The sequence below is a fragment of the Ptychodera flava genome, chromosome 2 (genome assembly GCF_041260155.1).
Source record: "Ptychodera flava strain L36383 chromosome 2, AS_Pfla_20210202, whole genome shotgun sequence".
NCBI lineage: Eukaryota > Metazoa > Hemichordata > Enteropneusta > Ptychoderidae > Ptychodera > Ptychodera flava.
This window is the reverse complement of record NC_091929.1, coordinates 22920886-22992974: the sequence shown is the minus strand read 5'-3', so window position 1 is coordinate 22992974 and position 72089 is coordinate 22920886. Positions and strand designations below refer to the sequence as shown.

The 72089-nt window shown below is 38.8% G+C and overlaps 2 protein-coding genes across 2 annotated transcripts in view; both read right to left on the bottom strand.

Moving 5' to 3' along the window:
- The window catches only part of LOC139117232 (carnitine O-palmitoyltransferase 1, liver isoform-like), a 58698-nt gene extending 16791 nt beyond the window's left edge, over nt 1-41907 (bottom strand). Inside the window, exons 1-14 of the mRNA XM_070680180.1 lie at nt 41779-41907; nt 23277-23523; nt 22252-22388; nt 20959-21130; nt 19447-19548; nt 18767-18982; nt 18191-18298; nt 16670-16875; nt 15909-15989; nt 13372-13495; nt 11601-11734; nt 10725-10875; nt 9342-9506; nt 7770-7904 (exon numbers count right to left, since the gene is read on the bottom strand). Of these exons, the coding sequence (XP_070536281.1) occupies nt 7770-7904; nt 9342-9506; nt 10725-10875; nt 11601-11734; nt 13372-13495; nt 15909-15989; nt 16670-16875; nt 18191-18298; nt 18767-18982; nt 19447-19548; nt 20959-21130; nt 22252-22388; nt 23277-23417 (1872 nt within the window). The 5' untranslated portion in view covers nt 23418-23523; nt 41779-41907. The remainder of the gene's footprint in view (nt 1-7769; nt 7905-9341; nt 9507-10724; nt 10876-11600; nt 11735-13371; nt 13496-15908; nt 15990-16669; nt 16876-18190; nt 18299-18766; nt 18983-19446; nt 19549-20958; nt 21131-22251; nt 22389-23276; nt 23524-41778) is intronic.
- Nucleotides 41908-43753: 1846 nt separating this feature from the next.
- LOC139117223 (complement factor B-like) lies at nt 43754-70657 on the bottom strand. Its single transcript, XM_070680168.1, has 16 exons — nt 70485-70657; nt 67371-67479; nt 63680-63871; nt 63286-63465; nt 62496-62723; nt 61610-61795; nt 61105-61284; nt 59662-59835; nt 59181-59410; nt 57907-58054; nt 57199-57327; nt 48848-49063; nt 48227-48390; nt 47413-47551; nt 46835-47038; nt 43754-45239 (listed from the first exon to the last, which is right to left on the bottom strand). Exons 2-16 carry the CDS (start codon nt 67444-67446, stop codon nt 44767-44769), a joined length of 2919 nt encoding a protein of 972 aa, XP_070536269.1. The 5' UTR covers nt 67447-67479; nt 70485-70657; the 3' UTR covers nt 43754-44766.
- Between the last annotated feature and the right edge of the window lie 1432 nt (nt 70658-72089).

The window sequence follows — 72089 nt, the reverse complement described above, 5'->3', positions numbered from 1 at the left end:
TGTACAGAAACTCCACGCGACGAAGTGACACCGAATCGATCAACACCAATGCCCATTGCAGCTACTAATAATACTATGATGGCCTATCAACACTATCCACAATGGATGTACCCGCTGCCATATTATTACTATGATACAACATCACTTTCCTCGACTCCAATACAACAGTTCTACTATCCCCACGTACCGGCAGCAACAGAGCAGCCACAGGCAAGCTCAGTGTTCACTCCAGATTGTCACCGTATGGATGCAAGTTTACCAGAAACCAACACGTTTGTTCCTTCTCTACCACCTGAGCGACAAGCATCACAGCAACCACCGCTGCCACCGTAACAAGCTCAAACAAGTATTTTCGTAAAGGCACTTCTCCAAGGAAATAAAACGTGCAGCCAACGGGGAGTGCATTACAAGTGTACATTTGCTTCATCGCATCACTGTCTATGGAACTATGCATCTCTGTGAACTCGCTTGTCATTCAAGTTGTTTTGAAAAAATATCTAATGTTCGTATTTGTTCAACATTTGAGCACGTCAGTTTGGTGTTTCTTGTTTCTGAATCTTTTTTCCCGTAAATGAGTTTATGCGAAAACGTGTTTGGAGCATATTTGATCATGAACGAACTCTTAGTTTTTTTCTCTAGCCCGATTTACGCGAACTTATGTGGTTGGAACTTGAACTCCCTGGGTGGATTTCACTTTTTTATGGATTTATCGTTCCATGCATTAAATGTTATAAAATTTATGAGATGCCTGTAGTAATTTATTTCCAAAGGTGTATGTTCAGATATGTGTTCGTCTTTCTGCTTGCGTGTCTCTGTGTAGTCTAGAGGGATCTGCAGAGACTTGGAACACTGTATGACAACAAAAAATCAATGGAGAGACCAGTGGATACGTAGGTTTTCATAAAACTGTCTTCATTATATTTAATCGCAGCAAATTTCTAAAATCATTGAAATGTATCTTTAGAATACTTGAAAACAATCCAGAAAAGTATGAGACCCCAATTGTCAGTACAATTATTACAAAATAACCCGAATATACGGAAGTTCTGTTTATATTACGCATTGTCCTCGACACAGTGATTCATCCGTTGCTAGTCACATTGATTAATTCGAGAAAATAAACACGCCTCTAGAGTGAAGTTCACTTGTTACTTCAATGGTGATTTTCGCCTAAAAATTTCGGATGTATCCGGTTGCTTGGAAATAGCCAGCTGTATCTGCTGGTGTGATATCGTGGATCGCGTCGTGTATGGCGAATGCCATGTTTTCATAGACAAGTGTTCTACGATCTGGCGCGAGCAGAGATTGTTTTATATTGCTGAAGCAAAATTCAGCCGGGTTAAATTCTGGTGAGTACTTTGGGGTAAAAATATACTCTATTCCTTGTATGTTCAACCATTCAGCAAGTGTCATCGCCATATCACTATGATGAAACGGGGCATTGTCAATTACTAGGTAATCGCCAACTTGTAACGCCGGGTAACCATCTTGAGAAACTGTGTTAACACATTGCTCTATGAAGTTTGTGAACGTGGCTGAATCCGAGGCACCATCAATTACCTGGCTGTGCACGACGCCGTTCAAACCTACCAGCAAATTGAGTGTCGAATTGGGTCTTTGATGGTAGCGAATAACTTCCACACAGCGATCTCCTCGAGGGCTAGTACCGTACTTAGGATTACCAACGTTTGGAGTCTTGAATCCAGATTCATCCATAAACTTTAATCGATGTGGTTCGACTTCATGCAGCAAATCCATAAATGCCTGAGTGTACATTAAATTATCTTCGGTTAGTCGTTCTGTGGCAACTCTAGTGATCTTTTTACGTGTCCACTCTCCGCCAGAGAATGTTTCGTACGCTAATTACTTATTGTCCGTACAGTTACTTGAGTTGGAGAAACTAAACTGAGCTCATCACGCATTTCACCGTAGGTTGCTGATGGCCTTTGACGTTTCATAACTTCGAGGAAAGCTATGTCTTGATGCAATAGTGCCCTTTGATTCACGCGTCGCTGTTTGGCAGTGTAATCACCTGTTGTGCAGTACCTCCACCATATCTTTCGTACACCGGAGTCAGACAGTCGGTATTTCTCTCCTATTTGCTTCAGTGAACCCCTCGGTACAACACCGTTGGCTGAATTTGCACAAGCCGTTGCAAATCGTCCACGATGACTTTGCAAATGTCCTCACTCAAAGCTTTACCGTTTTTGTACCTTCTTTGGCGAGCGTTTGTTTGCATGCTTGTTTATGAAGAGAGACGTTATTAACACGTTTCCGTTACGATTTTAAAAGTTGTGTATGATTCTACGCAAGTGGGTTTTTATTGGGTAAAATGTATAAAAGCGTAGAATACTATGAAGTATCAAGGAAGGGGCTGTCAGTCGCCATGGAGGCTCGTAAATTTTAGATGAAGTTTACTGATGACTTTGCACACTTAGCATAAAATTAGTATTTTACTGACTGACATACAGTATTAAAATGTATTCATTTCTGAAAAGCTGTTCATCTCAACAAAGAGGACCTTTAAAAGTTAAGTGACTCGACCACCCCTGATTAAAAATAGCGTCAATGACACTGTAGCTCCCATCCTGGACTATTTAGTGTTGTTCTCTGGTCAGATATTTGAACATGTGTGAAAGGGATAAAGTGCATGAAGTGAAAATACTTAAATGAAATGTACTGGAGACAGTGAAATATGTTTAATGTAATTATTCAGAATATAAATGGAAAAAATACAGAATTAGATATATCGAATACTGTGATACAACCATTAACTCAACAAGTCATTTACAATGACATAGTCCCCACTTGTAATAGGAGTATTAGTCTTGATGGGGCAGGAAAATGTGGTCATTAAGAAGTATCACTGGGTGTATATGTTGAGATCTATGGGCACATAGGTCTATGTTGTTGTTCCCAATTTGAAACACATGAGGCATGTCTAAGTTATGGTTCTAAATCGGGAAAAAAGATCATACCTCTAGCAGTATTGGCCAGCCAAGAAATACATATCGCATTATAAATGAGGTACAAGATGTGACATCTTAAGGTCTAATATCCTATCAAAATTGGAGGGTATAGAACTTGTGGTTACTGAAATATGCATATATATGTATAATCAAAGTCAAAGGTCATGAGGTCACATGACATTTTGAAAAAAAAAATTATATTGCTAATTAATCCCTATATGCCAAAAATCAGATCTCTAGCTCTATTCGCTTGCCCAGAATTAGATGTGTACATAATTAATGAGGTAAAGCGTGTGTTTGTCATAAGGTCTCCCATCCTACTAAATACAAAGGACATAGCACTTGTGGTTACTTATTTATTGACATAAACATATATTTTAGGGAAAAGGTCATCGAGGTCACATGACATTTGGTCAAAAAATTTCTCTCCTATAGTTATCCCTATATACCAAAAATCAGACATCCAGCTCTATTGGCTCGCTCAGAATGAGATATGCGCATAATTATTGAGTACAGTATGTGGCGTCATAAGGTGTCCAATCATACCATACATGAAGGGTGTAGCACTTGTGGTTACTGAGTTATGGAAAAATATGTATATTTGAGGTCAAAGGTCACCGAGGTCACGTGACATTTTGTCAAAAAATTGTTTTGCTAAGTTATCCCTATATACCAAAATCAGACCTCTAGCTCTATTGGCTCGCTCAAAATTAGATATGTGCATAAGTAATGAGGTACAATATGTGGCGTCATAAGGCAGTGTTCTCCCTGGGATCAAGGGCAAGCATGTCGGAAATTTGCATAAAATTTACATAATTAATTTGCATACATTAACATATATTTAAATACATACACACACATAAAACAGTCACTGCAAATTGTAGTCATTTAACATGCGTTTTATTTACTTACACACACTGCTGCTGAACATACATATCAGGGGAATAAACAATTAAGTTTACAGGTAGCACCATGAACTGCAATAAATTCATACATGAAAACTGAACGGTCACATCTTGGTTTCTTCAGCAATCCAACTTCAGTTGTAAAAATTCAACTCATGGTCATACGCTCATTGCATGGAGAAACGTTTGCGATGAAACATTGCGTCACTTGTTTACGAAATTATACAGAGCAACAAAGCCACACAATCAGGGCTGTGTACCTCAGCGAGTTTTTGAGCACATGATTACGGTCACGGTCCCAATGAATAGAGGGACTGTTACGGTTTACCATAACAGAAAATTCAGACGTATTTACACGAATGATAGTCACCAAAATTTATGAAACCCTGTCGTTTTAGTAACTTGCCTCCTTAGCGAACCTGAAACGAGACCTGCACTTGAAAACAGCGCGAAACGCTCAAAGCCCACACATCGACCGCCATCTTGGAAATCGCCTGACCTGTTTACGTCACATGGCACTGTAGACATCATTTCGCGACCAAAATGTTAATCCAAACTCATATTTTTAAAAACTTTGCGCGAAATAAAAAAAAGATTACAAGAATGCAAAAGACGATTGTACGTTAGCCAAAAAACTTGTAAAATTACAGTGACCCCAACATCGAGAAACTAGGTCAAGTCAGCGTAGCGTAATATGACGCACACGTAACGTGTGCAGCCCACGGACTCTACCGTTCTCCTGCTCTGATACTTTCACCGTTTGTCTCAACAACAAGAACAGAAAAATAATTAAAATACAAATGCACATTCGTAATACTGCCATGGAGATTTCATGTAGACTAACCGTCATCAGGTATAGACGCCTTATAAACCTTTCTTGAGGGTCGCAATTTTGACCGATAGCTTTGACCACCAGCATTTTCACGGCGTCGACGTCACTGTTATCCCCCCACGTAACTTGATAAACGGCCATTGACACGACGCTCGATCAACATGATCAAAGTCGCGGCCACACCGATGTGCCGCTCGGCCGGTGTTTTTCAACACCTTTGTACGTGTCAATTGATTAATGTAAACTCGTCAATCAACACGAAAAAGTCTATTCAGGACTAAAAACGATGTTGATAAGGCTAGTTTTGGCAGATGTCCCATGCCAATACACTGAGCCGTCAACTGCAAGTGGGGCTGTCAATCAAGGGTGTCGGAAAAAATCTGAAGCGTCACGGCATTGTAGCAAGCGTCACGGCGATCAAGGCAAGCGTCACGGAGACGTGATGCTTGAAGGGCCTAGGGAGAACACTGTAAGGTGTCCCATCATACCATACATGAAGGCTGTAGCACTTGTGGTTACTGAGTTATGGACAAATATGTATATTTGAGGTCAAAGGTCACCGAGGTCACGTGACATTTTGTCAAAAAAATTGTATTGCTAAGTTATCCCTATATACCAAAAATCAGACCTCTAGCTCTATTGGATCGCTCAAAATTAGATATGTGCATAATTAATGAGGTACAATATGTGGCGTCATAAGGTGTCCCCATCATACCATACATGAAGGCTGTAGCACTTGTGGTTACTGAGTTATGGACAAATATGTATATTTGAGGTCAAAGGTCACCAAGGTCACGTGACATTTTGTCAAAAAAATTGTTTTGCTAAGTTATCCCTATATACCAAAAATCAGACCTCTAGCTCTATTGGCTCGCTCAAAATTAGATATGCACATAATTAATGAGGTACAATATGTGGCGTCATAAGGTGTCCCATCATACCATACATGAAGGCTGTAGCACTTGTGGTTACTGATTTATGGACAAATATGTATATTTGAGGTCAAAGGTCACCAAGGTCACGTGACATTTTGTCAAAAAAATTGTTTTACTAAGTTATCCCTATATACAGACCTCTAGCTCTATTGGCTCGCTCAAAATTAGATATGTGCATAATTAATGAGGTACAATATGTGGCGTCACAAGCTGTCCCATCATACCATATATGAAGGGTGGTAGCACTTGTGGTTACTGAGTTATGGACAAATATGTATATTTGAGATCAAAGGTCATCAAGGTCACATGACATTTTGTCAAAATATCCAAGATATCTGCGTGAACGGATGGACTCACGGATGGACGAACAGACGGACATGACCCAATCTATAAGCTCACTGGACTTCATCCGTGGGGACTAAAAATTGTGTCACTGCATCCTTTTTGCAATATGAATACGATGAGAAACTAAATTTTTATTTTTCGTGGCCTTATACATGGGAGTCTATGGAGATCTGCCTTATACATGGGAGTCTATGGACGTGTAAACTAAAAATATGCAAATTTCACCACGATTTGCCCAAATTTGGGAAAGGTCACTCCTATGCACTTCCATACCAAGTTTCAAATCAATCGGACTTGTGGTTTCAGAGCAGGAGATTTTTTGACCAAAAATGGGAGAAAATTACAAAAAAATTCATGAAAAATAGCAAGTCCAAGATACTGACCCAAGATGTGCACAATCATTTCATGTCAGCCCAAAGTACTTACATGCTAATTTTTCATGTAATCTGCTCAGTGGTTATTGAGTTTTTTCAATTTTGACTGTTTTTACATTTTTTCACTTAATTTGCATATTTTTGGCAATGACAACTTCATTTGAACAAAATCTCATCTACAGCCCATCATCCATGTACACACCAAATATCAAGATGAAATGTACAGCGGTTTTGGAGTTTTTGATGTTGACGGACAGACATACAGACATACAGACATACAGACATACAGACACACAGACATACAGACATACAGACATACAGACATACATACATACAGACATTTCCCTAGCCTATAAGAATAGCTTCCATTGCCATATATACATATGGCTATGGGAGCTAAAAATCGCCCTGACACTTTCACGTGTAATTACTCAGTCACTGCAAAAAACTGTGAAATCATGCGGCGCCTTTCATGTTGATTTGTTTACTGGATCGTCCACTAGTAGACATAATAACTTGCAACAATTTCAGGCATCACGACTGGGCATTCTGCACGGCTGGCTTTCTTTCGCTGTAGTACAACACTGGCTACAGTGTGGCTTTTATCCTGAAAAAGCACTGGTTTTTGCAATATTGTTGTATAAGATGCAATTGGCTGAGGTTGGTGAGAGTTCAATACAGATGGTAGGATTGAAATGTTTTTGTACTAATGCCATGCCTTAAAATTGTGATAGCAACTAAAAATGTGGCAGAGTGATGCTACAATATGTTTTTATTGTGCATTTTTTGCATCATATATGAATCAATTTATGAATTATGTTCAAACCACCACCACATTCACTTTAACACATGAATGACAACCAAAGAAACATCATATAGTCTTCTCTGGAGTCTGAGCACTGAATAAATACATGGACTACAAAGAAAAGAAACAAATAAGCTAATAAATTTGAAAAATATTGAACATGAATGCTGAAGTAAAAGAAAACTATGGTCTGTATTTAATTTTTCTACAAGTTAAACTAAAATGATACTCTAAAATTTTAACATAACACTAGTTTGGACAGAAAGCCATAACTGTTTTGCTGTTTCACAGATTTTGTTAATTAAGAACCTAAAGAACACGAGGGATCAAATGCACTGCTACAGCTAGAGCTGCTTTCAGGAGTTTAGTCTTACTAAACTCTTTGAGCGCCAAGCCAATTTTTGTCACCTTTGTAAAATATACCCCAGTCAAATTCTTTCAGATTTTTGCCAAAATTTTGATAAAAAACTGTAACTAATGAAATGTGATGACCATTCGGTACAAAATTATCAAAAAAGTACAGAGAGTTCATAAAAATTTGTAAAATGTTGCACTAAAATTTCGGCGGGAAAAATAGCAGCACTCTAAGGGTTAATGCCCTTACCGTTTTCTCAGGGTCGTCCATAGCGTGGACAAACTCACAGGACTCCACTGTACACGGCCTGACAGTCTCAGTACGCCCTTCACGATACACACGGGTCATTGAAGCCTCATAGGTAAGATTGAACTTGCCTGCATCCTGGAAGAAAATGTGTACAACCACATACTGTCACCCATGACATTATCAACACAGTATAATTGTCACGCACCTTTGTTCTCACACAATTGTGTAATTAAATCTGTAATTAATTTTTTTTGTATGCCTCATGCCAGCCCACGTTGAAACCTGTCAAGCATTGCATACACTTTTTTTTTCTTTTTAAGGTTTTCTTGGTGACACATTTATGAAGGTTACAGAGCTTGTCATAAATGTCTTAGCTAACATTTAACACTTTCACCACCATGGTTTTTCCCAAATCCATTGTTTTCTATGGTAAAGTTGGACCTGTATACAGGGAACTGGGGGTGAAAGGGTAAGAAAGGTGTCAGCTTGCATTTCAGTTCTCACAGTTCGTAATTATCACTTCATGTTGGCAGTATTTAAAGCCATTTACAGCACACTGTTTCCCTTGTGTATCGCTCTTCACAGCAATTTTGCATTCTAGGTAGAAATTGACTTTATTATGGCAGATTTTTCCTTGAAGGGATATTTTAGTCAGGCAATCAATACAGGAGATAGGAAGAATTCACAGAAGATCTCGTTTAAATCCATCTACGCACACCAAAGTTTACTGTTGTTGTACCATCGGAAATCATACAGAGCAGCAGCTCCTACAAATTGAACTCATTTAGCTATGCAAGGTGTTTGTATTCATTTTTTTGAAATACAGAGCAATTATATTGAGATGGACACGTTCATAAAATGTACTGAATTGCAGTCCCTATGTTCTGGTAGGTAAGTTGTCCTGATTATGGTACAACCCTGTGATTTTCTATGGCAAAGTTTGCCGCAGTTCCGTAGCCTACAACGTTGCTTGCAATTTCAGGTGGTGGAAAAAGGTGGGGCTATAGTACGGCTGTCAATATCTGGCTGTGGAAAGGAGGAGAAACTTCGTCAAAACGCCTTGATAGCATTGAAAACTAAGGGAACAGATATATTCATAGGTTAGCTCACTCTAAAGATTGAATATTTTTCTTAAAGGTTGTATGTGCCTCTGGGACAGATATTTCAACAATTTGTTTCTTGTACATCAATTGTGTGGGCTCATATCGAAGTTAGTTAAGTAATGATGTTTTCACTATCCTATTTTGTGAAAATCTAAAATTTAATTTTGCCCTATGTAATCTTGATTTTTTTTATTTTGCTGATTTTGATACACAATGGTTTAAGTTTTTTTTGAGGAAGAGTTTAAAGGTCTATGTCAGGCATTGGATTGTCTTTCCAGGAAATTTACTTACTAGATTACAATTTCAATGGAAAACAAAAGGCTATGGTATCTCCATAATTCTCTTACAAACTAGAACAAACTTGGATCCAGGGGAACGAGTTCCCTGCCTTTAAGTCTTTTAGTTTCCAAGTGTATACTACCATAAAGCACTGTTCCTGGTCTGTAAGAATGTATTGCCTTTCACTTACTCTGAAGTACGCCAGTTGCATTCCCATTTGGATGTATGCATCAGGACTGACTTTACACTGCTTCATGAGTCCTTTGCCAAATGCATTATGAACAACAAGGTGAAGGTCAACATTGTCAGCAAGTTTCTTTGCTGTTGCCAGGCTCGACTCAATCACTTTCTGGCACTGTGGGCAAATGAAGAGGTCACTTTAATTAAAAACACGGGTATATATTCAAGTATAGCAATCTTGTAAACTGAAAAATATAGGAAAGGACTTGAAGGCAGTGAAAAAGACTTTGCAAGACTTACAATTTAAAAAGAAAGGAAAAATTGCATGACCACTTGAGGGCAGTATTGCTATTGGCTGCCTGAGCTCAGCCTAGAAACATCATTCTCATGTCCCTATTGTAATTGTGGAAATGACAGGCACAGTTTTGAGGCAGTGTTTGCCTTGAATATAACAGAAAAGACTTTTAAATTAATGCTTGAAAACTTTGCAAGTAAATATTCATTAAAGGGCAATGTAGACACTTCCATTCAAAATTCCATGTACCAAATTGTAAGGGGTTTGTCCTGTGTAAAGTTCTGTACAAGACAATCAAATTAATATGACAACAATATTGCATTTACAGATAGTCAATTGCTCAGAGCTTATTACGCCATTGCAACTGTCTTATTTTCTTTTAACATATGAAAGCAACCACCTTATTTTAGAAATGATTCAACGCATCAAGGAAGCAAAATGTTGAGACAAAGTTAATTAATTTTTGGAAATCTGTTTTCCAAGTAGATTTTAACACTTCATCATAAGAATTTAGCGAACGTTACATTTTCAGTGATACTGTTGAACCCCCTATACAGTAAAACTGCATTAACAGGCTAATGATAGTGAAAAATTCCAAAAAAAGTATGATGCTTGTTTAACCCTTGAACGCCGAAGTCGTTTTTTGTTGCTTTTATAAAATACACCACAGTAATATTTTGCCAAATTTTGCCAAAAATTTGATAAAAAATACAAGTCAATGAAATGTGATGTGTCCAAAATTATCTAAAAAATTGCAGAAAAATTCACAAAAATTGGTAGAATGTTGAACCAAAATTTTGATGGGAAAAAACTGACAGCACTCGAAGGGTTAATCACAGGTTAGAGTACACATTGATCCTGTATCTACCAAAGTTTCATTTTGTGGGACATCTCACCTGTACTCAAGACACCTCCAAAAATGTAAGACAGTAAACTTTTGGCATTAAGTGGGTGACAGATGAAACCAAAATGGAATGTTCAATCAGCCAGTTCATCTATGCCTCCTTGCGACTGAATGCAGTACAGACATTATAGACTGTAACACACAAGGCAAGAAAGGATGGAAATCGAATCATTAGTAATACTGCTAGACCTCACCTCTTCTTCAATTTCCCATTTGAGTCTCTGTGGAGTGACAAGCTTCTTCTCGCTCTCTCCCTTACAGTGGCCATTGTCTCTGTAACCTAAATTCAGCAAATCTTCTGCCATGCAGTACTCCCACATGTGAGCTGATATTGGAGCATCAGCCCTACAAAATATCAAACAAGAGGGGTGCAAAATTTAGCAAACCGTAGTTGTTAGCATTGTCACAGCACAACATGGTCACATTCAACCCTCTCACCACAATGGTTTGGTCCAAATCCATTGTTGAAAGCCAGGAATGTTGGACTGAATACATTGGAATAGGGGATGATAAGGCTCAGAGATATGCACGCTTATCATCAGCTTTGTATCTTTGCTATTCATTTTGCAAAACATATTCTTTCGAATTGCAAGATACATGTATGTACGTAGCACATGAAGACTACAAGAGGAAGTAGCTCAATTTACAGGTACCAATCTTCATCCGGTACACAATTGACTTTTCTTAGGGGGCCTCCCACAACTTTTTCAAGCAACTAAATGCAAGACAGGAGTTGGCAAAATTTAGCAAACCGTACTTGTTAGCATAATCCTCAGGACCCCTTAGGATTATGTTACTTAGTCAAAAATTGTGAAGTATGGGTCTGGTCTTCTCAAGTGCTGCTAAGTTTCAATAGCAATGACTCTCTTCCAGTGCAAATGCCAAAGATGGGAGGAGTTGCGGAAAATTGTTGAACACCAGTGAGGGCGCTTTCTTTACAGTATTATGCTGAAGTTAAGCATTGGAATGCTGTAATTTACAACACAGGCCAACATAAGCACTTTCCATGCAAAATGCGATTATGCTTCTCTTTTGATGTTTTCTTGTCAAAGGTTATTTTGCTGACGTACCATGAGTGCTCAGCATTGAAACCCATCTTGCCGTTCTTGAAGATGACAAGTGTGATTGACTTGTCAAACCAACGGTTGTGGCCATTACCAGCCAACAGTGATGTAGCAAACTGATCAAGTTTACTGCAGTCTTCCTGCAAAGGTAAAGAGAGGAAATAAGATGGAAAATATTGGCACAACAGACAGACAAACAGAACATACATACATACATATATTTATACACACACACACACACAAACATATATGTTATGAGGTTATTACAAAAATACCACAAAGGATGCACAAGGACATTGGCGCAGCGTATCGCCCTACACGAAGTGGAGGGCAATGCGCAACGCCAATGCCCGACTGTATCCTTTGCGGTATTTTCGTAATAACCTTATCATTGCAAATCTTACATTCCTAACTGGGACATCAAATTGTCAGAGTAGTGACCGTTTTCATGCAATGTCAACGACTTTTCTTCCGATTTATAGCGCAAGTGTGCAACGCTATCTCGGACAAGCTTCTGCAACTTCCGGATAGTGTGTACATTATACATGTACGTAGAGAGCACGTTCTGAGCACATACAAGACATGTTCTGGCACTCGTCCAATGAGTCCCTTTAAATCGTTCAACAGTGAACGTGCAGATACAGCCGCAGGGGACGGGGCGTTTGGAAACCGTACGTGTTACGGAATGGGTGTTCCGTACGGCTTTTTTAGTGCATGCAAAATTCCATTGTTCTCGATGGTAGATGTAAAATAAATATGTTTATATATATTTATATATATTTATTTATATATATATATACATATATATACATATATATATATATATATATATATATATATATATATATATATATATATATGTGTGTGTTATTCATAAAATCATAAAATGCATCTAGCAATCTTCAGAAAACTTAAATAACACTTAAAAACTATCTACTGTTGATTGACCAATCAGAGTGCTCAATTCAGGGTGTTTTATCTGCTCGTAAAGCCTTGGTCACCAAATTCCAGAAACGAATGACAGCGCCATAGTAAAGTACTGTCCAATCAAAAGTGAACATGTCATATTCTGTAGACATCTGGTACGTTTAATATTCAAATTTGGTAACACAGCGGAAACCAGCTGCAACACAAAATCTGCTGTGCCCTAGGGCATTTATATAATGTGCCCTAGGGTATTTATAGGATGTTCCATTACATTGGAAGGCTATTTCACAAGTGAAAGTTTTAATTCATATCCTAAACATGTTACATTGACAAAGGGGACGGTTGACGTAAACACATTGAAAACGAAAATATATCAGTTAGGGGCGATAGTTTTTAAGTCGGATAAAACCCTCGTACTCGGGCTCTTCTGGTATATAAAGTCCAACCCTACGATAAAATGTCTCGGCCTGCGGCCTCGACATTTTATCGTTGGGTTGGACTTTATATACCAGAAGAGCCCTCGTACTCGGGCTTTATCCTATACATATAATTTACTTTGTACTTGAAGTAATCTGTGTTTATAACACTTTGCTTTTAGCATTGAGCACTGTAATTTCACACAAGGATATCTGTATACTTTGACATTTGCATATATATATGTATATGTGTGTGTATGTGTGTGTGTGTGTGTGTACACATGAGTGTATGTATGTGTGCATGCTCAAAACATGTTTACCTGTATGTTTACATGTATGCACATTTTATGTATGTGTAAATACATTGATATCGATTAACTTAAAACTGGTGGACCTTCAGATTTATTAGAATACTATGTTGTACAAATACTTACAGGGTCGTAACATGGTTCATCGTCGTCCAATGTCAGGAAAAGAGCTGCCTTCTCTACTGCATCAAGTGAGATCTTGTTGACACCATTTCTGAAGAACCTCTCCCTGGTCTGTGCCCAGGGAATTCTGTAACGATTTGGGAAAACCAGTTAGACATAACATGAAAGTGTACATCTGTCTCTTCTGGGAAAGAGATCACAATACAGCCATTGCCATGTCATACATAACAAGTCACTGACAATGACATAGTCCCCGCTTGTAAGTGGGAATTTGTCAGTGGAAGTAACTACCGTAAAATTCCTAATTGAAGCCGCGGCTTGTATTAGAAACATTTTTGAGGGACCCCTGGATCGCGCACTGAAGTCCCGGTGCGGCTTCAATTACATACATTTCCTGTGTTTGGATATTTTTCTCAATGCTCACCAAGCAGTGCAGGGGCAATCGCGATTGTTATGCAAATTAGTGCGTGTAATAATTACCCGCATAAAAAGCCCCTACCCTAGTGTAACTCCAATATAGAAACATTAGGAGAGTGTATTTGGTCGTTTAACTTGGTAAAATTCCTTTTAGATAATAAGGAAACTATTAAAAGATGTTTAAAACAATGGGAAACTGGAGTTCCCTTGACAGCATCGTAAGGAAAATGACACGTACTGACCCTGCTGACCCCCGTCCCCTAAATAGAATAGTCTCACTAAGGTCGGCCATGTTGACATGCATGGCATGCATGCATGATGTCTTTGTTTCAAGTTTAGGGGTTTTTGGACGCTGAAATTTCACAAAAATGTCGCTTCTGTATTCAGAGATTGTACAATCAATTTCTTTGGACGTGCAAGTCGATTTTGAAAGCGATAGAAGATCAAATGGTGTTGAAAAAAATCGTGCATAAAATTAGCATAAATTAAGCGTCCATGCAGCGTGGGTCCCCTTCATTTACAGCTGTCTTGTTTTGCCGAACCGGTGGCTCATACTCGGATAGTGCAATAAAGGCAAGTGAATGACCTTTGGTAACTTTACTGGCATGTTTTTTGTGAACTGTTTTGTGGTCAAATTTTATTTTCTCATGATCAAAACGGAACGTGTACAAGTTTATATGCACCCACCATAGTCATTCAGCAGTACAGTATAGGCAGTTCATTATGTCAATATGATGCAGGTGGTGGTGTTGTACGTCAGGCATCGGTAAGGGTACGTGGGTATTGAATGAAAACTACGTATTTGAAACATGGTATCTCAATCTCTCAACTATTTTAACTTGTACACAAACACCGTTGCTTCAAAATTGTTGCATCAGGTAATTGACTATGGCGGTGTTTACCACACTGACAAAAACTTAGGCCGTGTTCAAACATACACACAAACGTGCCGATACATGGGGCATTGTTTGTACTTTTGTTACTATCAATTACAAAATGCATAATGGTAGTAGTGTTAAAAAGGAACTTTTTATTGGGTATTTTTTCTGTAAGAAAGACACCTGTCAATCATTAGCACAAGTCAATGACACGACACAAGCCAGCTGGTGTGATTTTCAGCATGCATTGTTTCATGATGGGCTCAGAGAAGGGGTGCGGCTTCTATAATGGTACAATTCAAAAACCCAAAATGGGCAAACAATGAACCAAGACAATGTTTCAAAGTCAGGGTGCGGCTTCAATTAGAGGTGCGGCCTCAATTGGGAATTTTACGGTACATTTAAGTCTATACGATGCACATGAAAAAGAAAAAAATGGTGCCAAAGATCTGTCTGTGACTGATGCCCATATTGGATTTGATTGTAAGCAAGTAAACATTAGTATGAATGGCACAGGATTTATGTCCTTTTACCCAGTTTGATATAATTAGGTATGCCATGTACTGGTTCTTGAACTACAAACCTTGTCAGTTAGTACAACTGTTGAGACTGGCTTCAAAAAAGCTTTTTGCTCGTATTTCATCACCAAATTTCCTTATTTCTTTTTCAATTCACTCAGTGGTTTTGTTAGGGTAGGACACGCCTGAAACACTTAAACTTTTGCTCAAACTTTCCTTAATGAAACTTCAAACCATTCTCTTACCAAATCAAAAAATATAAGCTCTTTTTGGTATTTATATACATAACACAAATCACAAATAAAAATCTGGGGTGAGAAGTAGTGCGGGCCTCTGAGTTTTGATACCTGTATTTATGTCTGTTTGGTTTGAGCTTGGATTTGAAATATTTTTGCAAAGATTATTGTCCACTTAAATCAAAAGGCAGACTGTAGTGAAAGATGGCGGTAACATTCTGTGGTAATATAGACAGTTATAAGGCCCATGAAAAGTCATAGCAACGGGCATGAATTTCTGCAAAAACACCACTGGGGCGCTACTTTCATCACTAACTCAAAACTGAAGTGGACTTGTGGACATGAAAAATTCAAGTTGACAGTGATCTACTACCTGTCCAGTGGATTTGTACTACTGAAATTAAAGTAGGAAAATTTAGCTTGATGCTTCTGTGGTGACCTATGGGAAATAAATTCCTGGTCACATGGGGCCAGATTGACAATTACTGTACCTATCTCCTGCCGTCAAAGCTGCTATCTTCTCTTCTCCATTGAGTGGTGCAGACTCATCATCTATTATCTTCTGAAATTGCCTGTTGAGGAAATACAACAGATCAGAGGTTGAAGATTGAAAAGAGACTTATATGGACAAGTCAGTCAGCCACTTCAATAACTCCCACCCACTTACGTCCATGTCCTTTATGTCCTAGTGTTTTCATCAGTGTGAAGTTTGGCTGACAAGTGTGACAGCTGACCATTTCCACTGATTGTTGTGTTTTTGCCGTTGTAGCTCATTTTCAAACAAAAGTAGAATTTCTCCACAAAGAAAATTATGAATTTGAATCCTTCATACCACTAAGGAATACATGAATGTATGGTCATGGGGTAGTTGTGAAATGACTTCTTGTATAGGATGTGCTGTGTGGGGGTGATTTTCTGTCAACGTTCAATTTGTGCTTTAACACTATAGGGAAAAATTTTATTTTTCATTTTCGAAAAACCAAGACAGTGAAAATTTTTCTCTCTCCAAGAGCTTTCAAATGACCCCCGACAAGTGGTAGAACAGAAAAGAATTGGAAAACTGAGAGAGTCCGAATATATGTGCCCGAGGCACATTCTACCTTAATCAGGGATTTACTATAGTAAGAAATCAAATATACATGTACGTTATTTACACTACAAAAATCTCTTATGTTGCTAAAACATGTGGATTAATTGTTAAACTGTTTGTCCCAATTCTCTGTAAACATGTTGTCCGCACACACGTACGTACTTTTCAAGTTCACAAGGCTTCAACAACTGGTTACTGTCCTGATGTTGGATTTGCACTTTGAAGTAGCGGCCTTGGTGATAGACGACGATATGCTTGCTTGTCTTGTGGTGTACAAGCTTGTCTGTCTCGAGGCCGGGGATTCGCGTCGTGTTGAATGTACGCTCATATTGCCAGGAACACAGTGGAACAAACTTATTCAAGGTAAGCTGACAAAATACAAAAAAACACAAAAAGAATGAATATCAAACGAAAAATGCCCTTTCTCAAGTTTTCTTACAGTGCATGGAGATTGCTACATATAGGATCATGAAGGATGTAAAAATTCACACCACAATCTCCATTGGAGCTGCCTTAAATCAGTGGGGTAAAAGGTCACTTCATGAGGACTATAGGAAAGCTGATGTCCTAAAACTGTAATCACAGCATACCACTGTATTACCAGTAAATGTAATATCACTGCTATTAACCTTCTGAGTGCCAAAGTCAATTTGGTCACCTTTATAAAATATACCTCGGTCAAATTTTTTCAAATTTTGCCAAAATTTTGATAAAACACTGTAGCAAATGAAATGTGATGTTCATTTGGTCCAAAATTATCAAAATAATTTCACAAAAGTTCATAAAAATTGGCAAAATGTTGCATTTAAATTATGGTGGGAAAAATTACAGCACTCAAAGGGTTAGAGAAGATTGGACATATCTAGAATTGCTGACTCATCACCTCTCGAGCTCAGTTTGCTGTAACTTTTGATGTATCAATGTCATTTCTTTCCTTCTTGTAAAATAGTTTCCTGTAATGCTCACAAATCTATGTTAAAGACTTCAACTTGTGTTTATTTTCAAATGTTACAGTTGACTGAATTAAAAAAAATTTTGTTTCAATTGAAATTCATTTGTAAACAATAAAACTGCCTATTGTTCATACTGGATCGGCAAGGCTCATATTGGGTATTTGAAACACATTAGGGTCCAGGAGAAAAATACATACATGTACTTGTCTTCTTCAACATGAACGAAAATAACATCATCCAAAGTTACAGCGTACAACTAATGTCCTTTTTACGTGCCAACAAATAGCGTTGATCGCGATTTCGGGTTTGTTACTAAATATAGCTGCACGCGCAAGACTTTCAGACAAATACGCTGAAATTTTGTTGTTGTATGCACGGCTGTTGTTGCGGCTTGTAGTCTCCGTCATCGTTTCATACCTATATAAGTGTGACGGTAAATAGCCATTCTAACACTCGCAGGTTTTATTTTCATCGTTCATGCGGAAAATATTTATTTATGCATATTAATGAGAGAGAACAGTGACGTCATTTGCAATCAGTGTTATTGAAAAAACTTTCTGTTCAAAAACCAAGATGGTGAAAATTTTTCTTCCTCCATGCACTTTCAAATGAGTCCCAACAAGTGGTAGATCAAAAAGAATTGTAAAATTTTCGGAGTCAGAATATCTGTCCCCGAGGCACATTCTACCTTAAATATCAAGAGAAGAAGAGTGTTTTGAAAATATCTTACAGGTTTGATTTGTTGACGGTCCAACATCTGTCGGAAACGCAGCATAGTGTAGACAACATTGCCAGCTCTGGCTGCCTGGATGTGAGTTGGTTTGGAGAAAATTGCATCCTGGGAAGAAAAGACAAGACACAGTGAAAGGGGTTGAATGACCTTTGAACTTTTACAACTTAAAGGGCCAGTAGTGCTAACTTTTGATAATTTTTTCACCGGTTTTGTTTTGAATGTCACCAATAACTTTGACATTGTTGAATTTGAGTTTCTCAACAATTTTGTACTTTTTTCTCTGTGAGTTGTGGGAACACAATTACACAATATGGGCATAGTAAATATGTATAGTAACATTCTTTTATTCTGTATAAAATTATAAACACTGTATTGATATACCCTGGTAGATACTTGTAAAGAGATTTGGAGTCCCAGAAACGAACTTTGCTACTACATGTAGGCTGCACCTTCACACTGCAATTGCCAAACACTGCCTGTCATTTAGAGAACAAGGATGACACAGCAGAGTTTTTTGAAATTATTTGCAATATTCAGAACAAAGAAAATCAGCAAAGAGATGGGAACTCTTACCACGCCGTAAAAATTGCTGTTCACCATGATTGGAGAGCGCCCTCGCAGGTAGACATATTCCTCCCACCAGTCACTGACATAGTTTGAAGATGTCAGCCACTTCAGATACAGGTACCTCTGGAGTTTGACACCAATTCCATTCTGGAACTCTGAAACAAGGCCCTCCATTCTCTTATACTGCCCATCATCCATGAGGCCCCTCACAGATCTCAAGTACTGGGGAAAAAATATGACACAGTAAATGGCCTCCCCTATGATTGCTGAAAGTTGGTTTCTCCCAACAACTGTAATGTGTGGTCAGACCAATACTTAGTAAACACAGGCCCTCCATTCTCTCATACTGCTCATCATTTATGAGGCCCCTTTAACAGATTTCAAGTACTGGGGGGAAAAATGACATAGTACACAACCACCCCTATGATTGCTAAAATATGGTTTCTCCCAACTGTAATGAGTGGTCAGACAAATATTTGGTAAACACTGGGGTTGCTTATGCAGAGTGTGTAAGTTTCAAGAACAAGCCATTTTTTTCTGAGTAAGTATACAATTTTAACATGCAAGAAAACTTCTTTGAAAAAAATTCTTTTCCACACACAGCATGATAACTTTCCATTAAATAATGACACAAAATGATAAATAAATATATTTTTGATAAATAGGCAATATTGTACAGGACTTACCCTTTTCATGGTATCCTTTAATTTTGGTAACGGTAGATTAGGCAATGCACTCTGGTAGCTGTATAACATTGGTGTCTTGGAACACAGCAGTGCTAACATACCCTGTCAAGGAAAACACACCATTAACCTTCTCAACCCAATTTTCTTGTCAACAGGTCCATCCTCACACTAAGAACAATGGGGTTGGGCTAAACCATAGTGGTGAGAGGGTACAACATCAACCTTCTCAACCCACTTTTCCTGTTATTAGGTCCACCCTCACACTGAGAACAATAGGGTTGAGCTAAACCATGGAAGTGTACGGGTACAACATTACCTTTTCAACCCCATTTCCTGTCAACAGGTCCATCCTCACCATTAAGACCAATGGGGTTGGGCTAAACCATGGTGGTGAGAGGGTTAATAAGTGCAGGCTTCAATTTTTTTTTCAGATCATTATTGTTTAGTCGGAAAGTTGTCAATCTTTGAGTGCCATGAAATTGATTGTAGGATTGTTACACGCTAGTTGACAAGCATATACTGTTGGTTAATCCCAAACTTTCAATACAGTAGCCCATCTTCAATTTCACTTTGCTATGACATTACAGACAGGTAAACACATAGATGGGAGTGAAATAAGGTAAATATTCCACAACTTGCAAGTCAAAACCAACAAAACTCAATTTATGATAATTTGTAAAGTTGTATGACATTCATCAATTTACACTGGCTTGATTTTTTTACAAAACAGCCAAACTTGTCAAGTATTATCTTAGGGAGGGATATTTTGATTTTCTTGAAAGAACTGGTGTGAGATTCTAAACATTAACAACAGTGTTATTACTTAAATTATCTAAAGGGCCAGCAACGCGAATATTTGATTTTGTTTCACTATTTTTGTTTTTAATGACAATAATAATTTCTTGTTCTACTCCCAAAAGCATGTTGAGTTACACAGTATTCAGCTTGTCAACTCAGTATGTACATGTGTAGACTGCATTGATATTGTTGACAAGTGAATTCTGGTCTGGACTAGAAAAAATTCATATTAGAGATTTGGGGAAGAATAAGAAGAAGTGATAAATGGTTGATTTTATCACTAACTCTACATTCTAAAGAGATCTGCTATCAATGTTAGTAAAACAATACCACATAGAATTAATCTTTTGCACGCTATTGGAGGATAAAAACATGATTCACAGGTCACTAGAAGGTCAAAGTTCACAAGGTCAACTATGGCAAAAAAGGAGGTAAAGAAATATTTTTCACAAATTAATAAAAACAGTCAAGGTACAGTTTGAGCCTTTGAGCGCCAAAGTAAATTTTGTTGCTGCTATAAAATGTATCTCAGTCAATCTTTTCCAGAGTTTTGCCAAAATTTTGATAACAAAGTGAAGCCAATGAAATGTGATGTACATTTGGTCAAAAACTATCAAAAAAATTTCAGAAAAATTCATAAAAATCAGTAAAATGTTGCGATAAAATTTTGGCGGGAAAAATTACAGCACTCAAAATCAAAAATCTTGCACTCACTGTCTGCAGCTTGCTCTTGATTGACATCTTCCCTCTAGGTTCATAGATCCAAGCATGGTAGTACAGAATGTTCTTCAATGTCAGTCTCAGGACAAAGATGATGGAGAGCCATAGCAAGGTGGAGAAGATAATTGCAGCCACATAGGTATCTGCAGGCGCATCGAAGTAACCCCTGGGATGAGAAGAGAAATGACAAACTCAAGCTCCATTAGCTGTCACATATGAAACATTTTACAATTTTCAGTCTTTTTGGCAGCCCAGTGTACCTGTATGCATGTTAAAATACCAACATCATTGTGGGCAATTAAATTTCAGTCCAGACAAGAATTTATTTGTCGATGTGATGAGGAAAAAATTCTTTTTGTTGTTTTTTTTATACATAATATCTAAAGATTAGGTTATTTTAGGATCGTACATTACCGATAACAGAGACCTGTTATCAAACACTGAAGTGAAAATAGAAGTAGATAAGTGAAGTATGGGGAAGTAAAATCAATACACAACACAACGTAAGTGTACCATTATTTGACCTGATGGGGTAACTGCCCTCTATGGCAAATTATTATAATTCTTTGACTTGCGAATACAACAAAGTCAGATGGTGAAACGTATTAAAAATCAAGTAAAAAAGCAAAGCTTGTCATGAAAGTTCAAACAAGGTTTACATTTTCCCTCTCTTTTAAAATCTTTGAATCGTCTTTTTCCTTACAAATGTGCCAATCTAGGTCATATGAAACTGTGAGGGTTACACCAAAATTGTACGACAAATAATTTATCTGGTTCATAAAAGAACCAGTACTTGGCCAGTAGCTGTATCTGTTGATGATTTTTTTCACCATTTTCGTTTTTAATATCGACTAAAAATTTTTTCTACTCCTGGAATAATGTTGAAATACAGATTTCAGCTTGTCAACTTAGCCTGTACCTGTATAAAAAGCATTGTTATTGTTGACATGTGAATTCTAGTTAGAACTAGAATTCAAACGTAAACAATAACAGTACATTTTACACGTAGAGACGCCGTCTTGACAAGCTACACATAGTAGGTGTTTCAACATATTTTGGTGAGTAGGATAAGAACTTTAACTGGACATACAAAACAAAACGGTGGATGTAGCTGAGTGGTTTTGACTGTGGCACCATACACTGTGACTTCCAATGCAATTGAGAAATTACCAAACGTAAAATGTATCTGCAAAGTTGTAGCTTATAACATAGATAAACAGACACCACTACACTGCCTCAGACCTACGTGCAATAACATGGGACTCTCTCATGTGCATAGATACTTACTGTGGTAGATGGTGCCCGATTCTTCCAATGATGCCACATGAAGGGTCCATCTTTGCCAACAGGGAAGCAGTGATTGCCGTAACCACAGCCAGCCAGCTTGCAGGACTTGCTGGGTATGTAGTAGTCACAAGATGATTCTGAGAAAAAAACGAAAAAAAATCACACTCAGAAAAACAAGAAAAAAATTTTGCCTGGAAATAACATACCACAGGTGACCTGATGCAAATGAAACTTATGATATCATAAATATATTAAACACTGTATGTATGGTGTAGGTATGGTGTGGGTACGGTGTATGCGATCATGTACATCTGTGTTCACTTACGTTGTAAATGTGCTAAATTTAACAGTTATGCATGTAGATGTAAGGCTGTATACAGGTTGCATGGACTACAGGTACATTATCATACATAACATTTTAGAAACATGCACAATATATAGTACACAAGCTTAATAGTACCTACATACATACATGTACTTGTATACTGACCACACACACACACAACACACACACACACACATGCACACACATAAAGTATGCAGTACAGGATATAATTGTGGATGACTTCATACACGTAGCAACAAAGATACACGTACATTGATGAACTCTAACTACAGCTACATATATTTTTAAATTATATGCTAATTATGATGATGGCAATTCAGCCCTTTGCCGGTCAGGTCTGTTATCCGCAATCCTACAAAGTCTACTGAAAGTGCTATTCAGCCAAAAGCTATCGTAAAGACAAAATATCACCTGCAGTACATAAGAATGTAATGTACTGTGCTAAGCCAGGTAGTGTTTGAGGTCCCTTACAATGTACCTAAAACTGGTGTATGTCACTGTACTTGGCTGGGCGATATTATATATCTTGGGATAGACATTACTGAATTTTACTGACTTTGCAGGATAACGAACCATTAAAGCCGGCATCTACTGTATGCATCCTGAAAATCAATGCCATTTCCACAAGATGTGAACGACAAGTCATGACGTTATTAAGTGTAGACTGCAAAGCACATACCCTAAATCTGGCCCAGCGTTTCTTCCAAGAACGCTTGCTGCTTTCGTAGACGGCTCGGAGAGCCTCGTGGTTCACATTGACATCAATGCCTTCATGGGTGACGGTGAACTGGAAGGCCACGGCAGCGTGGGCTTCTGCCATGATGGATGCTTGTACAGAAGAGTACCTTCAAATCTCACTTTATGATAGCAATAACAGTGTGGAATCTCAGCTTGCTTCACAGTCTGTGGTGCTTGTAGTCAAAATGCTATTGAAATAAAATGAATACCTTCATTATAATTACTGAGGACTACAAGTAGGATTCTTTTTCTTTTTAATTCAACAGGAAGACAGAATTCAAAAGTACTGGCACCTGTCAGTTTGACAACGTCTTCCATTTCAAGAGAAAGTAACTGTTTTTGTACATGGTTGTATGAGTTTGTTTCGGGAGACCAGTCCCAATCGATCTTTCTACATAACTTTATGATTGCAAAATATTTGTAAAGTTTGTACTGAGTTAGCACCTTCAAAAATGCTTGAAAAAGCAGTTGAGAAAAGTTTTTATCCTTTTCAGCTCACTTGCTGAGAAAATAGATCGATGATAATTTCAACCCTTTCACCACCATGGTTTGGTCCAAACCCACTGTTATCAATGCTGCTTGCGGACCTGTTTACAGGAAATTGGGGGTGAACAGATTGATACTACAGTACTCAACCAATGGCTTCTCAGATTTATTAACAAAATAGCTGATGAATTTCTTAGAGATGTCGTTCAAATTATGTGACAGTATTACTCACTCTATCAATAATTTTCATTCTGCTAGTAACAAGAAAACCCTTAAGACAGTTGTTTTTGCCCCTTTAATTGTACACATGTACAGAGAAACAAAGAACTTCACTTTAAAAACTGTCAAGCTTTAGGGGCTAGTTGAGTGCGTCTCTAATGCATTCATGAGTGGCACATTTTTTCCAACCAATGTAACCACTTGTGGTACGACTCTTGCTTTTTGCAGACTAGAAACATAGCATAATAAATGTATGAAGGAATAAAACAGAACGGTGCAATCAAATTCAATATTTTTCAGTTTGCAGAAGCTGTGATACCAAGGACCAATAGCAATGCATGTAACAGGTCATGTGACAGGCTGAGGGCACAGTGTGGGATGGGCAACTGCAATAGCACTAAGCCTGTACAGTACGCTTATGTGTAGTAGAGAAAAAGAAACCTTTTCTGTCATCTGCTATAACATATACAGATTTCTACCATAAGTACGGAAGTATCAGATTTGAAACAACTGACTGATAATGCAAGATGATGTAACTTGTTTCTTTGCGTTATTGTAATCTCAGAACAGGTGATGAGGTTCACATATACCATAATTTATTTTTCATACAAGTACATATTGCTGATGAACAAACCTTTCATATCACGGAGAAGACAGATTTAGTGTACAATCACATGTGTAACATATGTTTTGTCTGACATATTGTATAAAGCTGGTGCTATATTTAGGAACAGACAGATTATGGTATCCCAGGCCAAATGTGTGGATGTGTAAAAAAGTAAACGTCTAAAAGTCCATAAATTTACAAATGTATATGTGAAATAGCTGTAAAAGTACATTGGGCCTAGAATAATCCACTACAACATGGTCATTGATACAATAAATGAACAACACAGTACATATTTACAAAGTCGAATATGAAAAATAAATAAAAGTGACATGATATAGTATTCTTTGGTTACATGCACATATAAATATACATGTACCATGTTAACCCTTTCACCACAATGGTTTGGCCAAATCCATTGTTTCCTGTAGAAAAGTTGGGTCACTGTACAAGGATACAGGGTGAATGGGCCACATGTACATGTACCTACACGTATGTGAGTTCCTGTCCACACCGGAGCCAAACCTTAAGCCTGGTATTGCATAATTGATATTTAAGTGTCACACACTACATGTTTATAGGGTCACTACAGTCATGTACCTGCCCTTCCAATGTGCCAGCATTGTACCGTGACCTTTATTATGCAAATGAACACATCTAGTGTACAACTGTAGCAAACCACTGGTATAATTGCAAATATGTAAAAATCTAAATATGTATGTGGGTAACTTAACCATTAACAGCAAGGTTAGACCTACTTAGATGTAGTTTTTAGTGATACTAGGTATTGGATGATGGGGTTGGATGCAGGAATTGTTCTGCACAAAATCAATGCTGTTGCTACACCACAAGGGCAGACACCATTACTGTAATTATAGCATCATACATACTATACAGATGATTGCACCTGGCAAGTTAGACGGTCTCAATGTTTTACAATTTATCTGAAATTACTGAAAATTAACGATATTGAAACAATTATTATTGGTGACTTCAAGCTTGGCTGAGCCTGGAAGCCACAATGAAAACACCCTTCAAAACAGGGCTCACACACTGCTCAGACCCATTGTATCAATTATCATTCATATATGTACGCAAGTCATAATATTTTGTTTTAGTGTGCTTGACCTTATATTTTGGTGAGTTCAAAAGTGTACAACTGATATACAATGTAATTTAAGGCCTGCTTTGTAGAACTTAGAAGTGGTGTTTTACGTGCAAGTCAGTTTCGGACAAACTTAACGAAAATTGTTGCAACGCGACTGCAAGTAAATCTTCAACCGTTTTAGGTAAATTCTAAAACATCCCTGCAGTCTAAACAGCAGGCAGCAATTATTTCTGTAGGATATTTCAGTAATTACTAGATTACTTGTATACTCTGCTAGCTTGGTTTAAAAATCCTGTACCGATATCATGTGGAACATACATATAACTCTGATCATGAGTTTCACAGAAACTGAGATAACATATCACTGGACGGAACCCTTTCCAGAGTAAATGATTTGATAGAAAATACATACATACGGCATACATCCATTTACACTTACCAAGCGAAAGCCACAAACCACAGCCAGGAGTTTTGTAATGTATATGTCCCAACAATTGATTCAGTTAGAATCCGCTACACAGTGTTGAATGAGATGGTCTGTCTCAAGGTCAGGGTGTGGGTCATTTTGACCTTATTCTAAAAACCATTACCAAAGTCCAATGATAGTATATAAAACAGCAATCTCCATACAATGAGAGTGGTCTGCCGATCGTTTTACCAGTGTAATGTTCTAGGTACACTGACTAAAGTTCTGTGATAAGCAATTTTTTATTGACTGTAATTACATGGAACTAACAGCCACTCGGATGATTTTTCATTTGGGCAAATATATTCTCACAGAACATACCAGGCCAGCAAGAGTGCAGAATGACGCATAAATGTTACCCTGTGATCAAGCAGACAAACTCAATACTTGTGAAATTCTCACTGCTTGGGCGGATGCTTAATTGGCCTTGAGTACAGCTATTGGCTCAGTACAAAAAACTAATCACCTTTTAAAGAGGGGATATGCACGCAGTCCAAAGACTTTGTGTATTTTGTTTCATGAGTTCTTAATGACATTCTCCATGGTAAAGTTGTAATGGCTGGTCATTTGTAAATGTCATATCTCTACTCAACTTTCAAACTTTGCTCACAAGGACACTGGATGACAAGCAAAGAAAAACTCGGTGATAAAATTTCCAGAATGCATATATATTTACACTTTTAATTCTCCCAAGAAGGATATGACAGCAAAGTTAGAGGATTCAAGACTTCTCGAATTTCCATAGACAAAGTATAAACTGTCCATTGAAAGTAAGATATCATGATCTACGGTAGATGATGCACTTTTTTTCTCTTGAAGGGATTCTATACCACCAAAAGACACCATGACAGCATATTACAGTGGTTTGCGTGGAACCGTTGGCAATACCGGACCTGGACATACTGTCTGAATTGAGAAGTTGTCACCATTGTCAGGTGTAAGTAACTACATTGTATCGTCTAGGCGGTAATATCAGTCAATAACAAAGAAATCAACTCTGCAAAAGTTGAAACGTTGTCTGGAAGGAGGTCAGGCATAGTCAAAACAACACCTTGTGGAGGGACCATGTCAGAACGTCTCATTTGCAAGCGTTGTTTGTGGGATCTGGTGATGTTGTTTTGGGTACATCTGCCCTCCTTCCACACATTGTTTCAATTTTCACAGAGTTGACTTCTTTGTGATTGACTGATAATACCACTGGACCATAGTTACATGTACACCTGACAGTGTTGGCAACTCCTCAATTACAACAATATGTCTAGTTCCCGTATAGTCAGTGCTTCAACGCAAACCACTCTATAAACTGTTGTACACTGACTGCTGGAAATGACCAATGTCAAAATGTGTTAACTTTGAAGAATTTCTCTAAGGGCAAAAAAAGAGTGTAGGTACAGCACACAGTGACAAACTTGGTTGAACAGGTTTTAACCTGCACATCTACGGTATACACACCATATCTCTCTCTCTCTCTCTCTCTCTCTCTCTCTCTCTCTCTCTCTCTCTCTCTCTCTCAACATACATCACATTGACACTTGTTAAATGGTCTGATAATCAGAGGTTATGTCAGCCTTAACCCTTACTGCTCATATGTACATTGTACATGTACTGGGTCCGTTTTACATGAATAAGAGTTCATGCTGAGGTCAAAAAAAGGTTGCTCACCTTTGTACATGTACCTGTTCTGCTAATCAAACATACAATTTAGCACCAATGAATTGGCCCTACATAATGAGGTATCAGTAGGGTATTTTAAGGACAGGATATTGTGATTTATCTTGATAAATACATGTAGGCAATAAAGTTCAAACTATTAAAAAATGCTGAGGCTGTGGGCGAATATATTAGTCGCGTCCGCGGCTTACTGACTACGCATGTGCAGCTTTGTAATATACTATGTAAGCAACCGGAAGTGTACCCGACTAGATTCACGGACACAGCCCTGTTTTTTTGAGTGCTTATATAGTCATAAATAAACAAATACCAAATGTGCAAAGTATTATTTTATAACATGCCATTAATAAAATGTATAACTTTTATCAGCCAGTAAGTATTATAATCCACCTTGTCAATGATACAAAATATAATTAATATCACACCTAAAAAATAGTAAAAAAGAGAAACATACGGCCAAAGTCCTTGAAGCTACAATAGACATGGATACAAAATTAAGTATTTCCTGACTGTATGAAATCACCTTACTAAAGTCATCCTAGGGACCTGTATACAAAATATTAAAGCTGTTTGACCAGCGGTTTTGAAAAACCAAGCGACCTAAAAGTCCACAGAGCTCTGCTGTGTTATGTAGAGCATAACTTTCTGTGACACATGTATTGATGAAGAAGGTGGATATACTTGATAGCTCATTTCAGGAGAACCTGACCAAAAATGGCAAAATTAGCTGCAAAAATTTCAAAATATTACATTAAGATAAACTCTAGGAACCTGTATACCAAATATCAAAGCTATCAGATGAGTAACTTTTGAGAAACAAAGATTTTGACCAAAAATGGCAAAAATTGACCAAAAAATACAAAAATTGAAGATTTCACCATAATTTCAATATATCAGATTTAGTTCATCTATACATGTAAGAAACTGTATCGGTATACCAAATATCAAAGCTATCAGACAAGTACTTTATGAGAAATAATTTTTTTTGACAATAAATGGTATACATAAATAAATGGTATAAATAGTATTCAGTATACATGAAACCATGGCGAAAATGAATTAATGGTCATGACCATTAATTCATTTTCGCGATGGTTTCATTTAATCTGTCTTAAACCAGGGTCGAATATATGCATGGTCACCCATTCATTCAGTATCTTTCAACATATCAAACAATATAAGTAGTATCTTGTATCAAACAAAATTCATGAAAAATGGCCGACTTTGTCCCTTCAAACAGAAAATCTATACCTGCAGTGTCTGATATCATGTACATGTTTGAACTGTTTTCATCAGAGGGTAAACTGGGCATAGAGGTTGTACAAATGTATATACATGTAGCAAGTAACAATTAATTCTATTTTATCCTTTACTTTTACTAATCATGAATCCATAAAAATAAAATTTCTAATCTTAACCCCTGTCACAACACCAAGGGCTGAGCCCTATATGATATTTTATGTTAGGGTCAAACTTAACAATATATACAGTATATGAAGAATCTGAGTGAGAGGAGTTTTATTAGGCTTACAATCCAAATTTTATATTTGCTGTTGTACCTTACCCATCCCCATTGTCAGTTTACCATTTTCATGTTCTGTACCAACTTTCATTGTTGAACTTCTTTTCCGCTACCAATACAATGGAACGTCACATGAAGGCTTTGGCCATTCATGAAAAAACTTTGGTCGATTGTTCACCTGTCTGACCTAGGTCCCCCCATCTTGCACTCAAAACTTGCCTCTTTAAAAAATACCTGACATCAAAAGCCAAATCCTAGCCTTTGATATAGAAATCCTGATCCAAACTTCAAGTTAAAACAAAACGAAATTGATGCAACCCCTAAACTCAATCATTACCTAAATCAATATTTTACAAATTTTACTTACAATCAACACAATTTGAAAATTACACTAACTGTACGGTACTGTCATATTATCAATGGTTACAGTGAGTTTTCTTACATTTTTTGTGTGCAAATTGGGGAAAATAGAATACACACCCCCCTTTTTTAAATCAATCATGACCTAAAACAATATTGATCAATTTGATGTACACGGCAAGTGACATTACACAGCCTCATAATAATTTGTGCTTATATTAAAGGTAGAATGCCCATCTGAGACAGATCAGATATTCAGACTCTGAAACTTTCACAATTCTTTTCTGATAATACCACCAGCTGTTGGTGGAACAAAACTTTTCACAGTCTTAGTTTTTTGAAAATTGAAAATTTTATTTTTCTCTGTAGAGTTAACACAGGGATGGCGGCCATTTTGAATTTCAAATCTCGGTAAATTTTTGGCTATTTGTTTCTCCAGTACAACAATTTGCACGGTGACCCCCGATTTTTATTCTAGATTTTAATATTCCTTGAGTTTGAAATCTGTACCTTTATCTTACCAGCACGTATTTCCGGTACATCTGGTATAAGATAATTTCATTTTTTTGGTATTTAGTCTGTAATACAGCACAGCTGATGGAAAGCTTGGTCAACCTGTCCTCATTATATTTTTTATGTAAAGTTTAACTAACTTGACAAAAACTATGTCAAAAGATGGGCCACTTAGTCACTTTAATTTGACAAGAAACCCTTGCCTAGGTTGATCTTCTGATTTGTAACCTCACGTGTACACACTTCAGAAAACCTAAACACAACAATTAAGTCAAAACTGATATCTAAACGTCCTTGTTTTGCAAAAGGTGAAGTGGTTATTTTTGTTCCCCACCTCTTTGGCTGTAGACCAACTGGGCTAAAAACCAACCCTATCCCTGTCGTTCACTGCTTGGCTCAAGTCCATCTAAACCTAACCTAATTCTGGGTTCATACTTGGCTGACTTCGGGTATGCCAAAAATTAATAGTTTCATCCACAGTTTCTTACAAAAATGATGATATGAAACTTGAAAGGGTTTTCTCTTTTTTGGATAAAAAGATCCATATAACAAGAAAATAACAGCTGCAGCAATGTTTACAGGCAAGTGTAATTCTGACTTGCAGCACAATTACAATAATATGTGCAATATCAGAATTGCACTTTACAGTACATACATTGCACTTGAAGTAACAACACACATATGTATATATATATATATATATATATATATATATATATATATATATATATATATATATATATATATATATATATATATATATATCAGTGTTCTCCACAAATGAAAATTAAAGGCGGGCGGCTAATTAGCATATGTATTTGCATAATATTTGCATACAATTTACATATCACCAGGGCTATTCACAAGGCACTCCAGTGATGAGATATACTTCTGACATTCTCAATATTTTTCTCCATTCAGCAGTGATTAATGGCAAGCTATACAATTTATTTTTACATTTAAATCCTGTCTATTTACTTTAAATAATAATAAAACATCAAAAGTGAAAAAAAAACACATTGAACTAATACAAACAATACACAATTTAGTAAATATATTGCACAATACCAACATGAAAATTCAAAAGTAGGCCTACATGAGAAGTAATCAGTGTTCGAAATAATCGGTGGCAAATGGTGGCACGTTTTCATGTGACCCTCTGTTACTATATGTTTGTCTGTAGCCGGATTGGTAAAGCCATGAACGTCTTTTACGTCCATGACAAGTGTTACAATGCGGAGTCAGCGGAGCATGCCTGCAGAGAAACATACGTTGACTTTAAAACTCAATTCATAATAAAGGGAGGCCCGAAAAAAATGATACCAAGTATTTCCAAGAGAAAGATTTGAAATTTCATCGACTCTTAGTTCGGCAAACGTACAAAACTTAGACAACTGCGCGGCGAAGGCTGCTATGCATGTTTGTGTCACGGTCCCTCCACTTGTGGAGGGACCGTGTTTGTGTGGAGCACGCTGGCGCACTAGATCTCGATCACACGCGACCTTTGAACTATACAGTAGGCCTACAGAACCGTATGTACGGTACATAGCTGCTGTATTCGGATGATCACACGAATGATGATTTTAGCTCATACATTTTCGTTTTACTTCATTTCATTGTGCCTTTGATATTTTTAAACGGTCACGGATTTTGAAACTTGATCAAACGCAACTGCTTCTCAAAGTCAATCGAATGAATCCATGCAAGTTACGAATGCGTGACAGGAAATGACACACATGGCTTCAACGTCATGTGGACGTACACGGATCTCAAAATGGCTAACTTGGCTCGGATACGCAACGACCTGAGCACGCGAAGTACCATACTTTTTTGCATCTGATATTTGTCTCAACCAATCGTACGATTTTAGCCAGATCTGATCGAAATCACTTTTCCTGACCTTCGGATCCTTACAAGTACGAGACATTGGCGGCAATGGCAGTTGACAATAGCATAGATGCTTTGACTGAGTGTCCGCTGGCAAAAATGCAACACCGAGCCTTCGAGTGTACCGTGTCCGTTGTATGAAATGGACGGTGTCTGTACGGTACGGTCGGCAGCTTAACACATTTCAAGCTTTTGGAATTGAAGTCTTAGCCAGTGTTCATCGGCACTACGGCCGTTTCACACTTGAAAAGCTTGCTGAAATAAGAGCGTGACAAAATCGCCGCTGAGAAACATAGGTCTTCAACCACATTTACTAAAGAGTATCGGCGCCGGCGGATATGAAACAGGTTCGGGCAAAAAAAAATAAAGGATCGGGGCCGTCGGGGCCTGGGGAGAACATTGAGGATTGCATGCAGTCGCAAAACAAACCGACAGATGTGTGAACGGTCCCTCTTTGTTACACGACGTTGTCAGTTGCTGTCATTTTTATTCAATGGGCTTTCAGATATTGTTCGGACAACTGACTGTGAAAACAGTTTAGGCGACAGAAAACAAAGGTGGGCGGGCGAGATTAAAGGCGGGCGGGCGAGATTAGAGGTGGGCGGCGACAAAAAGAAGCCGGGCGCACCGCCCGTCAAAAACCCCCTTGTGGAGAACCTGATATATATATATATATATATATATATATATATATATATATATATATATATATATATATATATATATATATCTATCTATATATATATATATATATATATATATATATATATATATATATATATATATATATATATATATATATATATATATATATATATATATATATATATATATATATATATATATATATATATATGAAGTCACTTCAAATGCAATAAATGTACTGTATGATCACCAGTATGATAAGATTGATCTTGGTGCATATAATTATATATACATGTACTGGAAGGCTGGCTGTCGATGTCGGGTACATGTGGATCCATATACATCACAGAAAATCAGTTCTCTTTACACATGCAGTCACAATGGCGCTGAAGTGAAGGAAAGCTTTGAGGCCAACTCATTAGATTCTAACATTTTAATCTGATAATTGATTTGATGAAAAACTGACATCCAAAGATACAAACCCTCTACGAAATATAGTTCTTGTTTACATGTACCTATCAATTACTAACCTCACGTGGACACACTTTAGTTCATCTGACAAAATAATTATCTCATTACCAGTTCTTGTTTATATCCCAGGGATTACTCACCTCACGTTGACACACTTCAGTTCATCTAACAAGATAATTAAGTCATTACTGTATCACTTAGCACCGGTAATTCTCAACAATTATAAATATGGATTTTTAGTCCCAATCGCTCTGGCAACAGTCTGATTGGCAGAAATAAACCCCAAATGTTTCTGCAGCTACTGGTAGCTTAGACTGAAAGATCTGTTGTTTGAGGCCCCCCACCCCCACCCCGAGCACCCTTGAACAATGGATATTTTAGTCTGCTGATAGCTTGGCTGAAATCCATCTGTACCTGATGAGATGGGACAGGTATTCGCAATACTTTAAGTTATACTGTCACCTGTTCCAACTTTGCCACAGTTACCATGGAAAGAGAAAATCTTACCAATCACAGATTTTAAGCAGGTGGCCGCTTTTTAAAAACAGCGCCCTCACATGGGCATTTTGAATACCAAGGAACGCCCCTTTGACCATATATGGGCATATTTAGATTGCAGGTGACTGTATACCTCTAACTGGTCGACAGGTACATGTGCCATTTGTGTGGACTCACTTTGAAGCTATTATTAGAAAATATTTAGTTTGATCCATCTTGTTTCAATGTACCATTTCTCTACCTTAGCGCCCAGGGTCCTGAGCGAGTAACTTTATTTAGACAGGTCGGTAAGTGTTTACCCAAATCAAACTCTCACATATGGAAAGTGACTGCAGCTAGCTGGCTATTACATGTATAATGCAAAGAGTGACACCTTGTGATTGCTGTGTACTCCGTATAGCAAATCACAGGGCCATACAAAGTGTGAGCCGAGCTTGTGAACTGCTTACAAAATTTTACAGGAAGCCAAAACAAGTGGCTTTGCAGTGTAACAACAAAAATGTAGGCTGAACCCGACTCACATTCACATTTAGAACATTTTTATTTGCCGTTGCACACAAAGAAGAAGATGTGAAAATCAGGGTGAGCGGTTACCTGAATACTACCCTTACCTTCATTTGAAACTTTCATTGAAAGTTGGAGGTGGGCCCTTCCCAAGTCATGGGTGCTAATACGGAGCAATACACGGCAAACAGAAATGCTAATCAATAAAAGTTTAAGTGTAGCCTTTTAATTAAACTAGATTGATCAAAAGTCTATTTCTTTAACCTTTATCCTGATTCATATGTCACCATCAGTTCAAATTGGCTTAAACCAGCAAGGCATACAGTAACATGTCACAGATGCTGTACTGTCATAAAGAATTGAAAGTTAGAAGACCCCTGACAACACAAATACTGCCATTTTTGGCTTTTATGACTTCTCCTGACATTTAGTGAGACATTTCACCCAGAAGTAGACATGTTTCATGTACATTACACCCTGTACATGTATCTTCCCAGAAAAAACCAGCCTTTCAGATGTGCAAATGTATTGCCTAGGCTGCAAGTTAGGCAGACTTCTCCAAAACCATTCAGTTCTCATGATACACATGTATGCAGGGTTTCCTTTCCCCCTGCATTGTTCTGACAGTGATTCACTGTTTATTTCACCATTCTGTGTCCAAACTTGACATTGGATATGCTAGTGTGCTACCAACCCATTGTAGCATCTGCTCATCTGGTGAGAAGGGTGAAATTTAAGACACACATGGCTCCCAGTGAAATTAATGGTCTTATTTACTCACTTTGTTAATTTTACATGAAAGCCGTCTTAACCGTACCATGAAAAATCATGCTGATAAAATAATAATTGGTACGATTAAAACACAACTTGACAGTGATAGTGTCTCATAATAACTGGGGAATGAAGCTACTAGGAACAAAAGAATATTGAAACCAATAATGTTAATCTATAAATTACTTAGGAATGTTGTACAGATTGTCTATCGGTGATTTTTGAAAAAATATTGCACACTTTTGTTTTTTATTGATGGCCATCCATTCCCACCCCAACCTACTTACAGTGTAAGACCTCATTGAGGTAAAAGGGCATTGACCTTTGGCACTGTTAAAACCATGTTTATTATTGGCTGTAAATTTGTCTTATCTATAATTTAACCCTGCATGTAATTTTTACCATGGAAATAACATGGACACTTTATCACTGTTAAGATTTCATTTTGAAATGTTTTTTGTCCAAAAATCTATCAGCAGCTTTCACTTTCAACAACCATTTGGTTTCAGAAATTCAACAAACGTTGCGGGGAGGAAAGTTCAAATTGTTGGTCATCAAATTTTTGTCTCGCTTCCAACTTTTGTTTTTGGGAGGCCAGGGGAGAGGTATGCCAACAAATGTAATGTGTTTAATTTGCCTGTTTCTAATAATTAGCCTTAGTTCCTTCGTCAGATATCGATTCTGCTAATATATGTAGGTGTTTTCATCGCTCAGTGTACAATCATGCGCACGAACTATACGTTTCCAAACAGCCGAGGAATGTGTGGTATTGACGGAATCCTTGTAGCATGTATCAAACTAGTACAAGGTAAGTAGGTTATACAGAACAGTAAAATCAATAAACAAGTCCTATTTATGGTCTCGACTTTTGTCATGGTTGGATGATCAGTTCATGGAGAGAGCGGTTTTTCCATGTGTGGAATTTTACCGTAGCTTGCACCTCGAAATTGATAAGATATTTGCTAAAACTTTCCTCAAGCAAACTTTTTAACTATTTCCTTTTCAAATCAAGAATAAAAACCAAAGGTCATTTGGCAAAATTTGGTACCAGAGAAATAAATTCCTCGATATCTACCGACTCTTCAAATTGAAAATGTTCACCGTTGTTGTGTTAATTCTATGGGGAAAAATAGAATTTTTGATATTCACAAACATAAGCCAATGAAAACTTTGTTTTAATACTCCATGAGTTTCAAAATGAGCCCAAAATGTGGCAGACCAAACAAGTATAATTGTAAAAGTTTGAGAGTCAGAATATAAGTCCCCGAGGCGCATTCTACCTTAAATGAAGCTTGCATAACGATAATATATACATGTACCTTTTGAGAGAAGCAATGTTTAGCAGTCAGTGTACTTTTATGTTATCAAGCGCATCATACAACAGTACACGGTAGATTCGCCCGAAATGTCACTTGTACTGATATTAACACTAAAGATTTTCAAAAAAGTCCAACGAAAGCACTCGGTCAGAGGGTAATTATGGTGCATATATAAGCAACCTGTACAGTATAAGAGACTGGCACGTGTGGACTTTGACCGTCTGTGATAAGCAGCCTCAATGAAGCAGGCTTATCAACGTCATTAGCACCGTAGTCGTTTGTTGTGATTGGTGTGTCACATGTGTACTTTGTACCCAAACAAATCCATGTGACCAAATCTACAACTTCTTATCACTTATAGGATGTCCGACTGTTACAGTAAGTGTAGGACTAAACTTGTGAACCATACATGTACATGTGGGTGGGCCAGTGCATAGAAACTAGACCATAATTTCCTCAAGATAAAATCAATCTAAGACAAATAAAAACTTAAAATTAAAACACAGGTTTAAAGTTCTCATTCTCAAGCTCCCATATTTTGCTGTTGTTTTGACGAAATTCATTATACGCAGCAAGAAATCACTGTTGTGACAAACCAGAAGCAACTTTTTTGACCAAACAAGTATAATGGTAAAAGTTTGAGCAAGACTGCTGTGCTGAATAGTGCATGAATTTCACAAACCAACATACATCACATGTACATGTACTGTAATACTCAGAGGGTCTGGCTATTTCAGAAAAGCTATGGAAGCCAAGGCCTCATTGGGCCCAGCATTCTTGGTGTGCCACACATCCAACTGAAGTGAAAATTTTGGTCTGTACTACCAATTAACTTTTGTTACTGCGTGATTCAACAGAGACTGTATTCTCTAGTTACACAGCTGGTGTACCACACAGCTCAGAACATTAGAGACATGTACTGTATCACATGAGGGTAACAAAAGATTATGTTGGAATTTATTGCCCACTGTCTCTACCTGACAGCCGGCCAGTTCAAGGACTGTACAGTGAACGGAATTCAAGCAACGTCATTTCTGAACACATACATGTATCTGCATGCAAAGTGTGACGCATGCAATAAACACTTGTTTACACTGACAAACCTTTGCAAATGTTTGTATTTTTTGTTGTGGGATTTGCGCTGTCTGCTCTTGACCAGAAAACATACTTTGGCACAAACGAGATGGAAACAGTTACAAATTTGTTGGCACGAGTGTGCAGTATTCTTTAATAAACACACGAAAACTGGTGATCACAAAATAAAGTGCGAAAGTGAAGTTCACTAATTGAATGGAGGTCACACACCCCCCCCCCCCCCCTAAACGAATAAATTTCGCTTTTTGAACTTCTGCGACAATCTGAGACGGTCCCTTACAGAATTTCCTTGTATAATCAGTATACATAGACAATACAAGTACCAGCAGAACGTCCATGGAGCATTACAGAGAATTCTTAACATGGACATCCCATAGGAAATTATGAATCTATTCTTGTACACGCTAAATGTAGTATGAATGTCAATTAAGAGATCTATGTCTGCTCCTTGCAAAAAAGCTGACAAATCTATAATCAGAAATTTTTCATTACACTGACAAGGAAATTATGAATTCATACATTCACACCAGTTGGGAACAGCAAAACTGTAAGTAATTTAACCCTTTGAGCACCAAAGTCTAGTTTTGTCCCCTTTATAAAATAAACCCACACAAATTTTTCCCAGATTTTTGCCAAAATTTTGCGAAAAATTGTAGCCAATGAAATGCGATGTCCATTTGGTCTAAAATTATCAAAAAATCACAGAAAAATTCATAAAAATTGGTAAAATGTTGCATTTAAATTTTGGTGGGATAAAATTAGTGCTCGAAGGGTCAACAAAGATGTCCCTATCTACATGATAGGGCTGAAGTTGATACACAACAAATATGGCGGCTGTACATGTACAAGGCTAAACTGGATAAAGAAGTTATTTGCAGCAGACCTGCACAGTACATTGATCTTTTCATTCACATAAAAATACAAATTAGGCTGACGCACACCAGAATCAGCACAGGATATGCCAGCTACGTTGATGAATGCCTTCATTATGTAATCTTGTATGACTGAAATATTATAATTATCAGTTACATAAGTTTTTGTGCTTTTTTTTTTCAATCTTGAGAGAGCGGTTAAATTACAAGTTAAACCAGTGTTACTCTACATACGTAAGAGAGGTCAAATATTGGGCCGACTTGCAGCGATTTAGAAGCTGTTATCCAATTGGTTGGCAGAATCTTATCGTTACAATTAAATAATACAAATAAACTCCCTAAGTTGCTGTGAATAGTGACAATCGACCAATCAGATATAACCTTGCAAACACGCTGCGAGTCAGCCACAAATATTATATATTATACCCCAAACATGGGACTAGTTAATGTGTTCAAGGGTCGGTGATCATTTGCCCAACAAAATGAGGGCAAATGTTTCCTGCCTTGTGGGTACATAGTGCCTTGTTTGGGCTAAAATGTTTTTATTACATGCCTCTCTTACTTAATTTTCACTCTAAATTTTTGGGTTCGTATACAACGACAATCGTGTGCTTTTTTTCCATGTTAGACGAAAATCTGTGCAAAATACACAACAATTTCCATTATCGAACAATGCACTGATACATGTATTTAAATCACTATTATGTGTGTTTATTGAATTTTTACACATACATGTAATTTTGTAAAACAAGTATTAACTACGTAAACCATGTAATTCTATTATTTTTAAATTTCAAAGTTGTCATGTTGAAAGTAGTTCAGCTTTGCTTTCAGTCAAGTGATAACTATACGGCCTGCGATGTCATCAACAAGAGACCATTGAATACTATAGAAGTGACATTCAATATATTGAGGCATGTAATAGTAACCATTGAGCTTCAAATGAGTGAGGCATATTGTGAACTACATGTAGCTGAGATTTTCCATGAAGCTCTCTAAAACCTTAATCATTAAATGGCACAGCAGTGGATTAATAGATAACATAATCCATATTATCAATGTAAACATTAACATATAACATATGTGAATTTTCAAGCCAGTGTCTCTACAGATGAGGAGACACTTAAAACTGTCTTTTCATGTTAGTGTATATTTGTGTGGCGAATTCATACAATAATTTCCTACTGTAGGAATATATTTTCATTACATTTTGTTGGTCAATCCATGACCATACGTCCTCTGTCTTTACAAATTTGATGATATGCACTATTCAAATCAATCAAAGCTAATTACTGTAAGAAACTTGAACATGTTTGTTTGAAAGTGAACGAACTTGATGGTTGCCAGGGTGCTCAATCACACTGGTGGAGTCATGTCCCTGTACCAGGATGTAGGTCAATGTCATTTGGAGGTCACACACACAGACAGCCAATTACACACTGTAGGCGTAAATGAGCATGTGTGGTAGCTGGCTAGCTTTCCAAATATTGCCAAAACCGCTACGATTTTGGAAATTTCAAATCAGCACTCCTAGAATTGTAGGTTTGTTTGCGTTACAGAAAACTGGCAAGTACCGGTAAAAAGCTTTGATTTATCAGAGGTAAACTGGCAGGTGACACATGGTCCTCAACAACGCAGCAATGCAACTAGCCATGCTAGCCATGCGTGACACACGGTACATGTAAATATTGGTGCACATGTACTCTTTGCTAGACCTTCTACAGTTGTCCTGACCAAAACATTTCCTCAAGAATGAAGTTTCTTCGAAACATTGCACTAGATTATTTCTTCGGTAGCTATAGAGATAGAAATAACCATTTCATAGAACTGTTATGTATAAAGGATTTCCTACGTACAGTACTAGATAGATGTAGTGTTGTTCTGTGGTAGAGTCAGAGAACACAGGAGCAAACTCAACATTTGGGCTTTTACATGTACATGTAGCTCCATGTTCTCACCAAAGACAGTAGGGTGTCTTCTCCATATACCCCCCCCCCACACCCCACGCCCCTCTACTGTCTATGTTCTAAAGTACCATGATGCAAACAAAAGACGTTTTTTCTAAAAAAGAGCAACTTTCATTTTGCCTCTATGGGGTTAACCATCACGCCCAGATTTGCTGCAATTCATACTTGTAACTCCCTGTGTAATGACTGATGAGTGATGTGTTGTGTTGGGAGTGCAACGGCCACGGATCGTAGCACCCGAGTTAAGACTGTTTTTTGCGTAGCTTGGGTCAACACGTTCCGTCCACGAAAAGTGAAGTTACTCAATATGGAAGTAGTGCAAAGACTACCTCCATGGTCCGAATAATTAACTGGTCATTTTTCAGTTGAAACCTGCGCTGGGGGGGGGGGGGGGAGAGGGGTTATGCAACCTTGTTCCTCAGAACACAGATAACACGTGTACACCGGTAATCTGCACGATTACAAGGTACAGCGTGTTATAATAATGACGGACGGCTCCACACCCGGAACAAATTTGTTGCAGATATCCAAGCCAAGTTAGCGTCAGAAATCCGCATCCTCGATCCAAACCCGGATGTGTGTAGCAAAGGAAGACACACCGCCGGATGACAAATAAAGTACAACACCTTATCAATATCAGTGACAAGGTGTGGATTCAGAACGTGGCGATGTATGTAAACATTGCACCGTGGTACTTACTATTAACGCACTTCTCTTTTAACTAGACTGATCCTAGTCGCATGGCTTTTCTAGAGCGTACGCAGCAGTTACAGTGTGGGTTTCGCGTGACAATCTGCTGAAGTTTACCCCTTCGATTTACTCTGTTGACTGTTGTGTTATTATTGATTTGCCTACTTGGGGAAGTTGGGCAAGTGTACTTGTTAACAGGATAGTAATAGCATTGCAGTGAAAACTGGCGAGAAACCTCACACGGCCAGGAGAAGAAAATCTGAAATGATGAAGGGAAAATAAAAGAATTCCGGCTATCCGAAACTAATATGTTACCTAAAGTCACGTGCATGTTATGTTTCCTTGACTTCGTCAACTGCACGCGGTCGGTCGGCCCGGCCGGCCGCGGCACGCCTAGATCTGGTCAAGGATAGCAAAATATTGTAAAGATCAGAATTTCTGGCTAGTTGTAACGCGTTGAGGACACTTATTGTGTTCGCTCACATCTGTCGCAGACGTAGAATGTTACAAGACACGTCGTTTGATGTTATGAGAAGGAGATAAAGGAGGTCACTACTTGGTGAACGTGAACGGTGAAAGGTTGTTGGCAAACGTTCAAATCTCATGGCGTAGGTCATTGGCAACAAGACCGACAACACTCATATCGTAACTTATTTCCCTACAATTTTTCGCATACGAATGGTATAAGCTTAAGAGAACGCTCTAGTGAAAGTAAACACTTAGAGCCCAGTTGTTGATAGAACAACCAACTGGACAAACGATATACACGTACCTGTAACGATTAGTGGCTGGATGTTGTCTCCAACTCCAACCGGCACGGCGAACTGAGGGAAGCGGAGCTGAGCTGGCGACACCTGACCTGGCACATGCGCATACCCGTGGGGCAAAGGTTAACAGTGACGTCACAAAAAAATCTGGGTTCCAAACTCAGCGCGTTTGTAGTATGTCAAAAGTCAACACTTCCACATCAATATTAAAATATGCAGGCAGATTGCCAGACGATTTTGAGATGTAGCCAGGAGGGGATTTTTTACATTTGAACATGCTATTCTTTAGTATTTTTCAAAAACTAATTGTGATTTACACAATGATAATACGTCTCTTGGGAAGGGAAATAATAAGCTCAGAACGTACAGAGAATTTAAAACTAAGTTTGGTTTAGAGAATTACTTACTGGATATTAAGAACTTACGCTGTAGAAAATTGGTCACAAAACTTCGTATTTCTGATCACTGTTTACAAATTGAGTTGGGCAGAAGGTCAAAACCAAGAATTCCGCCTGAATCCAGATTTTGTAAGTTTTGTAAGTCTTCCGTCGAGGATGAATTTCACTATTTAATGAAGTGTCAAAAATATAATAGTGATAGAGAAGTTCTCTTTTCTGCAATGAAGTTGTATTATCCTATATTTGATAGTTTAAATGAAAGAGATAAGTTTTTGTACATTTTAACTTCAGATCATACGCTGTCTCTCATGAAATATATTACAAACACTAGTTTCCCGCAGCAGCTGCAGGTAAAGACATAGACAGCAATGTTTTATGCAATGTTTAGTTTTGTTCTTGCTATACTGCACTTTCCGAAGTGTGTTGTTATGCAATAAAGTGATTATATAAAAGTGATTTTTCAAAAACTTTAGCATTTGGAGAAGAAAAGTGAAAACTGTTCTTAACTGCCCTCCTGCTGTTAAAAGATCTGAGGTAGGGGGCCTACCTCCATGGAAAGGTGTAAGAGTTGAAGTGCCACCAGAATGGCTCACATGGATTTTTCACGAAAAAGAAATCCCGAGACCCTTAGATGTTTTTTTCTTGCTTCCCCTACTAAATAAATCACAATAAAACTGCTAAACGCTCCACTCGTTTGCCATCATCATACACGTTTTCCAACAAACCCACATGCGCTCGTGAGTTGTGCAGTCTGCTTGGTCGATCGATCTCGTAAGCTTACTCGGTGCTGTCACACATAACCTCCGTCCGAAAAACTCTATATGTTGGTTGTCCTTGAATATGCCTATGTTTGTTGTGCATCCGTAGCCCTTGAGACTATTTATGTGTTTTTCAAACATTTGGTGCCCCTCCATTTTCTTGTAATTTGAGTAATATTATGCTATTGATATTTCTTACTTCTTGTAAGATAGAGACACACGTGATGCTTCTCCACAAAATGCAAATTTAACTAGCTGTCTCTTCATTCATTCATTCATTCATTCATTCATTCATTCATTCATTCATTCATTCATTCATTCATTCATTCAAGTTCATTCATTCATTCATCTTTGCTTCATCTTCTTCTTTTGGAGGACACATGAAAGTTGTTCGCACCTACGCTGATCTTCAATGAAACTCCCCTGCAAGTAGTCATTTCCTACATTTTACAAAAGTTTTATGAAAAGAAGTAACACTCACTTATCGCTTGATTCTTCTGTTCAATCAACGGATGTTTTTGCCATAGATATCATCATACTGCAGTTCTCACGGGACATACCTTCTGAAGAGAGTACAGGCTGTTCGCGCTGCCGTTGAGGGCGTAGTTGATAATAAAGTGCTGCCATTAAAGTTTAGCTTGCTCTCTCTCTCTCTCTCTCTCTCTCTCTCTCTCTCTCTCTCTCTCTCTCTCTCTGATTGGTATGCTCTGTTTATAAAAAAGTTTCTCGCACTACTCTTGAAGTCATCATGTGAAATATAGCCCTGTATATGTGTTATTTAAATTCCGACAACGGAAGGAAAAAAATCATTATTACAAAGATCGCACTGCATCAGATGAAGTAGTTTATTCTTTTTAGCAACATGGAAATAATCCATCGCGGCTAGTCTGGTCCTGACATAACATTTTGAAAAAATACAGAGCAAAAGATGTCAAATGTCAAACATTACTGTACATGTAGACAATAGGAATTTAGTCCGAAGAAAATTGTCTAAACTCTCAACAGTTATCATTTCACATTGCTCAAGTTAATTTACGTTGGGGCTAACGCTTCAACACACTTTTAAGGTAGAATACGCCTCGGGGACAGATATTCTGACTCTTTCACTTTTATGATTATGTTCTGATATACCACTTGTGGGGGTTCATTTTAAAGCTCTTGGACCGTCTTAGTTTTTCAATAACATTTTCCCCGTAGAGTTTAACACAGGGACGGCGGCCATGTTGAATTTCAAATATCGGTAAATGTTAGTTGTTTTTTTTTTCTCTTATCAAAGTTTGAACGGTAGGCCCAGATTTTTATTTCTGTTGTGGCAAGACAATCACCGGTCGGAGGCGCATACTGCCTCATTTTCAAGTACAATAGCTCTGACAGCCAAATATATTTTCTTCTCCCAAAAGCTTGTTCAAATACGGTGCAGAGCCTTTCTAATGATGTATACGGTATGCAGTGCTATTGTGGACAGACGATTCTAGTCAATTACATTAAAACAGTGCACGCATACAGGCTTTGTTAACGAGCTGAACAGTTGACATTGCGACATGATTTCTGAGTCGGATGAGAAGCTGTATTCAATATAAAATATACAGGAAGATATTGAAAGTTATCGCGATCGTATGCATACTGCAGCATTGGAACAAAAAAAAATCAGTATATCTTCAGCGACGTACATATTCGTAAATTTCGGTTATTATTCATGAAATAATAAAGATCAAGTCATTGATGGACATGCATATTTTTTTGTTAATGTTTGAATGGCAGCATTGTAACTTTTAGTGTACGAGTCTTTTAAAGTTTTAAAATTGAAATCTTTTCTAAAATGTCGTCTTCAAAAACTCTACTTGTCCACGTCATCTGCATTATTGATGCCGGTATCGCCGATTGTCTCTCTGATCCAGTCGGTGAACTTTGACACGTGCGTGTAGTACCCATAGTGGTCTTCGCGTGCGCAGCCAAGACCCCAGCTGACCACGCCCACCTGCACCCAACGGTCCGACCTATCCTTGGCATCGAGTAACTTCCGTACCATCGGCCCACCTGAGTCCCCGGGGCACGCGTCCGCCACGACGGTTGCGTTTCCGACTACTCTCCCGTGGCCCGCACAGAACATGTTGGTGGTGAAAAGGTTCACCGGATTGTAACCGGAATTCTGGATGCTGTCGGCGCAAATTTCCCTCCCTCGAAAAGGAACCGAAACTTGATGCAACTTGAGGCTGTGTCTCACTTCTGATGGGTCGTAGTTTTCACGTAGTTCTCCGGTGTGTCCCCAGCCAGTCACGGTTCCAATCTGATTCGGAGCAACCAGTTTAACTGGAATAATAATCATAATCATTATCATGACATATTCATTATAATACAGATCAATTTAGGGAGCGTTCAGTTTTTACGGCCTGGGGGGGGGGGCGGCAAAATCTTGTCGCCGGTGTTCAAAAAAATATAGACCCCCCCTGCATTTTTCGTAAAAAAAAAGATGACCCCCCCCCCTTTGTAAGAAGAAAAATTTGATGACCCCCCCCCCCCCGAAAAATAACCAAAACCCATATGTCAAATTTACCCGCATGGTTTGGATTTGAACTACGGTACGTGGCGCACTTTATTCAGAGATGCCAGTGCACAAACTTCTCAGCCACATCTATAGAAACGTCTGTTAATTAGGACGACTGTAAGGCAATTTTTAACTTCATTTCCATAGACAACTTATGTCCATGAACATTGTATAAAGTAAACTTTATTGGAGTGGTTCGCCAAAGGCAGCCCTCCGGTTAAGAGGGTCATGGGCCATTACGTAAAGTCAACTTTATTCTAGTGGGCCACCAAAGGTGGCCCGCCGGTAAAGAGGGTCGATCACGGCTATTGCATAAAGTAAACTTTACTGGACAGGGCTGAAGGCGTGCGGCCATTAAGATTGCCATGGGGTATACATTAAGTCAATTTATTGTAGTGGACCGCCGCAGGCGGCCCGCCGGTAAAGAGGGTCGATCATGGCCATCGCATGAAGTAAACCTAATTGGAGTGGGCCGCCAAAGGCGTCTGCCCGTTAAGAGGGTCATGGGTAATACATAATGTATATTTATTGTAGTGGGCCGCCGAAGGCGGCCCGCCGGTAAAGAGGGTCGATCATGGCCATGGCATAAAGTAAACTTTATTGTTGGTATTATGTATTATGTTTATGAAAATGTGGTGACCCCCCTTTCCTACCAGTGAAAAAGCGATGACCCCCCCCCCTTTGCGGATTCCAAAATTATGATGACCCCCCCCCTGGATTTTGCCGGGGCCCCCCCGGCCGTAAAAACTGAACGGTCCCTTAATTTTCCCCGCATAGAAGCAGCCATATTGAATTCCAAGTGTAAGTAAAATTACTTTGATAATTGTTCTTCAGTACCCAACTTTGCACGGTTACCCGTTTTGGCCTGGTCTAGGAAAGGCATGAATTAAAGTTTCCTTACTGAAAGTTTGAGCAAGTTTAATTTCGAGGCGCATGCCAGTATCTTATTATGATGTGTTCATGGACAGATCTCTACTCAATGCACAGCATTCCATGAAGAGGAAAGCATCATACCGATACAGATATGTGAGACACGCTGGTTATATCTTTTACTGCATTCTAAAATGTAACTACTGTGAACAGTGTAATAATCTTTTGATGACTTCGAATTCCGTCAGAGCGAACGACCGAGTCAATGTGGGGCGCAATCGAAACCTGGGAGAGTTTTGACGCTGAAGAAGGCTTGTAATTGATAATAATTGCAATGACATGTTGTCTTTTCTTATTTGTTTATTTTGTTTACTTTCTAGTTACAAATGTAGTTCGGGAACGCCATCTGATCTGTCTTGGGGGATGTCATTTTTCTCATCCTATAGGGAAAGTGAGGAGGCATATGAAGTCTAACAGTGTCACTACTTACGCGGTAGGTCAAATTCGTCGGTGTCAGGCAGACACACGGTCCTTACAAACTGATTGAGATCGACTTCGTGAGCGAGACGCAGTAGGGCGATGTCATTGTCATAAAGCCCGCTGAGTGTATCAAACCCGTCGTGGATGATCAGACGATCGACTTGAACGATCTGTGCTTTAAGTGTGTCTTCGTCTTTCTGTCGTTCGGTGATCCCTAGATTTCCAACAAAGACAACGATTGTACAAAAAGTGTTATCGGTAATATCGGTAAATATCAGGTAATTTGTTATTCTGGTTCAAACTTTGCAAGTGACCCTTGATTTTTATTCTTGATATGGTAAGAGAATGGTTGAATGATTCATCGAGTAAAAGTTTATTCTTCTATTTTCGAAGCGCGTGCAACCTAAATGCAAAATATTTTCTTTTTTATCAACTGGATTCAGATCTCAAAGTTGACATATAATTTGCCTTTCAGACGGAGAAAATCATCTTGAATGCCGAGGGCTACATGTCTGGTTTGTTTTATCAAAGCAGATACCGTAAAATGAGTGAGATCTCACAGGAAAGAAGATATGCATAAGTCCCTACCCAGTCTCACTTGGACATTTCGTGGTAAGAGATTGTGAACAGTATTTCTATCCCTTGGGTCTTTGGAAGAGAAACAGTGCGCTGCCGACAGAACCCAACGCCTGCTGATGAGCGAGCCTCCACAAAGGAAAAGTTTGTGCTGATGACGAAGAGAACGAAGAGCGTTACATATATCACAATTTTAAGTCTATAACTACTACATATAGCACGGCTCGCCAGAGACATCCCAATGATTTTGTCTTTGTGCGCACTGTGTTTATTACTGCATTTTGTGGTTCGGGAATTCCATGCGGCACGAACAATATTGCGCTTTTTGCCAAATTTGTGTAATTTTTTTCGGACGGGGGCTCTACCATTAGTTTAGATCCCCTTTCTGACACATAAAGATTTCTGACAACGAATTATATTGATAAAATGTAGACTTTTGACCCAGCCCATGCACAACTTTTGACCTCAAAAAAGCACTTAAATTTTGACCTATTACTTGTGCATGGTATGGGGGCTCATTTTGACACCACGGAGTGAACAAAGTTTCAATCGGCTTACTTTTTTTAAATACGAATATTTTGTTTTTCCATATAGAGTTACCACAGGGATGGCGGCCATTTTGAATTTCGAGAGTCCAGAAAATAACCGCCGATTTCATTATCTATATGTAAAGGGAATGGTTTAAATTTCTCTTGAGGAAATAAGTTAGATCAAAAGTTTAAGTCTTTCACTTTCGAGGCGCGTACCACCTTAAAATTCTTGCGCCCCTCGAGTCCTAATGCTGTTCACTCTAAAGCTATGATATAGAATTCCATTTTGTATTTACCCTATCATCTCTGGAGCTGGGATTTTGCCCTGGTGGCGTATTGCTGTATATTGCAGCCTGCCATGGCCAGGCCTTGGGCATTGCTGAAAACCCTCCGGCTATTCTGCCACGGACGACGTTGGTTTGAGAGCTGACTCCTTCGCCCTTTCCACATGGTGAATAGTCTGAAGAAGAAAGATAAGAAATGCAGATCCATTTTATCAAGAGCAATTATGCATGTGCTTAGGTATACATGTACATACAGGTGAAAGCACATATCTTTCTGTCTGTCTGTCTGTCTGTATTCTGTATGTATGTATGTATGTATGTATGTATGTATGTATGTATGTATGTATGTATGTATGTATGTATGTATGTATGTATGTATGTATGTATGTATGTATGTATGTATGTATGTATGTGTGTATGTGTGTATGTGTGTATGTACCGGGGGTATGTATGTATGGATGTATCTATCTATGTATCTATGTATCTACGTATCTATGTATGTATGTAGGTAGGTAGGTAGGTAGGTAGGCAGGCAGGTAGGCAGGTAGGTAGGTAAGTCTACGTATGCACCAATCTATCAAAGTAACTGGCGTTCTGAATTTATCCTAAGGAATAACTTTATTCAGAATTTACCGATGTTAACTCCGTCTATCATTGCCTGCACCAGCCATTCCAGGTGGTCATAATCGGAGATTAAGAATACGTGATCCTTGATAGGTCTCGAAGAAAGCAAGGCTAACTGTTGCTTGCGAACTCTAGGACCAATACCGATGCAGTGGATATCGACATCATTACTTCGCTTCAGTAAGGTCGCCTCCTCCTTCGGACTGCCTCCCATATTCGATACCCCTGAAGGTTTTTAGAGGTGAGACGTGAAGAGGAATGTATGTCAGTCTTAAAGCTACCAAATTGCGCCCTCTTTGGACCACAGATGTCATTTTTTGCTCACGTGTGAACACGTGAGCATATGTCGCAGCGATGTCTGTCTGTCTGTCTGTCTGTCTGTCTGTCTGTCTGTCTGTCTGTCTGTCTGTTGGTCCATTTTCTCAAAACGGCTGAACGTATTTCAGTCAAATTTGGTAGACATCTTCAGAATTCAAATGGCTAGAACTGAAAAGGTTTTGGTGGGCGTGGCTTGGATATTAATGAAGTTATGAAAGTTTTAATTTTTCTGTTACGCGCGTATGACAAGTGAAAACAATTCCCTGTGTGCGTTCCTAACACAGCGTACACTGCGTACGTACGCAGGGCTAGCGAGAGAGTTGCCGACATCGACGGTTATTTACGAAAAAAGAATAAAAGACTGGCATTTGGAAGCGATCGAGTAGCTGAGGTAGGCAGGGATACGACTTGGGCCCAAGAACGCTGAATTTCGGCAGTAATTTGGCTTTTTACGTCAAGTCCAACCAGATATGAACTGAAAATGCTCACGTGTTTCATTATACATTGCATTATGTGCAAGTTTGAACCTTTGCTACATGCTTTGCTACATTTAAAGTGTTATGATCAACACAATGAATTTCACCACAGATCAATTCTAAAGGTCATTAAGTATTCAAATATGTAATTAGCTGAAATAAAAATAATTAATTTCTTTGAGTACTGTCATTGTATCACAATATAGCATGTGTAATTACCTTTGGTCAAGTCCTTCAAGCTCTATATGCCAAACCGTGAAAGCTTGTTAGCTATTTATGCAAATTATGAATTAGCTGACATGAAAATGCAAAATGACTTTCAATACTGTTATAACCTGGTATAATGATCAATGTACACAGCATGTTTCGCCAAATTTTATCAAGTAAATGCCAGTATATATCCCTAATTTGGAAGGTTCATTAAATATGCATATTGGGAATTGGCTGAAAAAAATGTCAAATGACTTTCAATAATCTTGTATCATAGTATCTTTAATGTACACAGCAAGTTTTGCCAACTTTGGTCAAGTCAAAACAGATAAATATCGCTAATAAATGCGGGATATCGGACCGCAGGCGGGCGAAGATTGCATTATAAGCGCGTCGCACCCAAACTCACTGCATGGACATCACGTTTACGAAATCGAAGTCCAAAGTCAACTACGTCATTGTTAGAATAAGAGAGGTTTTCCATCACACGGGAGCATACCACCACAAATTTTGCACAGATGGCGTTGCACTGGCATTGAAAAAGGGTGCATGGGAGCATGGGAACGCGGGCAGTTTCCCTCGCTGGGTAGGAAATGCATTGAGCAAGACACACTTCCGGGTTCGCAAAAAAACGAGGATCCCATTTACGGGGCGCTCAAATATAACTATTTGCTGTGATACATAGCAGAGGCGTATATGTTTGTGATGCTGAGAAAACATCAGTAAATAAATGACGGGTTTTAAAGTTGACGTTTTTTGCGATGAAACAGACTTCTGAAGGTAGCTCGCTTGGGGAACACGTCATCCCGGCCGCTGTCCGCTTTGACCCCAGTAATTCACACTGGTTTTGGTCGGCCCCAGGTACCCAAGTCACTTCGACCCCGTCACACTTTTGCCTACATGTCCACGGAGACGATTCAACATGTTCCACAACAAAGCCAAGACAAAAATTGAAAATATCAATAAAATGGCTTCACAAAGGCTGAAATAAACGATACTCGATGAAGTATGAAGTTTATGAAATGAAATCAAAATTGACAACACAAGTGTTTGTCTCGGGTAATACCACTTGAAGTTGTTTTTTCCATACAGTGCAGTATTTGTCAGTGACAAATTAATCTTTGCAATACATTTTTTTGCGATGAGCTGGAAATTTGATTAATATCGAGTTAATGTACATAAATATTCCGTTATTTACTGGGACACTTTTATTTTCTCGATCCGCTATCTGCGGACTACGTGCTGAAGTACATTGACTGTTCATGTCAACGATCGTTTCTCCCTCTGCAGAGTTTCTGTATCCCGTTCAACAACGCTGTACCTCGATCACACGATAGTGACGCTATGTAGCTGTGCAGTATTGAAACTTATCATAAAATGGCCACCTCGTCTAACAGTAACACGTATTGTCGGGATTATCGTACGGAAAAAAGACTGCAAAAGTAAGACTTATGAATCTTCATCAGAATTGAACACATCATGATTGTACACGAGTATCAACCGTGAATGCACGTTGAGCTCGGCAGTTACACAAGCATGGTACGCTACATGCATAGCCCTACGAGTATGGCGACAGTGTCCGGCTTTGGCTACGCCGCCTACCGGAGGTGGGAGGCGGCGTAGCCAAAGCCGGACACTCTCGTCATACTCGTAGGGCTAGCTACATGCACTGCCGCGATGCCGATCGTATGCATTCCAAGGCCTATCCCGGATTTGTTTCACAAACAACCTCAAAGGAGAGCAAACATACTTCTATGGACAATGACGAATACGTTTCTTGGCGAAGCAAAATCAAAACAGTGCAGAAGTACATGAAGTAGGTCATGGCCTTGGACTCTGTGCACGAACCTGATTGGACACTTCAATACCTTTGACCCAAAGTTATTATTCATCAGCACTTCCATGCCATGAGGCTAGGTAGAGAACGTATGTACTCATTTCTGGCGATCGAACAGCGAGGGAAACAATCAATTACCAAGGATAAAGCTAATTTGCTAAACGATATTTTATCTTGAATAGTGAGTTGAATGAGTAATAAAATATCATATTTTTAATGTTCAATACGAGGTTGAAACACGGAGGGACCGTGGTTGAAACCAGTGCTATCCAGCTGTAGCCAACCTGGACAAGCACATTTCACAGCGCCCTCAAACAGTCGATTGTTTTCACTTGTCATACGCGGCGTAACAGAAAAATTAAAACTTTCATAACTTCATTAATATCCAAGCCACGCCCACCAAAACCTTTTCAGTTCTAGCCATTTGAATTCTGAAGATGTCTACCAAATTTGACTGAAATACGTTCAGCCGTTTTTGAGAAAATGGACCAACAGACAGACAGACAGACAGACAGACAGACAGACAGACAGACAGACATCGCTGCGACATATGCTCACGTGTTCACACGTGAGCAAAAAATGGATTTGAAGTCACCAACTCTACGTACGGGTCTTTGCAGGGCTGTGGTGAGCGAGGCTATTAGCTGTAGCGGAACACACAGCATCGTACGCAGGGCTAACAGCTGGATAGCTCTGGTTTCAACCACGGTCCCTCCGTGTTTCAACCTCGTATTGAACATTAAAAATATGATATTTTATTACTCATTCAACTCACTATTCAAGATAAAATATCGTTTAGCAAATTAGCTTTATCCTTGGTAAAAGATTGTTTCCCTCGCTGTTCGATCGCCAGAAATGAGTACATACGTTCTCTACCTTGCCTCATGGCATGGAAGTGCTGATGAATAATAACTTTGGGTCAAAGGTATTGAAGTGTCCAATCAGGTTCGTGCACAGAGTCCAAGGCCATGACCTACTTCATGTACTTCTGCACTGTTTTGATTTTGCTTCGCCAAGAAACGTGTTCGTCATTGTCCATAGAAGTATGTTTGCTCTCCTTTGAGGTTGTTTGTGAAACAAATTCCGGGATAGGCCTTGGAATGCATACGATCGGCATCGCGGCAGTGCATGTAGCTAGCCCTACGAGTATGACGAGAGTGTCCGGCTTTGGCTACGCCGCCTCCCACCTCCGGTAGGCGGCGTAGCCCAAGCCGGACACTGTCGGCATACTCGTAGGGCTATGCATGTAGCGTACCATGCTTGTGTAACTGCCGAGCTCAACGTGCATTCACGGTTGATACTCGTGTACAATCATGATGTGTTCAATTCTGATGAAGATTCATAAGTCTTACTTTGGCAGTCTTTTTTCCGTACGATAATCCCGACAATACGTGTTACTGTTAGACGAGGTGGCCATTTTATGATAAGTTTCAATACTGCACAGCTACATAGCGTCACTATCGTGTGATCGAGGTACAGCGTTGTTGAACGGGATACAGAAACTCTGCAGAGGGAGAAACGATCGTTGACATGAACAGTCAATGTACTTCAGCACGTAGTCCGCAGATAGCGGATCGAGAAAATAAACGTGTCCCAGTAAATAACGGAATATTTATGTACATTAACTCGATATTAATCAAATTTCCAGCTCATCGCAAAAAAATGTATTGCAAAGATTAATTTGTCACTGACAAATACTGCACTGTATGGAAAAAACAGTCTGTAGAATTGTTCAACTGTCAAGTGGTATTACCCGAGACAAACACTTGTGTTGTCAATTTTGATTTCATTTCATAAACTTCATACTTCATCGAGTATCGTGTATTTCAGCCTTTGTGAAGCCATTTTATTGATATTTTCAATTTTTGTCTTGGCTTTGTTGTGGAACATGTTGAATCGTCTCCGTGGACATGTAGGCAAAAGTGTGACGGGGTCGAAGTGACTTGGGTACCTGGGGCCGACCAAACCAGTGTGAATTACTGGGGTCAAAGCGGACAGCGGCCGGGATGACGTGTTCCCCAAGCGAGCTACCTTCAGAAGTCTGTTTCATCGCAAAAAACGTCAACTTTTAAAACCCGGCATTTATTTACTGATGTTATTCTCAGCATCACAAACATATACGCCTCTGCTATGTATCACAGCAAATAGTTATATTTGAGCGCCCCGTAAATGGGATCCTCGTTTTTTGCGAACCCGGAAGTGTGTCTTGCTCAATGCATTTCCTACCCATAGCGAGGGAAACTGCCCGCGTTCCCATGCTCCCATGCACCCTTTTTCAATGCCAGTGCAACGCCATCTGTGCAAAATTTGTGGTGGTATGCTCCCGTGTGATGGAAAACCTCTCTTATTCTAACAATGACGTAGTTGACTTTGGACTTCGATTTCGTAAATGTGATGTCCATGCAGTGAGTTTGGGTTGGCGCGCTTATAATGCAATCTTCGCCCGCCTGCGGTCCGATATCCCGCATTTATTAGCGATATTTATCTGTTTTGACTTGACCAAAGTTGGCAAAACTTGCTATGTACATTAAAGATACTATGATACAAGATTATTGAAAGTCATTTGACATTTTTTTCAGCCAATTCCCAATATGCATATTTAATGAACCTTCCAAATTAGGGATATATACTGGCATTTACTTGATAAAATTTGGCGAAACATGCTGTGTACATTGATCATTATACCAGTTATAACAGTATTGAAAGTCATTTTGCATTTTCATGTCAGCTAATTCATAATTTGCATAAATAGCTAACAAGCTTTCACGGTTTGGCATATAGAGCTTGAAGGACTTGACCAAAGGTAATTACACATGCTATTTTGTGATACAATGACAGTACTCAAAGAAATTAATTATTTTATTTCAGCTAATTACATATTTGAATACTTAATGACCTTTAGAATTGATCTGTGGTGAAATTCATTGTGTTGATCATAACACTTTAAATGTAGCAAAGCATGTAGCAAAGGTTCAAACTTGCACATAATGAAACACGTGAGCATTTTCAGTTCATATCTGGTGATTATAATCAATCAGGTAGTACATTCCTCGGGGACAGATATTCGGACTCTTAAACTTGTACAATATATTTTGGGTCTGTCATTTTTGGAAGTTCATTTTTAAGCCCAAGGAGTAACTAAATTTTTCACCGGCTTGCTTTTGAAAATAAAAACATTTATTCTCCCTTCAGAGTTAAGTGCCTCGGGGACAGATATTCAGCCTCTCAACTTTTACAATTCTTTTTTGATATACTACTTGTGAGGGTTAATCCTAAAGCTCTTTGTGTAAGAAAATTTTCACCACTGGCTTAGTCTTTCGCAATTCGAAAATTGGTTTGACTAATGCACACTGCAGACAAAAAACATACCGTTTAGGGACGATTCAGAATTTACTTCCAGGGGGGTTGGAGGATTTTCAGGGGGGGCCACCCATTTTTCCCAAGAAAATTTAGGGGGGGGCAGACAAAAATACCACAATCTTTAAGGGGGGGCCAAGGAAAAAAAAACATCAATTCAATATTTGCCCAGAATTTCTGATCTCTACAAAAGAGCACCGTAGACGCTACCTGGGTGACAGATAAACTCAACATGTTTAGTTAAACTCCTTTAGCTGCCAAATTCGGTAATATTCACAGTGGTTTGTTTTATGCATCTACTGCAGTATCTTGTTCTCCTCCCTGAAGCGTTATGAAATGTCCAGTATTTAGCGTGTCAATACAAACCACAACGAATAGGTTTTAATGTTGAAAATAAAAATATTATGAATTACTGTCAAAAATATATGGTGAAAAATTCACAAAAGGATTGATTTTCCAATAATCCTGTATGTGCATCCAGAAGATCATGTGGCACTGCACCAATGCTATGGTGTCGGATTGTTGAAATATTGTGTACACATGAAATTTGCTGTAGTCCAAGAAGTGATCTCAGTGTGTATGAGGCTAGGAAAAATGTGGATAGGCTTACACATTGTGTATTGATGCTAATACTTTTGTGTCCCATTCGTTCTGATATGTATAATCAAAGATTTCACAGTGGCGGCTGGCAGAAAAGGCAAAAAAAAAAAAATTAACATGTATTGTTTCGTGTCATCTGAAAACATGCGCATCATGACTATTTTAAAATTAAAGTTTGTTAAAAAAATTTGAAATATGAATGCTCAGTCAATTTTGAAAAATACTGCTCACAAATGTGAATTTTGACTTACACAGGGTTATCTGCATTTTAATATGAACATTGGATTGTGAATGGAATGAGCAGAATAACATGTGAATTCATGTTTTGGATAAGTGTTTTGTTCAAGAAATGTTCTAAAATATTCCTCAGCATTGTTGCTTTCAGTGGCAGCAACTTGGTTTATGACAACCAAATTAGAAAAAAAGAGAAAATTAAAAACAAGTTGGCTTTCACCAATTTTAATTCCTAATGTTTAAAACTTTCACCGTGAGTCTGCAAATATTCAGCATCATCAATGAAAATGTATGCTGAACGTGTGCATGTACATGTACATCTCACTTTCCAGAAATATCTGGATATCTGCAAATGAGATGTACCATTAAACTTCAAGATATATATCACTTTGCCAATTATCTGCTCCTCTGATTTTCTGTTCACCATTTCTAACTGACATCTTTGCTTGTCTTTGTGTGCATCATATGTATCAGTGAGACATAACGAAAAAGTATTCATATTTAGTAATTAACTTTTCTTCAGAAATTTACAACCAGATATGTTTATTGCTACCCTTCCAAAAGTGTGCCACTTGCAGTCCCTGCAAATCATTCTTTTTATAGTCATATAACCCTGAAATGATTTGTTATATCATCGATTAAATGTCCACTACAATTCCTGCAACTTGTTAGACTGGATATGTCTATAATGTATAAGCATGCATGTATATATTAGGGGGGGCATGGAAAAAAAACAGGAAAGATGAGGGGGGGCCATAGATTTTTTCTATAATTTACTAGGGGGGCCATGGAAAAAAATGGGCCATGGAAAAATCACGAGAAAATAGAAAATCTCCCCCCCCCCCCCTCTGGAAGTAAATTCTGAATCGTCCCGTTTAGGGCAAAAAGGCTATATTTTGAGCTTGACGGGTGGCGGCACAGTTCAAGGAACTAAAATTCGACATTGCGGCAAGCGATCAGACCGTCAATAAAAAATTTTACATTCTAGATGTGACAATAAATATTACGCTTTCCTTCGTAATGGGCGAAGTGATAGGGGATGGATGGGTGGATTAAAGGATGAATGGATGGCTGGGTGGATGAGTGGTTGGTGGATAGGTAGATGGATGGATTAGTGGTTGGTGGATGGATGGATGGATGGATGGGTGGGTGGGTGGACGGGTGTGGGATGGATGCGCGATTGTGTGCATGGGTGGATAGGTACTCTGTGGGTGCATCATATGAATGGATCGAAGAGTTAGCAGGTAAATGCTGCGTGTATGTATAATTGAGTGGTCAGACGCAAAGACTTAGCAGATGAAGTCGATCAACTTCAAGAAACAACCCACCGTCAGTAATAAGAAATAGAACTTTCTTGGCATTGCTGTCTTGAAGAGACATCATGTCTTGTGGGATCACTACTTCTCTGAAATATCTCAAGGCTTGCCTCGTAGCGGTCCCACGTTTTTGTTCGTGATCTGGTGAGAGAGATCATTATAGGCGAACTGTTTAAATTGATGCCAACATTAGCGCACGACAGACCATGGTTATCATACTCAGATCTTTCCAATTCATACAAAAAGTTCATGCTTGTGAGAACGAATGACGTGCTCGACTGTGGGAAAATAATATTTTTTTGCAATGACCACATGACACCCATTGGGTAAGTGCGCTATCAGGTCATTAAAGCATTAAAGATATTCGGTCCCTTTTTAGCAGTCAATCACAGAATTTTACTTTTTGCCTCACAAAATAGGAGCGCCAACAACGGTACGCGGCTTTACAAACGTTCCGTAAGTGAATACAACATGCGTCTTTTGTATACGTTCACAAGCACATTTCGGGAAACCGAGTGCCTTCAAAAGTTAGGAGGACAAAATTTGAATCTTGTTTGGAAATATTGAGGCTTTATTGAGAAGTAAAAGCACATGGGACTGACAGAAAGACAAATTCTGACAAATCAAACGTTTTGAACTGAAAGTTATGGCCATTGCATACTTTCACATAGACGTACATGTACAAATTAGGAAAAAAAAACAAGAATCAAATAGTTTTACCTTCGTATTTTATTTTATCCAACTCAGCAGTCACGCCCTCTATTGTTAAATCAAAGAAATCGTCGGAAGCGCCGAAATGGTTGATGGTATTGGACGCAAACGAGAGAGCGCCGATACGAGTTCCGTAAGGCCCGCCAGAAACACCGACCTGTTAAAGAAACAAAACTCATGGCATCGCTTTGAATCCTTGGCTTGTTGCCAGACCAACGCCATATTTGAAGGCAGTGGCTCGTCACTTAAGCCGACAAAGTCGGCCATTTTTCATGAATTTTGTTTGATACCAGATACGACTTATATTGTTTGACATGTTGAAAGATATTGAATGAATGGGTGACCATGCATATATTCGACCCCGGTTTTAGACACGATACATGAAACCATCGCGAAAATGAATTAATGGTCATGACCATTAATCATTTTCGCGATGGTTTCAGTTAATTTGAACATGAAACCATCGCGTAAATGAATTAATTTGAACATGAAACCATCGCGTAAATGAATTAATGGTCATGACCATTAATTCATTTCGCGAAAATGAATTAATGGTCATGACCATTAATTCATTTTCGCGATGGTTTCAGTTAATTTGTCTAAAACCGGGGTCGAATATACGCATGGTCACCCATTCATTCAGTATCTTTCAACATGTCAAACAATATAAGTAGTATCTTGTATCAAACAAAATTCATGAAAAATGGCCGACTTTGTCCCTTTAAGCCGAGCAGATCCTGATATTCATGTTTACACGCAATTATGTTACAGACAGGGCCATGACATGGCGGTTTCCGAGCGAGTCAATCTGACGACAAATTTCGAAATTTAAGTTATCTTGCTTTTAATTTTCGAACAAATTTTCGAAATTTACGACCATCCAGCTCTTGCGGAGTTTGAGTCCGAAAAACGGAGACAAGATTCATGTTTTAAGGTACAGTTCCCAGTTTCCCACCCTCTATTAAACTCGGCCGCTTATTGTCGCGCAAAAGTGAAGATATTCTGTAGCAGTTGGTCGATTGCATAGCACAAGTATACGGAAAACCTTCCGATACACTGAGTATACACAATTCGAACATTTGTAAAATGAAATGTGACCATAACCGTACAGTATGCCAACAGACGCGATGAAATCAAATCTCGCGCATGCTCAAATGATATGTAAATATACAACCTTTATACTTGGAATTAGATTTTTTCACGTTGTTGTTGGAAGAAACGCGGCGATATCGGATAAAAGTTGGCATAAACGATAAATCTTTATTTGAGGTAAGATTTCAAACCTGCATGACAAGCTTCTTGGCGAACTCGATAGCTGTTCGGAAATTTTCGGGACCGACACTTCCGGAGGCGTCGAAAGCAAAGTAGATGTAGGTGGCTCTCCCTTGGACGAAGCTGATCGTCCTGCCACGTAGTACCGGTCTGTTTGGATTAAAAGACGACAGTCGCAGGGCATCAACTTGGCTGTATAGTTTTATACTGGCCGTATTTATGTCATCGTAGCTATGTGGATCTGTGAAAGAGAGGCGATAAAATTTTAGGAAAAAATGTGCTGTTACTGGTACAAGTGCGAAAGTTACGCCCACAAATCGAATTCAGTATAACTTTCCCAAAATTTTGCGTTTCGAACTTCTGCAACAATCTGAGACAGTCTCCAAATTTGCCATACTTCCTTCTCACTGCCAGTTATCATATACTAAACATTTTTATGCCTCGTATTTTTTCCTAATTGTACAGTTTCCAATTATGTGAGTTGAACCTTACCTTCACAGAAGAATTCTTCGCCGGACCATGTTCCGTCACTCAGACAATCGCGCTCTGGCGCGCCGATAGGGTAGTAACCATGGTTACAATAGAACCGGACAGTGCTTCCGTAGTTATAGCTGCGCCCACTCTTCCGCCCATTGATCGGTATCCCCGGGTTGGGACAGTCCGTCTCTGCAATGCATCACGGGAACGAAGAAACACGGGAGGTTGATAAAGAAATGACATCACTCAAAATTACTGTGTATGGCATTGCTAGTACTCGGGAATGGGACATTAATTTGTGATAAAGTGTCCTATCTTTTATCATGAATCACTATTTATAAACAGTATTACTCTCTTAATTGAACATTTCACAAGAAAACAAAAGAAAGTGAACAATTTTCAGTCTGGCTGTACTGTGATTTTTTTTGCATTTCCTATACAGTAGGGTACAGTCAGGAGACAAGAATTATGATGAACCAAGCAGTGTTTACTGTCTTGTTAGTTGGACATGAAAGACAAAGGCAAGTTATACAACTAAACGACATCGGACGGATGCTCTTTTGTTTTACCCGGGTTTTCTCTCGGGGTGACCAAGAACGTGCCATCAAATACTATTACACCTCACTCATTCAGCGTGCACTGCCATTGGTTAAAGACGACTCACGTGACATGTAAAAGAACGTGATGATGCCCTCTGCGAATGTGATGATGCCCTCTGCGAACTTGATGATGCCCTCTGCATTTGATATTACATGGATGACGTCATTTTACTTACTGCGCTTCCTTTCTGCGCAAAACAAATTGTCGTTCGCTTGTTGTACTTTGCAGTCGGCAACTTATGGCTGCGAAACGTCATGCAGAGCTGTCACCGGCACAGTTAGACGATATTTTGATGCAAGTAAACAGCAAACGAACGAAAATGGCAACAATGAATGCAATTTCTGTGTTCAGCGACTATGCAAGCAACAAATTTGGATACGCCACCGAGGAGATCGGCAAACTTTAGCGGCAACCCTAGACTCGGCACTGACAACATTTTACGCTGAGGTCCGGACTCAGAAGGCGAACTGTACTCGAAGAAGTCTTTATGTTTTTGTTTCTTTGCATGTTTGCTTGTTCGGTGTAATAAAAATAATAACACATGAGAGCTAGGGCAATATCACGATTTTTTGCCTGCCCTCGGGCTGGTGGTCATGATCGAAATATTGATGATGCCCTCGCCTACGGCTCGGGCATCATCAATATTTCGATCATGACCACCATCCCTTGGGCAGGCAATAAATCGTGATATTGCCCTCCTTCTCATGTGTTATTATTTAACTATGCCCTAGGCAAGGGGAAAACCTCCTTTGCCTGCTAATGATGAAAAAGCGTCCGTTAAAACAAATTTGACAGCCAACCCACCATACTGAGAGTTTTGCCTGCCCTTACATTATATCATTGTATAAATGGACATACCTCCGCTGTCACACACAGAGAGCGTGCCGTTCCATCGCCCATTGGCCATGCATGTGCGACTCGCAGAGCCCAGCAGACGATATCCACTGTAACACTTGAAATTGATGACGTCACCGAGATGGAAGGAATTTCCGAGACGTCTGCCACTTTCTGGGTGGCCAGGGTCTGGGCATCGAATTTCTATTAGCGTGAGAATAAAGAGACAAAACATAAATGAGCTCAGAACATACATAGATACATAAATAGATACATACATAGATACTAGATACATAGATACATACATACATACATACATACATACATACATGCATGCATGCATGCATGCATGCATGCATGCATGCATGCATGCATGCATGCATGCATGCATGCATGCATGCATGCATGCATACATACATACATACATACATACATACATACATACATACATACATACATACATACATACATACATACATACATACATACATACATACATACATACATACATACATACATACATACATACCCTCACAAGATGGAGTTCGTCCTGTCCATTCCCCATAGTAGCCATTGCAGAGTCTCCATCTGTCTCCTCTGATGTCGTATCCAGGCTTACAGCGATAGCGGATCATTTCATCGTGGCCGTACAGTCTATTTTCGGACGTCGAATTTCCATGGGCAATGTTTTCAACGAGTGGCGAGCAGCCGAAATCTGAGGGGAGGAAAAACTCCATGTTTATCCTCAGACATCACGACGAATAGGGTAAAGGCGCCGTGACAAAGCAAATATTCCTACTTTTCTCAAACACCTAAACGTGACAAAGTATAAATGTGCCTCGAAATTGAAAGACTTAAACTTTTGCTCAAACTTTCTTAAGTGAAACATTCAATCATATTTTGCCGATTCAAATGCAAAAATCAGAGGTCACTATGAAAGGTTTTGAACAAGAGAAACAAACTACCTATTTTAACATTAACCGATATTTGAAATTGAAAATGACCGCCATCCCTGTTTTAGCTCTATGGGGAAAAATACAATTTACGATTTTTGAAAAACCGGGATGGTGAAAACTTTTCTTACCCCAAGAGCTTTAAAATGAGCCCCTCCCCCCTCCCCCATACTTGCAGTAGAGCAGGAAAAATTAAAGTTGAGAGTCCGAATATCTCTCCTCGGTGTGCATTCTACCTTAATAATTAAGCACTTGATTCGTTTCGTTTGGGTTTGTCCGTGATGACACAACGCGCCTCGAAAATATATGTTCGAAACTTTGGTCAAATCTTTCTCAAGGAAAGTTAAAAGCACCCCCTTTCATGACCAAGAATAATTTAGGTATTCGGGAAACAAATTACAAAAGAATTGGATACCAATATTGTTAATTAAAATTAATCAACATCAAAGTTTTTACAAGTACCTTCACAGTCCGGCATCTCCTTTGACCATGTCCCATTCTCTAAGCAAGTCAAGTTGTTACTGCCATCCAGCCTGTACCCAGTGATGCAGGAAAACGCCAGTCGACTGCCAACCACGTAGACGGAGTTCAATGACCGCGTGTCGTTCGGAACAGCGCGGTACTGCAGTATGCCATCTGTGAGACTACTGCCCTCTATCATCATATCTGGGTCAGGGCAAGTCACGCTGACTAGTTCGGGAAAAAATGAAACGTATTGGGATTGAGAGCAGAGAGCAGAAAAACCGTGACACATAATTACTCCTAGAGTCACACTATTTCGCTTTCGTTTTGCTGACTGATAAAAGGGACAGCACGATAACAACCAATCGTCTATACTACTAACAGGCATTTATTCGCGAACCCGGATCTTGTTTTTTTACGAGATTTTTACTTCCTTCTGACGTGCCGATATATAACGACCAAAACGAGATGCGCAATCGAAGAAGTGTTAATTTTAATTCTAAAATGACTCGATAATAACTTAACACCACGATGTGCACGGACTGTATCAACTGGAATTCAGAATGACATATAGTAGCGTGAATAAACGACTTTGAAATGCTTCAATAATATCATTAAGATCTTACAAGTAGATATTATTTCAATATAATAATCTCATTTTGTTATTTCGTAATTCTGTGAATATTATCACGATGTTTCTTTATACAGGTGGCTGTCGGATACTTAGTTTTCCCATGAAATTTGACACGCCCAGGACTTACATCTTGAAAATTAAGGGTCGTTGTTTTACCTGTGCAGTTGGGAGTGGGATTACTCCATCGTTGTCCAGGGAGGCATGTTGAAAACCTTGCGCCCTCAACGGCGAATCCAGGGTTGCACTTGAATTCAATTTTACTATCGGCACGGAAAGAGCGACGATAATTGGGAATATACCCGTCGTTTGGAGGTCGGGGCCGTCTACAGGGAAGTGCTGGAATATATCAAAGGTACCAAAATGTCAAAGCTACGTTTGGAGAGAGAGAGAGAGAGAGAGAGAGAGAGAGAGAGAGAGAGAGAGAGAGAGAGAGAGAGAGAGAGAGAGAGAGAGAGAGAGAGAGAGTAAATCAAGTCGCAAATATGTACGATCTTGACAGACAAAATTACTTATATATTACCGGCCAGCAGCAGCGGGCCGGTCGTCATACCTTGACATGTTGGAGTGGAACCAATCCACCTGCCAGACGGCAAGCAGTGGCGGTCACGTGAGCCAATTAGTCGAAATCCCTTCTTACACGCAAAGAGGATGGTGTAATGTTCCGGAAACGTTGCTCTTTGAGGTCCGTCTGCTGTCAGATAGAGGATGACACCATTCGCAGGAATCTTCGGTCGCCCACATTCTATAAGTAGATGATTGCAACAAAAGGCAACATGCGAGTTCAAGAGCATTCAAATTGTTATTTGGCATTCTTTTGCCAAAGTTAGTAGATTAATTTTTGATGTTGGTGTGGATTCAGAGTCAACTATAACAATCCACTTTTCACGTGTACCGGGTGAGCTGACAAGCTAAAATACTGTGTAATTTTTGACACTTGTATAGCTGTGTGTACCGCCGTCATTATGTACGCTGAGTGACCTAAGGTAGTATGCGCCTTGAAAGTGAAAGATTTAAACTTTTGCTCAAATTTTCCCCAGGTAATCTTTGAGCCATTCACTTTATATACGCAAGATTTACCGATATTTGACATTCAAAATGGCCACCATCCCTGTGTTAACAGTATGGAGAAAAATAAATTTGTCGATTTCCAAAACACTAAAATAATAAAGGTTTTCTTATTCAAAGGGCTTCAAAATGAATCCTTCACAAGTGGTAGAACAGAAAGAATCAGTTGTAAAAGTTTGAGAGTCCGAATATCTGTCCTCGAGGTGCGTTCTACCTTAAACGCAAGTATTACATGTTTTCTTGACACAGTATCACGTAATGGTCACAAAAGAGCGGTTTTGTCCATTTAAAAGAGCATTAACGTTTTGGTTCATTAAGTTAAAATCCATGATCCGGGTATGAAGCTAACATGTGGTCCCTGAAGGCTTGTCATCGACATAAAGTCGACGGTTTAAGCGAGAAAGTCGCACATGGGTGCTATAAAGGTATACAGTCACCTGTAATCTAAATATGCCCATATATGGTCAAAGGGGCGTTCCTTGGTATTCAAAATGCCAATGTGAGGGCGTTGTTTTTAAAAAGCGGCCACCCTCTTAAAATCTGTGATTGGTTAGATTTTCTTTTTCCATGGTAACTGTGGCAAAATTGGAACAGGTGACAGTATACCTTTAAGAAAACGTTACCCACTGCCACAACGTTGACATGCCTACATGGTGATTACAGGGGCAGATTCTTTATCAGCTTTATCTCTGAGCAAATTTACTGGCGGTACACATCTTTCAAGGAGAACGAAGGACTACAATCACATAAACAGTCAATGCCAATAAAGACTAATGCGAGAACCAGGGATTAACGATTGCCCCTTTAAGGATGAGTTGACAGTTGCAACTAAAAGGGAACAATAATTTCAACCACAAAATTACTGTAGTCAGCAGGATCTAAGCTTAAAATCAAAGAATATGATGCCAAATAATGTAGTATACTGTTTTGACAAAAAAATGTTATGGACTTTTCTACGTCAATGCGTCTCACTGCGACGTGACGTGAAATTTGAACCAACCTTTGTCACGCTAAAGCATACACCCGTGGCCACTTTAGTGTTGATTAAGCCTGTCTGGTGCAAGCAGAAATTCTGTTTGTATAAACGAAACAAAGTGGTGGTCGGTGTAATAAATGTAAGGTTCACTATCGGCACCCCACTGTTAGGATTGAGATAACGTTCTACTAAAATGTCTCGCCTGCCCAATTCAAATCGATCACAACACTGCACTATAGACTGTAAGTCTGCACTCCGACAATTACATGTAACATCAATAACAACGGTCGCGAATATCATACGGGAAAATCCTTCAGTAAGGACGTGGGCAGCTTGATTGTTCAAAATATAAAACATTGTGGTGGCAACTAGCGAGGTACCACGAGGAGCTACAAAATAACAAGCAAGCGACCGTTTTACAGTAAGATAAGCGTGGAGGGAGCCAGAAAAGTTTGGAAGAGATATACATGTATCAGGACAGGTTCCCTTCAACCGGGATGAGAAAAGTGTCGTTCATGGTTACACACATGTGAATACATGTACATGTAAAACGCTACCCGACTGTACTTTACTCTTACCTTTCCGTACCAAGTGAAACTGGAGTAAGTTTATTCGGTTTGTAGGAAAGAAACATGGCTTAGTGCAAGTGAATGTTTATTTCGAAAGTTTTGCAGTCAAGACGGGCGATGTCTGTAATTTAATTGCTAACATTTTCAAAGTGGCATTTTCTCAATTCCTGCGTCTGAACAATGTCTGAACACGACACTTACGATACAGGCTATAGTATCGTTGGTATTCATTCACTGCAATATTGAAATGGGCACAAAATGTGTGATGTTCTGTAACACTGACTGCATTTGAAACACATGAGTTTTAGCTGAAACTAAATACTGATAGAGCAAATGCTGTGGTCAACATCATTTGTATACAGCGTATTTATAATCACTTCGTAATTTCAGGCTAATCAGCGTGGGGGTAGGATAGTAGGATCATTATCACCACTGATACAGTGTAAAGTAACCGTTTTATCACCCTTCTGCAGACAGAATTTCTGCTTGTACCAGACAGGCTTGATCAACACTAAAGTGGCCACGGGGTATCTGGGAGCGATGTATGACTTCTCTTGGCGTTGTTACGGCTTAGAGGTGAAAGGTCATGCTTTTATCTCGTGAGAGAGCCACGCGCTTGGCGATTATTCAATTTTCTATGATCTGTTGATAATCATATTGCTTATGTTCTACCCTGGAAGAAGACTTTCAAAATAGGTGTTTGTGTTTCATGATGTCACGTGTAGTTTCTATGACAACATCTAAATTAGAACGCGCGTCGGGGACAGACATTCGGACTCTCAAATTTTCACAATATTCTTTTTGGCCTACCACTTGTGTGGGCAAACTTTGAAGCTTATTCACAATTCTGTTTTCCCCATTCTAGTAGAGATAACACAGAGATGACAGCCATTTTGAATTTCAGATTTCAGTAATTATAATATAACATTATCAATACCGGTCGATGTTGTGATGTCATCCCCAAGGTTATTACTGATAATATATCCGATTATCCAGCATTGTGGCCCCAGATGTTTTTCACATCTACAAATTCACTGGCATCGCTAAAATTATAAAATAATAGCAATAATACGCCTCCTAGTCCCTCCCGGCCAATAGTAGACTTAATCAAACTTTGCATTCCATGAAGTACTCGGCTTCGCCTCATACGTTATGTCCTGCAAAGTTTGCTTTCGTCAATTATGGACCGATACATTATTACTTAAAGGCATACTGTCACCTGTTCCAATTTTGAAGCAGTTACCATGGAGAGAGAAAATCAATCACAGTGGCCGCTTTTCTAAAAACAGCGCCCTCACACGAGCATTTTGAATACAAGGAACGCTCCTTTGACCATATATGGGCATATTTAGATTACAGGTGACTGTATACCTTTAAATATTCGGTAATTTGTCTCTCTATTACCATAGTTTGCGTGGTGATCCACATTTATATTATTTATTTTGAAAGACAATGGTTGAGAGCTTGCTTAAGGAAAGTTCAAACAAAGTTTTAAATCTTTCTTTTTCGAGGCGTGAACTACCGAACAGTATTACAGTTGAACTAGTTTCATGGGGTTTATTTACTGCACAAAATCGACGCGGAAACAATATCACTCCGCGTTACTTCCTGTTTCCGTAACATGAGCCTACCTTCGCTAAGGCTGCATCCGGGAAAACACGACAGTGTTGTGAGCAGGAGGAAGACGAATGCTGAATACGATTCCATTGAGAGGAATGCTGGATCTTCGAACTTTTGACCCTGCGAAAAAGAAAGAAATGCAGCTTTATAGGCCATGAAGACAGACAAACGACATATGATTCACAACAAGGAGCCGGTCTCAAGCTGCGAGGGTGATGTTAAGAAAGGATGGTATAACATTTTGTCATACATTCGAGGAACAAGTTCAAGGTCCTGTGTTGTGCAATCTTTCTCTACGGTCTCTGAGTGAGGTACCGGTCTGGGATCCTAACTGATGCCAACACAACACACCATTTGTCGATTGTGAGCACCACTTTAGATCTAAATTACAAAACAGCAACGGCGAAGCGTTAACTTCCAACTCTCCAACAACTCTACTTTTGTCCTCTGAGTGTACAATGTAATAGTTTCCAAAGCAACATATTATAATGAATGACTTTATAGATAACAGCCTTAAGTAAATACAGATAAGTTGGAAAATATTAAAGGACAGAAAATATTGACAAAACAGGGTGAGTTATCTTCCAACTTGAAGCTGGAGTTAACATCAACCTCCGGTCAACCTCCGGTAAACAGGCTACCGATGAAATTGGTCAACAGTTTTAAACATTCTGTTTATCTCTTTCCCAGCGAAGGAAGACATTGGTATTTTTGTAATTGACCCGAAGACTAACTAACTTTAAAACAAGGAACACACGGCTTGTTCTCAAAGAAACAACAGTCATTGTTAGGACTCAAAACACACACATGCACCTAGATACTCAATTCGGATTGGGATGATATGATGACGTCACAGTCTATCACGTGATCCGATCGTTGCTCCCAGGGTGTGCACGAATATTCAACCGACAGTTTACTTGCACGACAGATGAACGCGTTTATAATAGCCTTCCTCTTTTCTACGAATTCGAAGAGCTCTCGATATATTTAGAAATACAAAAGGAAGTGTTTTGAAAACATCAGCATTTCACAGAAAAAAAGACACTTTCATCAGCTTTTAGAAGCATGTCGGCACAGAAAGTGATGAAATGAATCTTAATTCGTTTTTATTCGTTTGTTTATTTCCGCTACGAAACTGGACGGTTCTAAACCTTCACTTTATCTATCCTTCATGAAAATTGAAGATATTCTTTTTATTATAAAGAATAAATATCAAGTGTCTACACGTAACATTTTATCAGCTTTAAATTTGGGAAAGAAATCACCGATACTTGAAATGAAAATGGCCGCCGTTAAAGCTGTGTTAGCTTCATGGGGAACATCACATTATCAATATCCACAAAAGCAACAAGGTGAAAATTTCATTTATTTAATTTTCTTCAATAGAAGTCCACTAAAGAGAAGACATGAAATGTACTGTAAAACTATAGTGTCCGAAAAAACTGTCAGAGAAGAAATATGCCTTAAAGTACACAATTATCAAAAATTGAGACGGTAAAACATTTTTCTTACCCAAGAGCTTTAAAATGAGCCCCCACAAGTGGTAGATATGAAGAGAATTGCACAAATTTGAGAGTCCGAATATCTGTCCCCGAGGCGGATTCCCTTAATATTGAACGTACAAACAGATCACGTGATAATTCTGCTGCCCAGATCCAACACACTCACAATTCTTGACTAATTATTACCATTAATATTGTAATGATAAGATACAAATCTGCAAATTTACTCTTGGTCCAAGAATAAGTGTTTTACGTTGAAACTAAAGTTTAAAAACAAAACCCGGATTGAATGGATATGAAAATCGTATTATAAGCTTGAAGGTATACTGTCACCTGTTCCAATTTTGCCACAGTTACCATGGAAAGAGAAAATCTAACAATCACAGATTTTAAGCGGGTGGCCGCTTTTTAAAACCAGCGCCCTCACATGGGCATTTTGAATGCCAAGGAACGCCCCTTTGACCATATATGGGCATATTTAGAATACAGGTGACTGTATACCTTTAAATGCAACGCACATTGATCGATCGCTATTGCAAATGATGCGGTGCACAAAGTCACGTGACTTTTGAAGGACTGATGGTGATGTAATGCCCTCAATGTGTTCATATTACGTTCACTATGGAAAAGCCACAATAACAAAAGAAATGGTTCTTAGTGATGTAACAATTTCACTGTCGTTGCATTTCTCGGAAAACCAGACATTTTAATAGAAACAGTCATGATTTCATGACATCCTGTTTTGGTTTTTTTCCCTTCAAGTTCAAAGTTTGCTAACACCTTAACCATGGGATACCGCAAAGATTCACGACATTCTGACTAGGGGTTTTCCCTTCACTATAATCTTTACCGTCATTGGAGGGATACAGCATAGACTTATTCTTGCAGTTATTTCATATCCAGTGCTTATTATCCAGTAATCCTAGTCTGAGAGGGTATTTCAGTATGAGCCATATTTTGCTTGTTACCTCTGTAAGTCTTGCTCACCCCAGTGCACGGCATTCAATTCCCGATCTCTCGAATGACGCCCTTTTCACGGTTTTCCACCAACGGGGGTGGGGGCACGGGGCAACAGGGAAAAATTCAAGTGATCATAAATCGTATCCCGGGACAGGGGAATTTGATCGCCACGATACCCCCGGCAGCAGTGGGGGGATTTGATAATGCCGCTAAATGGTAGAGTTAAATTTAATTGATGTAAATTCCTCAATTATCTAAAAAATATAGCCTATACTTTATCCCACCTTAGGATATTTGACATACTTTTGAAGCCCGTTTGCGGCGGGGAATTTGACATGGCTTCAATGTTAAATTCTCCCAATTGGGCTCATATTCCCCCCCCCTCCCGGTAGAAGACATTGATAGGTGCACAAAGATACCCATCTATGCAAAGTGCATTGATCAAACATTGTTTCAGTACAGAAATTAAATGATAATATATCACTTGCGCCGTAAAATTTCCACTTGCTGAAATCGTGTATCATAGTTTTTTAGTGTTGTGTACATATTTCAAGACATGAAAACAAATACGGCATCCAACTTGATGCGCAATAATGCGCTTATGATGTCTTCACGTTTTGAATACGTGTGAGTATATATTTTACGCACAGAAAAGCTACTCACCGCAAACTTTGAAAATCACGACTGCTGACCTTGAGCTTGCCTCTTGTCAATCTTCAACAGAAGAAAACTTGGAAAACTGGAGGAAAGTCAGTGGAAGTGTAACTCAAAGTGACTTCCAACCAGAGAGGAAATTCGACTGTGGTGTCTGTGACTGTGTGTCGACCTATTTATATGCCTTGCAATAAATTGTCTTTCTTGTGTTATCTTACGGAAATCCTTGTCGTATGCTAAAATGTGTGAACACACGTGACCCCCAGAGCGATCAATCTTTTTGAAATGAACATGAATAAAGGTCCAAACTATACAAATGATAAGCAGATCACAAAACAATAAGCGCAGTTAATTGACATATATTTAAGAGTGCAATAATGATTCGTTTGAACAGTTAAGGTAATTTGCTTCTCGAAATTAAAACACTTAAACTTTTACTCAAACTTTCTTCAAGCAAACAGTATGTCAAAGACTGTCAAGTGTTCGCAGGGGAAAGCAACGTGTCTTGTAACTTTGGGGGCGCTGTTTGCCTGCCCAGCTCCACAAGTTTCTGTACAGCCAATGTACTTGTTTTTACATTACAAGGTCTCGACACTGCACCGGTTAGAATATGCTCTTCTGCATCTGCACCAGACGGAGTCTTATAGGTTTGAGTTGCCTTAGCTCTTGAATCAGGGGATTTACTGAGAAACTAGTGCGTTGACAAGATAGCGAGACGTGCTCTAAAGTTTGTAACAGTGCAAGTACGGATCAACACCGCTGAACACCCAATAGGCAGACGAAGTATGGTGCGTTGCAAAACAGCCATTGTATGTAAATAACAACTTTGGCATACGTAAGCTCACCAACGCTTGCAACAAAACCAGGGAAAGTTCTAATGTTGTTTGCTAGGGCTAAAATCGAAGTTCATTGGCTAGCTATGTATAACTTTTTTATATATTAACTGTCTATATCTTTTGTTGATAGCTGAATACGTTTTCTTGTTTTGTTTTCCAAATCTTGCGGAAATATAAAATGTTCAATTTGTCCAAGTATGAAACGTTCAGTGTCATCATTGACAAGTGAATTCTAGTTCGGAATATAAATCATTTGTCAAGGGTAACAAAATGTGTTTTCTTTGTAAAACAAAAATACTGTAAATGTCATCGAATGTTACGTCTGCATAGCTGTCTAGTCACATCGTTGCACACTTGCATCAGAGCTGACAAATTTCAGCAATCAACCGAGGCCTGGACAACAAAACTCTTTCAACAGGCAGCGTTTTACAAGCATTGCTCATTTATATTACAGACAAATTATAATATTACTTATTTAACATAAGGTAGAATGCGGCTCACGGACAGATATTCAGACTCATTTTTTACAATTCTTTTCAGGCAACCACTTGTGTGGGTTCATTTTGGTACTTATGGAGTAAATAAAGTTTTCACCTACTTATTTTTGTGCAACGCGAATTTTTTAAAATATAATTTGGCAAGGCTACTGGTTTGTGTTTCGGTATACTCAGGAAAGGAGAATAAAGTAACGGATTTTTTGTTTTATAGAATAAACGATTATGAAAACATTATCATATGTAACAGCTATTGTCCTTTAAAAACCCCATCAGCTGTGTCT

Bases quoted from the DNA above. Each gene is read 5' to 3' on its own strand.
- LOC139117223 (XM_070680168.1), bottom strand. From the start codon at position 67,446: ATGGAATCGTATTCAGCATTCGTCTTCCTCCTGCTCACAACACTGTCG. The intron at 61,796-62,495 runs GTACTTGTAAAA...TCCTCCCCTCAG, and splicing joins GGAGATGCCGGACTGTGAAG to ATTTCGGCTGCTCGCCACTC. The intron at 48,391-48,847 runs GTAAATTCTGAA...TTTCTTCTTCAG, and splicing joins GATAGACGGAGTTAACATCG to ACTATTCACCATGTGGAAAG.